General features: G+C 36.5%; 2 protein-coding genes across 3 annotated transcripts in view; one reads left to right on the forward strand and one right to left on the reverse strand.

Moving 5' to 3' along the window:
* Window positions 1-4,251: 4,251 nt before the first annotated feature.
* On the forward strand, window positions 4,252-35,645 carry TCEA1 (transcription elongation factor A1). 2 transcript variants are annotated; one of them, XM_044658014.1, is made up of 10 exons: window positions 4,252-4,474; window positions 12,960-13,022; window positions 15,032-15,137; window positions 17,890-17,977; window positions 22,089-22,234; window positions 24,262-24,318; window positions 28,039-28,193; window positions 29,267-29,413; window positions 32,461-32,532; window positions 34,145-35,645. In XM_044658014.1, exons 1-10 carry the CDS (start codon window positions 4,412-4,414, stop codon window positions 34,151-34,153), a joined length of 906 nt encoding a protein of 301 aa, XP_044513949.1. In that variant the 5' UTR covers window positions 4,252-4,411; the 3' UTR covers window positions 34,154-35,645. The 2 variants fall into 2 exon arrangements, with proteins under 2 accessions (XP_044513949.1, XP_044513950.1); XM_044658015.1 differs by lacking the exon at window positions 12,960-13,022.
* A 15,701-nt stretch (window positions 35,646-51,346) lies between these two features.
* RGS20 (regulator of G protein signaling 20) overlaps window positions 51,347-62,726 on the reverse strand; it is a 147,088-nt gene continuing 135,708 nt past the window's right edge. Inside the window, exons 5-6 of the mRNA XM_044658016.1 lie at window positions 58,717-58,951; window positions 51,347-51,535 (exon numbers count right to left, since the gene is read on the reverse strand). Of these exons, the coding sequence (XP_044513951.1) occupies window positions 51,347-51,535; window positions 58,717-58,951 (424 nt within the window). The remainder of the gene's footprint in view (window positions 51,536-58,716; window positions 58,952-62,726) is intronic.

A 62,726-nucleotide genomic window follows, 5' to 3' on the forward strand; every position in this document is an offset into this window, starting at 1 on the left:
AATAACAAGTATTAATTTCAAAAGATAAAGCCTCTTGAAAGCCTCAAGAAGTTTACAGTTTAGTGTATGTGTGGAGTGTCAGAAGACAAATAACACAAATACCAACTATAGTCCAAGGTAGGCAAGTATCATAGGAGAAGGTACAGTCTTGCTTGGGTTTGGCAGATGAAGTTAGAAATACATATTTTGTTGTATTGGATCAAGAAAGGTGAGAAGGTAGTATTTGATTTAGGCCTCTGAGGATGTCAGATTTTTTCAGTTGGAGATGTTGGAGGAGGACTTTCAGGCAAGTGGAACAGCATGAAGTAAAGATTTGGAGAACATTGTAGTGACTTGAGAATAATATGAGGACAACCAAGACTAGAAAGATAGGTTGGGGTTATTGTGAAGGTCCATAAGTATTGGAAAAGAGTGTTTAGACTTTAGCCAATTAAGGATTGTTTTAGTAGGGGAATACCAATGCTTTCAATTCAACTAAGAAAAGGGTCTACCTAGTATGTGCAGATCACATGGTTCCTTGCTCTTTGGGGCTTTACAGGCCAAGGGACATGACACAAATAATGCAAAATAATTACAAAGTATATGTGAGGTTTAAAATACCTTGCAATAATTCCTAACATTTTTATATAACTATGTGCTAGGTACTGTTCTAAGCACTTTATAATTATTGACTTGATCTTCACAACACCCTGGGAGATAGGAGCTATTATTCCCATTTTACAGTTGAGGAAACTTGAAGTAGAGGTTAAGCGACTTGCCTAGGGTCACATATGATGTAGCATTTGAGGCCAAAGTTGAATTCAGATTTTCCTGATCTCGGGCTCAGCGCACTTTCCACTGTTCTACTTCAATGCCCTCTACAGTCAGAGTAGATTGGAAGAATCAAGGCTTCAGTAGAGATGCTATTGGATCTATGTTTTTAAAAAAAATTGTAAGATAGGATCTCAAAAGGCAACAGAGGAGTGAGAAAAAATCTGAACCATGGAAAATATGAATAAAAGTACAGGGAGGTTGAAAGAATGGGATTGCGATCAGTAAGGATACTGAATGAGAAGTTTTGATTAAGCTAAAAATTTAGAGCCAAATTGTCAAGGCCTTGAAGGCAAGCTAAAGAATTAAAGCAGCAACAATATTATCATACTTTATATAAAGAAGTTTAAATTGGTTGTAATATGGGAAGATCAGAGACAGGTGAGCCATGATAAGAGACAACTGCTATGATTCAGGTAAGCTGGTAATTAATGCCTCAGCTTGATTGGCAGCAGTGAGAATAGGAAGATAGATTCCCAGATAAAAAAGGTTTAATAATGGATTTGGCACCAGGTTGAATGTGAGTAGAGAGACAGTAAAGAGTAGATGATTTTGAGTTAGCAGAGATTGGATGGAAGGTGGTGCTAAACAGGAAAAATGGTTCGATCATTTTAAGAGCAGAGGAAGCTGGTATACTGCTGTATAATTGATGGCTTCAGAGTTGGTGAGATCTAGGTTCAAGTTCTTGAAATATAATGGCTATGCAATGCTGGACAAGTCACTTTTCTGGGATATCAGGTAATGATTCTTAAAAATTTCAGCACAATTCTGTATTTGTAAAAGGAATTTTCTTACAAAAGATGTGTGCCATACACCATCAAATCATAAGTCTTGGCAATAAAGGTTATTAAGGGTAAAAATATGAAAAGCAACCCTCTGCCCTTGAGCTTACATACTGCCATGACACTGTACACATAGTTAAAAATATATTTTGAAGAAGAGAGCAGGAAGGTAAAGGAAAAGGGCTTTTTTTTTTTTTTTTAAACACCTGAGCTGAATTTGGTCATTTTACACTGGCTAATTGTGAGAAAGAGTCTGGATCTTTATTCTCTTAAGTTCCAATTCTTTTTTTTTTTTCTTGAACCTTTACTTTCTGTCTTAGAATCAACACTATATTTTGGTTCTAAGGCAGAGTAGTGAGGGCTAGGTAATGGGGGTTAAATGACTTGTCTAGGGATCACACAGCTAGAAAATGTCTGAATCTAATTTTGAACTCAGAACTTAACATCTCTAGACCTTAAAAATTTCTCTACTTTTTTAGGGGAAGGGGGTTGGGATTTCAAACCTTTTACAATTGGTTCCAATGTTTCTTTCCCATCTTATACATAACTTCACTTTTCACATAGGCTTGAACAAAAGGTCCAAGGTATATGGTCTAGTCCAGTGATGGGCAAACAACGGCTCATGTGACAGATGCAGGGCCCCCCTGAAATGTTTTATCCGGCTGCTCGACATTATTCCTAATCTGACAAATACAATAAGTAGGATACAATACAATGAAACTTTGAAAGAGTTGCCTTAGAAACCAACTGACAGATGAGCATTTCCTTTCCTTTGGCTCCCTCTTTAAAAAATTTGCCCATCCCTGGTCTAGTCAAACAGACTGCTTCTACTCATGTTGGAAAGGATTCTTCCCTGTGCCTTTGAGTAGTTTATTTTCCTATGTGGCATGCATTCCCTGGTCCTCTTTGCACCCCCCCCCCCCCAGTAATATTTTACTCCTGCCTCCATTGTTTTTTTCTTTATTCAAAGATATTTTATTTTCCCAATTATGTGTAATAAATTTTTGACATGTTTGAGCTGAATTATACATGTTTTATCACACAAAACATACTTTCATATTGGTTGTTGTAAGAGTATGCATATAAAACCAAAATTCCAAAATAAAGCCATAAATTAATGTGAAAAATAGTATTCTTTGATCTGCATCTGACTCCAATTCTTTTTCTGGAGGTGGATAGCTTTCTTTGTCATGCGTCCAGAATTATCCTGGATCATTGCTGAGACTAGCCAAGCCTTTTGCAGTTGATCATTGTACAATACTGTGAACCATACCCTCCCAGTTCTGCTTATTTTGCCCTGCATCATCAGTTCATGTATATCTTTTGCGCTTTTTCTCCAATTATCCTGCTCACTGTTTCTTAGCATAATAGTATTCCATCACCACCATATACCACAATTTGTTCAGCCATTCCCCAATTGATGGACATCCCTTTAATGCCACAATAGATTCCCCTTTCCGCTTTTAAATCTCTTTGGCATTGCTGGGTCAAAGGGTATACACAGTTTTATAGCCCTTTGGGCATGATTCCAAATTGCTTTCCAGAATGGTGGAGTCAATTCACAGCTTGAACATTGTATTAATGTCCTAATTTCCCCACATTCTCTCCAACATTTATAATTTTCCTTTTTGGCCTTTTTAGCCAGTCTGCTAGATGAGATAATATTCCAAGAGTTGTTTTAATTTGCATTTCTCAAAATATGACTATAAATAGCTTTGACTTAATCTGGAAACTGTTCACATCCTTTGACTGCTTCTTTTCAAAAGCTCAGGTCAGGCATCAAGTTCTAAAAAAGGCCTTTCCTGATGTCCCCAGCATGCATGTGCATCCCTTCCCCGCCCCCCTGACCTTGTACTTCTTGTGTGTGTGTATATGGATATAGATATATGCATATCTCAATAGGAAATGGGCAGGGACAGCTTGATAACTTACTGTACTTGTTGAAGGGTAGCTATGGATTCTAAGACTGATGAGAAAGTGCATTACTAACATGGGGACTGTGGAGGGTAGAGCAACTTTCAGGGCTCCTATCCAAAAATGGGAGATGGCATGTCAAGTTTGGAGAACAGACCTACCTGTTTAGCTCGGACGCAGAATGTGTAATATGATAATGGGGAAAGCTCTGGAAAAGTAGGTGAGAGAGCCAGATTTGTGGAGGGTTTTCTCTGTCAGCCATGAGGCAATCTATAGAAAATCGGAGAAGCGGATTTGGAAGGGGATTATAAACTATTCGGACAATTTGGGTTTGATGCGCGGGACTATGAACGAGCACCGAAACCAGCGACGAGGGAGGCGGGATGGTAAGTCCTGGAAGAGGATGGCAGACATAAGCCTCGGTGCAGAGTAGGCTTTCGAACCTCCTTCCTGCCACTTTACTCGTGCACTTTGAGTCTATCAAGACTGGACTTTCTGGGTAGTCTTTAGGGTCGGTTATTCGCCTTGCCATCAGCGGCAAAGATTCCGGGGGGGCCCAGATGGGGCTGAGCGGGAACCACTTCCGCTTCTTGCTGGCGCCCTAGACTCGCTTTCTCTTCGGTTATCGGAGGTCGATTAGTGTTGCCTGCCCAGCGCAGCCAATGGGTTGATTGACACTGTCTGCGCCTGGGAGGAGCAATCGCCGACGCCCGGTCTTTATTTGTTGCTGAAGGGACCTGGGCCTCGGACCTCGGTGTAGCTCTTCTGTCTGTGACGTCTCCGTAGACTCTTGCTCACCTCTCCCTTGCCCGCTTTTTTGACATCGCCCTTTTGCCCGGCTTCTCCCGCGTCCCGGCCCCACGGGGTGGGGTGTGGGGGGTGGGGTTGCAAAGCCTGCCAGAGCCATGGAGGACGAGATCATTCGCATCGCCAAGAAGATGGATAAGATGGTGCAGAAAAAGAACGCGGTGAGCGAGATGAAAGGAAAAAGGCGCGCGGGGCTTGAGCGCCTGATGGGGGTGGCTGTGAGGATACGCGCGGGCGGGGCCGGCGTGAGGGAGAGAGCGCGCGCTCTGGCGCCTGGGCTGGCTAGCGCCGTGGTGGGCTCCTGGGCTAGGTGCCTCTGCCACACAGTGCCCGCCCTGGGCTGGGCCCCGCGCTCCCCTCCCCTTTTCTCAGGCGCGGATGGGGCCGGAGGTGGGGGGCCCGTTGGGCTTCGTCACGCCTGCGGGGCCCTGGGTAGCCGGAGCAGCTCCGGCTCGACGTGGGCTGGGGGCGGGGCCGCGGGAGCCAAAGCCTCGGGTCTCTGGCCCAGCGAGGTGAAGGGTGAGTCTTGGCTGAGGCCGGGGACGGCACGCGGAGGCGCCCACCCCCGAGACCTCTCTCGCGCGTCCCCTTCACATCTCAAGGGACCGCACTGCGTGCGTGGTTCCGGACTTGGTCCAAAGTTTTATTTGAGAAGGGAGAAAGAAGGCGGCGAGAGAGTGGCCCAGGGAAAGACTAGGAACGGAGGAAACGGAGAGACTGCGTGGAAGATGGGTTTGGGGCCAAGAAAGCCAAAACCTTAATTTGGAAATCCCGAAGACCGGGCCGGACTTGTAATAAAAAAATCTGACCTAGGTGACAGCACTTGCCCAGCGGCCACAAAGGGCTTTCTCATCCCTTTGCTAATTAGAGACTCACGTACGCGCTGTCAAGAGTACACGTTGACCCCATTTTTAAAAAAATTTTTGGTGTGCCGTGAACCATTTCGGCAGCCCCTTGTAAAATTGTTTTGATATCCCCTACTGTATGTAAATTAAAAAAAAAGAATATCGCTATCCTATAAAGTATATGAGAAAACGCGATTCTTTTGAAATACAATTGTTTAAAAGAAAAGTTTATGGACCCTAGACTAAGAATTCATGTTACACTTTACAACTAGGGACTTTGTCTCTGCGAATGAGATGTGATGAAGGTAGTATTCAGAGGCCTAGTGAGTGGCATAAAGTAGGCACTTAATAAAATTTTATTGATTTATTTTTAAAATAAAGGCAGGTTACAATCTTGTAGATAAATTGACAAAATCCATTTTTTCTAATAGAGTTAAATATTCTTATTGATCCTTGTCCAAAGGTATATAGGTAAAAACTATATAAACTGCAAGCCATTGTTGTTATTGATAAACAATAGTGAACTTTTCAGCCTGCTATGGGGCTTATGATTAATGATCTTTTTTTTTCTCCCTACCAAACAGCCTAGATGATAACTTTTTTCAAATGTTAACTAATTTTAATACCTCTCCCCTATTCACACCCTCCCTTAATCTCAATCACCACATCTGGAGGGTTATATAAATTATCAACTGCTATGGTAGTTATTGAATATTAAATATAGATGAGGGAAGGAATCTGCTGAGACCTAGTTATTGTCTTTTTGTATATTTAACATTTTCTCCGGATCCCAAATTTATCAACTTCAGAAAACTTTACATACTTGACACCACCAGACTCAATTCACTTTTTATTAAGTTCATTTTTAGCCATATAAGTTTTTCTTCTAATTGTTCTTGTCTCTAAGCGAAATGAATTTTTTGCAAGAGAGAAATACAGGAGTTACTAAGACAAAAATTAATGGGGGGAAAAATGCAATGGGCATTTTAAAAGATGTCATGTTAACACAGGCCATCAAATCCAACTACTTTGTTTTACAAATGAGCAAATTGAGGCACAGAAATGTTTATTGACTTAACCAGGATCACACCATGGCAGAATTTGAACTAATGTCTTTCCAATTCCATTTCCCACCCATGAAGGTGGGAAGGAACTTTCTGATTGCATTTCCTATCCACTAAATAATACTGTTTTTTGGGGGGCTAGGGGCATTACTAGAGGTGTTTAGGCAAAAACTTGATCCATCAGTTAATCAGTTGTTAGATATGTTGTACAGGGGATTCTACTAGATTGTTTCTGAAGTCCTTTCCATCTGACTTACTGATCATCACAGCCAAAGGCAGAAATGTTAAGGTTTTGATGATACACACACTTCCTGTTTTCCCCTCATCTATGGTATTTGAAGGACATTGGGTACTAATTTTTTTTAGGTTAATTGTTTAACACTGTTTAGTAGTTATAATTAAATTTCTATCAGGTTAATTTACATTTCTGTTGTCGTTTTCCTGTATATACTTCCCTCAAGCAATTTAAAATCCCCTCAGGATATAAACATTTTTTATCTTCTGTTTTTTCCCCCTCTTAAATTTTAGTCTTCTATTCTTTACACAGGTGCATGATGTGCATCTTTACACGGTGCCTTTGGCTGTGTAGACTTAGATATATATTGATGGTCAACAAAATTACATCTTTTTGGACAGTATCATTTTATAAAGCAGAGAAATGACAGAGGGTAAAGTTTTTTTTTTTTAACTTTTACCTTCTGTCATAGACTCCATACTACTAAGTATTGGTTCCAAGGCAGAAGAGGAGGGGTAAGGGTTAGGGAATAGGAGTCAAGTGATTTGCCCATGGTCACATAGCTAGGAAGTGTCTGAGACCAGATTTGAATCCTGATCTCCAATCTCTAGCCCTAAACTATCTACTGAGTCACATACCTTGCCCCTGTTACATCTTTTTTCCCCTTAAAGTCGTACTACATAAGAAAATGTCAACAACCATAAGATAGGAAATGAATAAAGCAGCAAAATACCTTTGAGAATATCTAGTCTAAACTAAAGTTCTATGGTTCTGTGAAATAAAAGTGTTTTAGGAATAAATTGAATTGGGGGATATGAACTTAAATACTGACGTATAAAGCTCTTTCTGAGATTAGTAAAAAGTTGACATTAGTTATACTGTTTTCATATTTTTGTTAAACATTTGTAATATTTTTACTTTTGACTTGGGGCAGATTGCTTGAGCAACGACTTATGAAGGCTTTCTATTACATTTCGTTCTTTTCTCTAAATTAGGTCTTGCTATGCTTGATTGCTCAGTGATGGCAGAATTAAGTCATTTTTGTATAGGGTTATCTGTTATGCACTTGAATTTTGTGTTCTTTTAAATCTGAAGCCCTCTTCAATACCTCAGTGAATCTGAGATCTGATAGTAGTATCCTTTCTAATATCCCTGTGCTACTCTAGATGGTATCTTCCCACAAGTCCTCCCTAAAGGGTCTCTTAAAATTCCTTAGTCCATTTGTGGTCTGCAAAACATATTATTCTGCACTAGGAAGAGTTTGTACCAGGCAAAATTTTTGCTCTAAAAAATTATAGAACTTAGGTCTTTCTAATGAGCCGTCTAAACACAAGTTTAGTTAGAGGTATGATAAATTGAGATATTTCCTAATTTTCAGAGTACATAAGTTACAGGTAAGTTATCTGTGAAATGAATATTTTTTTGCCTTTGATTTTGATTGTCAAATTGGAGCTATGTTTCATTGGGAAAAAATTCTCCCAGTTAAGTAAATAGAATACTTTGAAAGACTTACTGGGTGTTATTTAAAGTGCTTTGGGAGCACTTTTGTAACTATGGCTCCTTCCCAATTTTGGGATATCTTTTTTTCTAGACTATAGCAAATTTTCATAGAATCAAAGAATTGAGAAAGGACCTCATTGGTGATCTAGTTCAACCCACACTTGAACAAGAATTCCCTTATACTACAAATGGTAGTTTGACTCTTATTAGCTGGGTAAGTCACATAACCTCCATATTCCTCAACTCTAAAATGAGGGAATTGAGTTCTGACCTTTAAAGTAATTTTAGCTCCCACTCTGATTTGTGACTACTAATGAGCAACACCATCCTAAGGCAGTCCATTCCACTTTTGGGTAGCTATAATTTTGGAGGAGTTTTCCCCTAAATTCGCCTTTTTTATAACTTCTACTGATTGTTTCCTGGACCTCACAAAATCAAGTCCTCAGACTTTTTTTTTTCCCCACTGTATCTAATATATGTTATAGCCTATATTCATTAGTAGGTGTACCTATCTAGCATTGTTTTTATTCATTTCTGATACTTAAATGGCTAAATTTAGGGAAAAAACCCTATTTGTTAATTGTTTGAAGTAAGAAACAGTAAAATTTTAATTATAAAAATAATTACCCATTGGATGCCGGAATAACTCAGATAAAAATCATGAATAATTCTGAAATCTAATTTTATCCAGTCATTTCAGTCTTTGTCAACAAGTATCAAACCTTTGGAATAAAATGGACTGGTTTGGCTTCATCATTTTCTCCATTGTATCCTTTATAAATGCTACAGTCAACAGCTTCAATGAAGAGAAAGTACAGTAGGACCTCATTTACTTGAAATCAACACCCGTGAATTCAGGTATATGAAATTGGCAATTGGAAAAAAATAAAGACAAAAGTAAGATATTTTTATTTAAAAAAATTTTAATTATACATTAAGTCTTTGCCATTTTCCTCAAGCTGTGTAAAGTCTTATAGCAGTTCACCCAATCATAATTGTTCTCATTGAGAAGTATTAGTGGGTCTCTGCATTGTTTTGAATCAATCATTAGCTCCCCCATCAGTCTTTACCTGGAGTTCTTGCTTGTAACAAGCCTTGTTGATGTCAGAGCAGTGCTTCTCTTTGTTTCATTAATGCTGTTTAGTTATTAATAATGGTTCCAAAGTACAAGAGTAGTGGTGCTGGTAGCTTTGATAGGCCAAAGGAAAGGTGTAAAGTGCTTAGGTATGTTTGTATAAGAAATACTTATTAAATAATGAGATTTGCTATTATGCTCCATTTTCAGTTTATTTGACATTGAACATTGGTCCTATAATATGAGGACCTACTGTAAACAGTATGACTTATCATAAAGTTGTTAATTTGCCCTTGAATGAGTCTCTTGAACACTTGAATTTGTGATTAAGATAGGGAAAAAATTGTGAATCAGTGTTCTAATACTAAAAACTGTAAACACTTTGTGTTTTAACAGGTGCTTTTAACTTTTGCTTTGAACCTAGTATACTATTGTGGAGAGCAAGGTAGTTAGGAAGGGAAAAAATTGTGAATCAGTGTTCTAATACTAAAAACTGTAAACACTTTGTGTTTTAACAGGTGCTTTTAACTTTTGCTTTGAACCTAGTATACTATTGTGGAGAGCAAGGTAGTTAGGAAGATCTGGATTCAAGTGCTGCTTCTAATTTATAATAGCTGTGTAATCCTGTCTAAATTAACCAATACCATGAGCAAGTATCTAAAACTTAACAATGGGAAAGTTCCTAGACAGATGAAATCACAGACTAGACCAAAAATTTTTTTAATGAGCATGTTGAAGAGAAGCACTGGAGTGCATAGAGAGCTAGTTGGGAGGATCTGAGTTTTAAACTCTTGACACTCCTAAGGCAAGTCGCATAGTCTCTCCAGTGCTCTAGGACAGTTGTGTCAGATTCAAATAGAAACAGGGCCACTAAACAGTGCTGTTTATTGACTTAGAAAGCCATACATTAACATTATTTATGCCCTGTGTATTTTTATTTTATTAAATATTTCCCAGTTGCATTTTAAGCTGTATATGGCTGCACTCAAAGATGCCTCTGATTTAGGCAACTTTAAAACTGACATAAATAATGTGTGCTAGACATGATGTTGAGATGTTTTTCTCATTCAGATCCCATTCCTATCCTTAATGTTGATTTAAACATAAATTAAAATAAAGTAGTAAAAAAACAGATGGAATCTTTACTATTCTTTTCATTGTACTTAAGGTTTAGGGTTGACAGACTTTTCCTAGACCAAGTTAAAAAAGCTTTGCAGATACATAAAATTCTTAGCGAACTTTTTTTCCTGGAAGGCAGGTGATGTTCTTTGTTCTTTATCTTTATATAAAGACTCTTAAAATGGAAAAAGTCATTTGTCACCATAATTCAGGAGCCAATTCCATTTCATCTAATGATGTTGGTTATATTTTGTCAATAAATGGAATCTTTTAACTTAATTAAATATATGGAGACTTTGAGAAGTAGATTTAATTTGTATTGAAATCAATGGAAGGATAGATTATGTAAGTTTTATGTGGAGAGGATTTGTTTAGATTGAGTGTAGAAAGAAGAAAAGGATGAGTAAGGAGAGAACTTAATTATAGTTTTGAAATCCGTCCAGGTAGTTTATATGGGTAATGATGAGCAGGTTTCTTAGGTTTTCTTTTGAGAGTCTCAAGGCTGAAGAGTATTAAATTAAAGGAGGAGTTGATGTTAGAATTTCCTGGGTTGAGTCATAAGTAGTATGTTTATAAAGTAGACTGTGATAATTAACTAAATATAGAGTATTCAAAAGCTTATGGCTGCTGTATTAGGAAAGTTTTTCCATTTACCTTCAGTGTAATTGGATAAAAAAAAATGGCCCTACTCTTCCCAGTTAAAGTTAGGACAATCATTCTATGTAAAAAATTGAGCAATTGGATTATTTGAAACCAGGTGATTAGAAATCAGTGTCTAGTCTAAGAATAGTTGATTTTTTTTTAAAGCTTTGTTACAAATTAAATTTTCTAGTAGGTAAAATAATGTTTTGTCCTATTGATTATTTCAGGAGCCTGATAACCTAAAAATTGTGACCATGATTTTTGTGTCTTTGTTGGAGATTTCTTTATGACTCCTAAACATTTTGCAATATGCTAATCTATCTACCTATCTTTATTTATTTATTTATTTGCTTGCTTGCTTGCTTGCTTATTTATTTATTTATTGTGAATCTCCTGATTGGTTAACAATGCACTTTTTTTTTAAACCCTTAACTTCTGTGTATTGGCTCCTTGGTGGAAGAGTGGTAAGGGTGGGCAGTGGGGTCAGGTGATTTGCCCAGGGTCACACATATGCTAATCTTTATTCCTGTATTATCTATTTAAACTAATCCATGCAAGAATTCATCTTAATACATATTAAATTGTTAGAATCCATCAAATATTAATGAATCTACTAGACTCCTTATGTCTAACTTTCAATTAGTACTGTGAACTAATTTTGGCTTTGAGTTTAAACTAAATTCTTTCTTCCTCTTGCATCATTATCCATAGTAGATGTTGTAATCTAATAGAGTTGATGTTAAATCCAGCTTGTTTGATATTAGCCTTGCATTGTCAGTTACATGCAAAATATGGTTTTAATCTAGATAAACATGACAGTTAAGCATATATTGTAAGGAATTTCATTTTTAATTTCAGTTCAAAAAAAGGAAAAGATTTGAATCTTGAATTTATGATAACAACATTTCCAGCTAATTCAAGAATGTATGCAAATTATAGTACTTTCTTTTTAAAAAAGATTTTCTGATAATTGCCAAAAATGGGAGAGGGGTCCTTTATTAGATTTTCCTGAAATTTCTAGGAGGTAGAAGTTTTTTCTTTTTTTCTTTGACCTCAGTTTTCCTGGTAAAGCACATAACATAAGTTAATTGTAGACCATAAGTGGCTATTTTATCATTTAGTGAATCTATAGAAATAATATAGCCAAAAAAATCACAATGAAAATGTATTGATGAATTGTAATCTGTATTGGTTGAGAAATTAGCCACACTGACGAGAATGTATATAATATGTTTAGTGTGAGATTTAAGTTATAGCTCTTATATAAAAGAATATCAGTCACTAGTTGATGAAACTGTTTCTTAATGTAAGTAAAGAGAGAGGTACATATTGAGCTTTTTTTACAGTAAAATCTTGCATCTTACAGAATGGCCCAGAACTAAGGATATTCCATTAAAATATTTTTTTGGGAATGATAAGGGAATCATAGTAGTAGTAGTAAGTATACATACACATTGGATTGCCTTACCCCTTTGGAATATTCCTTACAGGAAATTTGGTACTTTGACTGTCTAGCATAAAAAGAACTGGCTGGTTCTTCATAGTGATCGGATGGGATTTGGGCTCATATTATAATGTAGTACATGTAATACAGGGAGCAGTGTGGAATAGTGGATAGAATGCCAGGCTTGGAGTCAGGAAGACCTGAGTTCAAAACCAACTTTAGACACTAGCTGTGTGACCCTGTGCAAATCACTTAACCTCTACTTCAGTTTCAACTGTAAAAGGGGGTTTAATGGCATCTATTCTCCAGAGTGGTTGTGAGATTCAAATAAAATAACATTTGTAAAGTGCTTAGCACAGTGCCTGGCACATAATAGACCCTACAGAAATGCTTCTTTCTTTCTTTCTCTATGAGGTGGTTTGGCTTTTTACTTGCTTCAGTACTTATCCCTTCCTTATTGTCTCCTCTCCAAATCTTAGGTACTCAACCTTGACATTTTTTCTTGGTTCATCTTGCCATCTTTCCCCTGCTCTTCTCCCCCAGTACCCCTCAATCATAAGCAGTGTTTAGTGGACTATCTTTATTGACCATTGTGCCTAGATGAGCAAATGGAATAAGAGGGTTATGGTTAGGAAAACATGCTAAAAGTTCATTTCTATTGTCTTTAAAATATCAAAATGTGATTAAAAATTAAATACTCTTGATTAAATTTTGTTTTATAGGCTGGGGCACTGGATTTACTAAAGGAACTTAAGAATATTCCCATGACCCTGGAATTATTGCAGGTATGTTCTTTTGTCATTATTGGGAATAGTGAACCTTTATAAAATATTAAAGCAGAGGGGAAACTAGGTAGTTAGTGGGTTGAGAACCAAGCCTAGAGATACTAGATTTTGCATTCATATCTAGTCACAGACATCTCCTAGCTGTGTGACTCTAGGCAGGTCACTTAACCCCCATTGCCAAGCTCCATGTTGGCAAATCTATGGCACACATGCTGGAGGGAGCTGTTCCCTTCCCTATCTCCATGTGTGCCTGAGGGTATTTTTCTCATCACCCACCCCTCTGCCCAGCAGTGAATGGGAGTGCTTTCTCCCTACCTCCTTACCATGTCTGGCATAAGGGAGCAACTCACAGGCATTGCAAGGGTTGGAGTTTGGGCACTTGGTCTCTAAAGGGTTCCCTCACTGATCTAGCCCTTACTACTCTTCTACTTTGGAACCAATACAGTAATGGTTGCCAGGCTAGGATGATGACTGAGGTCTCTGAGCTGGAAGAACTGCCTTTACAAAGGCTCTTGGGTGCAGGATCCTAGGCTATCTCTACAAGGAACATAGGGAAGATAGTGGTCAAGGTGGTAGTGGTTTGACTTGCAAAATTTATATTATTGTAGTTATATTACAGGCAAGCTAGTCTGGCTGAATCAGTAAGGTGCCCTGATGAAGACATTAGTGGCAGGATATACTAGGCAAGTCAAACCATAACCCCAGAGCCTTTGAAATGGCAGTACTCAGTGACCTCAGCCATCATCCTATCCTGATAGCTGCTCCTGTACTTTTGACTTACCTTTAGAATCCTTTGTTTCCTTTAAACTGCTCAGGCATTACCTTTTACATGAATCCTTTCTTGATATCTCTACCCCAAATTTACTTTGTATGTATTTTGTATATTCTTGTTTATGTATGTGGTTTCCCCCCTGATATAATGTAAATAAATTCTTTGAGTCAGAACCTTTTTTTTTGTATTGTTAGTGCCTAGCACAGAATAATAGTTTATAATTTTTGAGAATTTTGCTCATGTCCCTTGAACATTTATTTAACCATTGAGGAATGACTTTTAATCTGTATAGTGGTACATAAATTTACCTGGAGTCAGGAAGCTCAGTTCAAATCCAGCATCAGATGCTTACTAGCTGTGTGACCCTGGGCAAGTTGCTTAACTTTTTCTCTCTTTAAATTTCATCTGTAAAATGGAGATTATGATGGCACCTACCCTCACAGGATTGTTGCGAGATTCAGTGAGTTAACATGTAAAGCACTTTGCAAAACATAAAGCACTATGTAATGCTACTATGATTATAATTATATATATAATGTTATATATAATATGCATCTTACCCACACACACAGTATTCCCAGAGATTTTTTTTCTGAATCTTTTGCTCTCCGCTATGCTAGTTATATTAATTTTGTTAGCACAAAAGCTTTTCTGTATCGTTTCCATCAAAAATGTTCTTCATTTTATCACTTGTGATAGCATCTATTTATTTTTTGTTAACGTCTCTACTCTTGGTCAAATCCTATCTATAAATTTATCTTATTCAATAAAAGGTACTCAATTTTGTTCTTATACTCTTTTTTGGTATAACCTTAATATTCAGTTTATTAACCATTTTAAGCTTAATGTAGCATGTGATATTGGTCTAAACATGATTCTGGTTAAATCTGATTTCTATTTTCTCAACATTTAGGAGTTTTCTCCCAAATAACTTGGGTTCTTATGTTCATAAAGCAATTGATTATTGAGTTTGATTGCCCAAGCTTATGAACTTTATAATTAAAAATTATTTGCATTTATAGTGATATAGTTAATGAACCAACATTTTATATGATAAAATATTAGACTTGTAATTAAATCATGTGTATATATGTGTGCATAATTTCCTCTTAAGATGATCAATAGAATTTTTTAAAATAACGTTTTATATCATGAAATTAAAAATTATAGGCAGAGCTAAGAATAATATTTGAGTGAAATGTGAAACTTTAAATTCATTTTTGTGGTTGCCTTGTAGTCCACAAGAATTGGAATGTCAGTAAATGCAATACGCAAGCAGAGCACAGATGAAGAGGTTACATCCTTAGCAAAGTCCCTCATCAAATCCTGGAAAAAGTTGCTAGGTATTATAATAATCTATATTCCTTTTTTTGTTGATATTAATTATGTCCTTTTCTTCTTCCCTAAACTTAGATAATATTGTTATTTTACACATTTAATAATGGTGTTCTTGGCTTCTGGAATTTTTCAGTTAAAAATTAACACTTTTTGTTTTTTCCTTTGTATATAGCCAAAAAAACCCTTGGTCTGAAGAAAGTTAGTTCTTAAAAATACCTACTTTAAGTTGTTGGAAGAATAGCAGAAGTAATATAAATTAACTTTAGAGGCATTCTTAAAACAGGCTTGAGATTGTTTATGTTAAGATAGTGATTTAAAAAATATTGTTAGTTTTTCCAAATAAATGCTTGAATTTATTAATTTTATATTTGTAGCTGAAAATTAGTTGACATTTTGATACATAACTGTAGTGTATATACATTTCTTTTTTTAAACATTTATTAATATTTATTTTTTAGAAAAGTTAACATGGTTACATGATTCATGCTCTTACTTTCCCCTTCACCTCCAGACCTCCCTCCCCCCCCATGGCCAATGCGCGTTTCCACTGGTTTTAGCATGTGTCATTGATCAAGACCTATTTCCAAATTGTTGATAGTTGCATTGGTGTAGTAGTTTTGAGTCTACATCCCCAATCATGTCTGCCTCAACCCATGTATTCAAGCAGTTACTTTTCTTCTGTGTTTCCACTCCTGCAGTTCTTCCTCTGAATGTCGGTAGCATTCTTTACCATAAATCCCTCAGAATTGTCCTGGGTCATTGCATTGCTGCTAGTACAGAAGTCCATTACATTCTATTTTACCACAGTGTATCGGTCTCTGTGTACAATGTTCTCCTGGCTCTGCTCCTTTTGCTCTGCATCAATTCCTGGAGGTCTTTCCAGTTCACATGGAATTCCTCCAGTTTATTATTCCTTTGAGCGCAATAGTATTCCAACACCAACATATAGCACAGTTTGTTCAGCCATTCCCCAATTGAAGGACATACCCTCATTTTCCAGTTTTTTGCCACCACAAAAAGTGTGGCTATAGATATTTTTGTACAGGTCGGTTTATCTATGATCTCTTTGGGGTATGTATATGCATTTCTAAAAGAGGTTTATAATCCCTTGGGAAACAGCACAGAGAAAATACTTGATTCTGTACATGTGCTGTATTATATTCAGAAAGATGGAAAATTAATGTAAACATATGCTAGAGCACTTAGTTTCTCAAGTAAATGGCACTAAAAGATTGCCTGTCTCTCTCTCTCTCTCTCTCTCTCTCTCTCTCTCTCTCTCTCTCTCTTATGTACCTGTAAAGTAACATAGCCTTCCTGGTGGGTTTAGAAAATGGTTGACTATTAGCTTAGTTCCAAAAAAATTTGAATTACTCCTCCCCACCTCATTCTATCTTGAGCTGAACTACATTATCATTTGTTTCCTGGACTCTTCAAAAGTCAGTTTTTCCAAAGCAAAACTCATCAATTTTCTGTAAAACCACCTCTCCTATACTTCTTGGATTTTTTTTTTTTTTTTTTTTTTTAGAACACTACAGTTATTCTAGTCATTCAGGTCAATGACCTCAGAATCATCCTTGACTTTCTCCCTTCAGAACTCTTTGTAGAGTATAGAGTGTTGGCCTTGGGATCAGAAACCTACCTTAGGATTGTTCATTTTGAAATCATATGTGTAAAGCACTTTGAAAACTATAAAGTGATTAGTTGTTGTTACGATGGTGATGATTAGTTATTCAGTTTGTCTTTCCAGATTTACCTTTATATTGTTTCTTCCACCGCAACTGCTACTCTACTAAGGACTCCATTCTTTTTCACCTGAGTTATTAAAATAGCCTCCTATTTCAAGACTGCTTTGGAGGAAAGCATTAGTTCTGTCTATTCTCTAATACATTCTCTATCCAACTGCCAAAACAGTCTTCCTAAAGCATATGACCATATCATTCTCCTTAAGAATCTTAGATGGCTTTTTGTTGTTTATGGGACAAAATAGAAAGTCATGACTTAACTTCCCATATTGATTTTTCATTATTCTTCTTTTTACATACTATTCTAGTCAAATCTATTCAAATAGAATATTTGAATACAACTTGTGGTGTTTTTTTAACTTAATATTCTCTCTTACCTTTCTTCCTTTTTATATTCCCCATCACTAGAACACTTCTATTCCTTACCTTTACCTCTTAAGTCTTTAGAATTCTTTATTCAGGGCTCAACTCAGGTGCCATCTCCTACAAAAAGGCTTTCTGATTTTCCTTAGTCATTAATGTTCTTTTCCTCAAATATACTTATCTGTATAAATGTTATGTCCCTGGTAGAATGTAAATTCTTTAAGGGTAGAGGACTAAATAATTTTGTATTCTAGTGCCTAGTACAAAGTAGGTGCCTAATAAATGCTTGTAGAGTGGATGGATTTATTTCAAGACCACTATTGCATTTTATTTAAGTTCATTCTCAATTATAGTATTCTGTAACCACATTCTAATATTTATGCAAAAATATAAATATTCATTCTAATTCGAGGTATCAGTTTTTAGTAAGAGAACAAAGGAAAAATATTTTTGGCAGTGGAGAAATGACAGAGTTCTCATTGTTGTGCTAATAGAATTACTTGATCAAAGGTGGGATACTCATTTAACTTGCCATTATGCTTTAATGTTTTAAGATTTTAACTTTTCCACTTTAGCAAATAGTATTAATAAAAGATTATATTTCAGTCATTATAATAAATGACTAAGGTTTATTGATTGTGTATATTTTCAGATGGACCATCTACTGATAAAGATTCTGATGAAAAGAAAAAAGAACCTTCTATCTCCTCCCAAAACAGCCCTGAAGCAAAAGAAGAAAGGTATTTGATCTTAAATGTGCTTATCTGATTGTGCAGAAAAAATACCTCCTTATAAATATTATCATTGGATTATCATTACCTAAGCAGTACATAATTTTGAGAGGATTTTCCTTTCCAAAGCCATATCAGCCTTTTCTGTTGAGTCTCTTGTAGACCTGTGGTTGTTGCCCATCACAGAATATTTATAGCAATACCTTTTGTTTTATTTATTTATTTGCTATTAGAAAAGGTGCTGCTATGAATATTTTGGTATTATGGGACATTTCTGTTTGTCACTAAACTTGAAGGGGGTTAGTAGAGGGATTGTTAGGTCAAAGGGTTTGAAGATTTTAGCTGAGCCTGTTGTTTCAGGCATTTTAAATAGTCTTCAGGACACTTGGGCTGTGCTCTACTCTAGGAAGCTGAGACTAAGCTAGGAGTAGTTGGGGCAAATCTACTAGTGAAGATTAAGAGATGCAGAAATAATGTTCCAGGAAGGTTAAATAGAATGAAGGGCTGGATGCAGACAGATTCCATAGTCACCCAGTTTAGAATGGTGACTTTGATAGACTTGGTTCAGTCAGAATTGGTTAAAGCAGAAGTGCAAGACTTATTAACTGTTACATTCCTTCTCTACTTTATCCTGTAACATGCCATTGAGTTTACAGAGCCAATGAAGTAAGTATGTGCACTATTTATCCATTTCTTAAGCAGCTATTAGGATCAAAGCCCAAATTAAGTAAGAAGAATTTAGTGTAGGGGTAAAGTTCTACCCTTGCATTTAAAAAAACAAAATATAACTTCCTCAGTAGAACATGAGGAGGTTTAGGTAGCTACCAATTCCTCCAAAAAAAGATGTAGGAGTTTTTGTGGACTGCAACACTTATGAGTCAACATTGTGACATTAGCCACAAAATGTTAATACTATCCTATACCACCTCAGAAGAAGCATGTTTTGACAAAAAAAAAGTTCATGGTTTTGATATCTGCTCTGGTTGAACCTGTAGCTTGAGTTTTATACTTAATTCTAGCTAACTTGGTTCTAGACAAGATATAGGCAAGATGGAACATATCCATAAAAGGGTAAATAGGGTGGTGAAAGAAATGGAAAATATGCTATATGAGACTTGGTTGAAAGAACTGAAACCATACCATTACTGTTTATAGGATAAAATAGAAAGCCTATATATATATAAAGCTATTTTCAAGTATATGAGGGACTATGAGTGAAAGAGGAGAGGGATTAAACTGGTTTTGCTTGGCACCAGAGGGTAGAACTTGGAACAATGAGTGAAAATTGCAGAGAGGTAGATTTGTTTGAGGTAAAGAAAAATATCCTAAAAATTAGAACCATCCTAGAGCTGGAAAGGATACCCTGAGAGATTTTTAAGCAAAAATTGAATAACCACAGAATCAGAAGGTGCTCTCAGAGATCATTTAGACTAGTGACTAGTCTTTTCTAGTTGGAATAGTGGGTAGAGCAAAAGTCTTAGAATCAGGAAGGATCCTGAATTGGATAGCTAATCTCAGTTTCCTCCTCTATAAAATGTGGATATTTAGCATCTACCTCCCAGTGTTGTTTTGATGAACAAGAGATATTTATATAGTATTTAGCACAATGTCTGGCACATAGTAGGTGTTATGTAAATACTAGCTATCTTTATGATTAGGATCACTAGTTGTTGGATTAGATGGTATCTGAGGTTCCTTCTAACTCTTAGATTCTCTAATTAATTGTGTTTAATCTAGCAAGTTGTTAATAATATTAGTTAAGCACATAGGCCTCCATTTTCTGGGAAACTTGCATCCTAAATCGTGACATTGCTATACATTATGTAGACAACTATAGTAATATGGAAAGAACACTTTTATTTGTTGTTGTAAAACCTTGGTTAAAAACTTGCCTCTGCCACTTATTGGCTACTGGATTGGAAATAAATGTGCTTCTTGGAACTTTTCAGATCCTATGTAATGATGTTTATAAAATACTTTGTAACTTGTAAAGGGCTCTATGAATAATAACTGGCATTGTGCTGCAAAGTTAAACAATTGTTCTATATAGAATTTTTTTAAATGAGAAGATTGTACTAATTGTGCACAGGATCATAGATTTAGAGCTGCAAGGGGCTATAGAGAAATTATTTTACTTTTTTCTTTCATTTTGTAAATGAAGAATTTGGAGTCTAGAGAATCTATGTATATTCTTTTTTTTTTTTTTTTTTTAAACTCTTACCTTCTGTCTTAGAATCACTACTGTGTATGGGTTCTAAGACAGAAGAGTGGTAAGGGCTAGACAATGGGGGTTAAAGTGACTTGCCCAGAGTCACATAGCTAGAAGTGTCTAAAGCCATATTTGAACCTAGGACCATCTATCTCTAGGCCTGGCTCTCAATCCACTGGGCCACCCAGCTACTCCTTCAGTGTATAATTCTTAATTGATCTTCTCAGTAGCTCTATGAAAAATAGGTATTTTTGTTCTCATTTTCTAGATTAAGAAACTGAGGCACAGAGGTTGGGACTGCCCATGCTCACACAGCTAGTAAATAGCAGAGAATGGGATATGAGCTTAAGTCCAAGTCTAGGACTCTTTCCATCATGTTTCTCAGCTGTTATTAAATATATCAAAAGGAACAGATTTAAGACAAAAAATATAGCTCTTTCCTAATATAAATACATGGCATTTAATAGGAGTTTAATAAATGTTTGTTGAATAAAGGAATAAAAAGTTTTTTATAAAAAATTAATTACATAATGTGCTATGACTTCATAATTTTATAATGTTCATGATCTCTGCTTGAAGAAAATGAAAGCATATGGTAAATGCCTAGTGAAATATTTGTGGCAGGTATCTAGGGAAGGAAATTTTACTATTTTATTAGGTGGCCAGTAGTCAAAGGAACATAAGAGAAATTCAGTTTGAAGCAAACTATTTTTGTTAAAGTATAAAAGGAATGTCTAGTATGTTTCCTATAGTTTGATGGTAGTAGGAATGAGGGTAGACAGATTGAGAAAGCTCTTTTGAGAGATTTGGGGAATATGTAAGTAATCTGAATTGCACAGGAGAGGTAATGTACCGTCCATTCAGCTAATTGAAGACTAGGAACAAATGCTCAACTGAGACATTTGATTCTTTTAATAAAGAAGAAAAAAGCAGAAGCATACATCTTTATGAATAGGTTAAAGGAAAAAGTGAAGAGGACTTATTTAACTTAGAGTGTGGGTACCCATGGTGATTGGGAAGTTTAGCTGTAGATTGTTTTAGGGAACAGCAAGAAATTCTGACTTTACCATGTAGAAATAATAGTCTAAAATGCTACAAACAGTGAATTACGAGGGGGAAATTGGATGGATAAACAGTTGTCCCTTTTAAGGTTGTAACTAACAGTGGGAAATAGATAATCTCACTTGGAAAGAACTTGTTGAGTATCTATTTTGGTAAGAATCTAATAGAAAAAGTACATCTGAAATAGTTGGTATGGTTAGATCAGGTGACTCTTTAAATTCTTCACTAAACTACTAGTTTTGAATAGATTTTTCGAAAGAGAAAATGAAGTAGATTTTTCTCTTCTGTCACTGTGCATACTTCTGAGTACTTGTGGTTTCTAGCCCGAGGAAGGTGATTTAAGTGTTCTATCTCATCTACCACCTAGGTGGAACAGTCTCGGGTCTATACTATTTTCTTGAAAGTACATCTAGTGCTGGTTTAGAGCTAGAATGTTCTCATTTTTCTTCTGATGATTTTTCATTGAAATACTTCTTTTTCCAGAGGACCAAACTTCTTTAGTGGCACTGTATTGTTATGAACTGTAATTTTTATTTTGGTCTATTTCTTAGAAGAATTAGGGCTGGCTTAAAATGTTTTGGTCTCTCTTGATTGTAATAGTAATGCATTCACTATGATTTAATCTTTGAACTTTCATAGTAGGAAGAAAAGGTCTAAGATCCCCTAATTCCTTAATTGGATTATAGGCTTTTTGTTCCTATATATTTAATCAAGTCATAAAAGGCTTTATTTAGCAGATAATCTGAATTTCTACATCATTTAAGCTGAAAACACTGTTTTTACTGAGAATGATAGTAAGGAAACAAATTGCTTTAAGAAAAACTTTTTCCTGGTTTTTGTCTATTTTAGTAGCTCCAGTAGCAATGCAAGCAACAGAAAGGAAGAAACAAATGCTTCTGATTCCTTCATTCCATCTTTTCCCCGGGCACCAAGCACTTCAGATTCAGTTCGAATGAAGTGCCGAGAGATGCTTGCTGCAGCCCTCAGAACAGGAGGTAAGATCTGCCCAGCTCTTGCAGTGTGCCTTCTGCACCACTGGTTCCAGAACACATTTACTTTCATCTTAGATGTCTTCTTTTCTTACTCTGCCATCTTTTGGCACTTGTGGAGATCTGGCTCCTTATGGATGTCATTGCTTCCCTAGCCACCTTTTTTCCAGTCCTGGCCACACTTTCCTTCTTACTCTTTCATTCATACTTGCAGAATCAGAATACTTCTTGCTCCCATTATTGCCTCCAGACTCATCCTCTGCTACCATTGCAGAATAGCCTCTTCTCCTTTGAGGTTCACATTGTCCAAATTTATCACCTCATCTAGATGCTGGTGGCTGGCAGATCTATCAGTTTCTGAAGCATCTCCTATTACTACTTCTGACTACTTTGGCAAAACTGATTCCAAGAGTTGAAGGTGACATACTCAGTGCCACACAGCTAATAATTATCAGAGCCAGGATCTGAAGTTTTACTGACTCCCAAGTCTAATGATCTTTCTACTGAACCACAATACTTACAGAAACTTTTCAGACTCTTATTCTCTTATTTGACAAATAGGTAGAATATGAGATAGGATTTTTACTATTTTAATTTTGCTGTTTTAAAAAAAACCTTATGTATATAATTTCTATTTATCTTACAACTTAAAAAATAGTAGACAGCTTTACCTTGTCAATATTGACTTTTACAAAAGTACTTTGTTGTTCAGTCATTTCAGTTGTGTCTGACTCTTCATAATCTCATTTGGAGTTTTCTTGGCAACAATACTAGAGCGGGTTACCATTTCCTTCTTCAGCTCTTTTTAAAGATGAGGAAACTGAGGCAAACAGGGTTAAGTGATATGTCCCAGGCACACAGCTAGTAATTGTTTTAGGCCAAATTTGAATTCAGAAAGATGAGTCTTTTCTGGACTTTGGACTCTATACACCTAGCTGTTCAAATCTTAATGCTTAGTTATATTCTTAAGTAACACAGATACTGATTGTCTTTGCTGAGAAAATAAATACACTGTTATGGTAGATTGAGAGAAGGGAGAGAAGGGTATAGGATCTAAGACTAAGAAAACAATAATCCCACTATACTCAATTCTGGTTAGACTACATCTGGAGCATTTTATTCAGTTCTAGGTTTCACATTTTAGGAAAGACATATTTACAGTTTTTAAAATATCCAGAGCAAACCTACCAGGATAATGGAAGACCTTCATCTCATGTCCTAAGAGGTAACTAGGGATATTTGCTTGGAGGAGAAAAGACTTCAGGGAGATATAATAACTTTTTAAATATTTGAGAGGTTCTCACTTGAAAGAAGCATTACTTTTTTCTTCTCCTTGGGCCCAGAAAGCAGAATTAGAATCATTTATGTTTGATATAAGAAACCCCTTGCTAACAATTGAAGCTCTATAAGTGTATTGCTGCCTTGGGAGTTTGTGGTTTTCCCTCACTGGAAGTCTTTAAGCAAAGCCTGGATGTGACCTCTTGTTACATATGTTGTACAGAAGATTTTTGTTCATGTCTTTGTTGAACTAGATGGCCTTTAAGGCCCTTCCAACACTGAGAGTTGGCAAATTTGACTTTCTTTTGAGCATATTAGTAAAAGTTAATACAGAATAATAAGCAATGTTGTAAAATTATTTGTTATTCCTTATTTAATAATATTCAGATTTTTAGGTTAACTATTCCACTTTTTTTGCTCTTGTGGTATTTCATTTCAACACTTTAATATTGAAAAAAGCATATGTAAAAATACTGCATGAAGATCAAAACCTTAGGGTTGTGATAGATGAGGGTAGAGGAAATAATTTTAAAATTATATTTTTTATAGGTAATTACAGAAATTTTCAGGGCAAGCACCATATTTTCATGTTCGTATCCTTCCTAGCATTTAACACAGTAGTTTCCAATAAATAAGAGTCTGATAAATGCTTGTGAAATTGAATTATTTCACGGTAAGATTGTCCTTTCTCAGTAATTCTCTTCAAATACTTTAAGAAAACTATGTACTTATGAACTTTTAAAAATTCTTTTCAGATGACTACATTGCTATTGGGGCTGATGAAGAAGAACTGGGATCTCAAATTGAGGAAGATATCCTTGGAGAATGTGATTAGAGTAGTTTTAGCCTAAGTTGAATATTGGTACCGATCATTCTTTAATTTTGGATCTTCTTAAATAGGGTTTCACAAATGTCAAATAGAAATCTCACAACTTATGACCTCATTTGAGATTGAATGAAAGTGAGAGTTGGATGTTAGTGTAAACACCAATAATTTTCCTGATTTTTTGTTTGTTTTTTTCATATATTGTTACTTAGAAGTAAAGCAGTGATATGATAATGTGATGTTTTTTTCCCATTCTTACCTCAGTACTAGATCCACTATAATTTTTTTCCCATACTACAAGCTTTGTAAAGAAATCATTCATATATGGCTAGGGAAAGCAAATTTAGATACCTTTTTAAATTTCTTATTGTCTGAAACTGATTATATGCTTTCTTATTCCTTGGAAAATGAGTATTTAGTTTATTCAGTGGAAATTCCTCAGCTCTGTTCTACAAATATTATCTTTCTTCACATCTTCCTTCTTCCTCTGTGTTCCCTGGAACACTTTTTCTGTAATGAACTAACTGCCTTTCATTTTTTTTTTAATTTTTTTTTTAAACCCTTAATTTCTGTGTATTGACTTATAGGTGGAAGATTGGTAAGGGTAGGCAATGGGGGTCAAGTGACTTGCCCAGGGTCACACAGCTGGGAAGTGTCTGAGGCCGGATTTGAACCTAGGACCTCCTGTCTCTAGGCCTGGCTCTCAATCCACTGAGCTACCCAGCTGCCCCTGCCTTTCATTTTAAGTGTCTTTTTTTCTCTGGCACTGACTGAGATCACTCTCCTAATAATTCTGTTTTCCTTATCACCATTTCATACTAACTACACTTTCTCTTATGTCCTTCAACTCACTGTTGATGGTGGCAAAATCAGAATGTTCCTTCCTTCTCTAATTCTTTTTACTTCCAGGCATTTCATCTACTGTCATTAAGTAAAGCTTCTTTCTTTGAGCTTCACATTATCTACATTCATAACCCAATCTAGATTCTGGTGGCCATTATATATTGACTCCCAGGATATTCTCCTTTCTTCTTTAGGAAGTTGAGTGCCAAGCATACTTTTTTTCTACTCTGACTTCGTGTCCTACTAAGAGACTCTAAGATATTGCTGCTTTCAAATACCTTAATTTCCCTGTTGCTTAATCTACTCTACTCAAGACCTTCACTTCAACTACTTACATAGATGGTCATACCCTTGATGTTGCTATAACTCGCCGTGTTTTGATTCTGAAATTCCCTTGTCTGATTATAGTCAAGTCAGTAAACATTTATGTTCCAGGCACTCTGCTAAGTGCTGAGCATTCAAAAAGAGGTAAAAGATAGTCCCTTCTCTCAAGGAACTTGCAACCAGTTCAATACTATATGTCCTTCTTTTTTCAAATCCTTTACCTCATTGTGTGATCACCAGCAATCATGCCTTGAAAAAACCTAACCCTTGAACAGTCCCAGCAATCACTTCCCTTTATTCCTGGGCTGCTGCATAGAACTGCAGGAAATTACAAAACCATGCTTGCTGGATCCCTTATAAATTTGTCCTCTAATCTCAATTGAGCCCTCACTGCAGCAAGACAATTCTATTAGTCCTCTTTACATACTTGCTATTTCACTCTCCTTAGCAGTTGTTTCAGACCTTCTTGTCTCTCCTGGCAGTCAGTCTCTTCCTTATTTAGCTGGGGACCTTATCTTATACTTCATTGAAAAAACTAAGACCATTCATTGAGAACTCTCTTTTCCCATTTTCCTCATTTTATATCACCCAAATAACTTCTCTCACAATCTTTTGTACCCCGATCTCTGATCAAGAAGTAAGCTTTTGCCATGGTCACCCCTTGGTCCCATCCCATTCATCTTCTTTAGCATCTAGCATCTGATCCCTACTCTCTTTTTAATCTTTTTTCCCTGTCTTATACATTCCTATTATCTATAAACTTATCTTCTCCATCCTTAAAAAACTCTTGAGCTTGCTCTCCATCATTTTTGGTCTTTACATATCTTGTTATTTTGGATAAACTCATTGATAAAGCTGTATATAGCAAGTTCCTTCACTTCCTCTGTCTTCCAAATTCATCATTGAAATAATACTTCTCTTTCAAAAGTTTTCACTGGTTTATTTAAAAAAATATAGGTTCAGCAATCATCTTCATAGAGATGATAAATGAACTATGAAAGCCAATGAGGTTTTTTAAAAATTATTTTTTATTCTGAATTCATACACCTTATCTCTCTCCTCCCTCCCCCCCCCAAGTACATAACAGTACACAAGAAGATTGCAAATTGCTGTCTTAAACTGTCTGCTTCTTTCTTTTTTTAATTTCTTTTTTATTTTTTCAGTTATATATAGAAACACTTAAAAATTATTTTTTAAAAATTATTTCATTTTTTGTAATATTCTCTATGTGAAGCAATTTATAATGTTTGTTTGTTTACAACTGGAGTTCCAAATTCTTTCACACCTTTCCCTCCCACCTCACAAAGATATTAAGCAATTTGATGTAGGTCCCATGTTCCATACATATTACCTGAAATTTGTCTCAGCTCTGTCTATCGCTAAGTAGAAGGGACAATAAGGCACAGAATCCATAGGCACAGGTAAAGGATATGTCATTTGTGCTTATGAGTTCATTTGTCTCTGTCAGATGATTAATTCCCGGACATACACAGCTGTAATCTCTGTCCTCTTCAGTTTATATCTAGAAGTATTTTGGATCTAAAATAAGTTTCCCATAGACATCTCAAAAATGAATGTGTCCAAAACCAAACAAATGTCTTTTTCTCTCCTCCTCTGAATTTCTGTATTGCTGCCAAGGGCACACTGTCATCTTGGTTATCCAGGTGTGCCACTTTAGTCTCTCCTGTCTATTCCCTATCACTTGCATCACATAAAGATCTTTTGCTAAACTTTGTCATTTCTGCCTTCATAACATTTTCTACTCACAAAACTATTATTCTAGCTCAGTCCCTTATTACCTGGAACTTGGGACTGTTGAAATACATTCTTTCTTATCTCCCTGCTTTTATTCTCTCCTCCCTCCATTCTGTTCGCCATTCAGCTGCCAGGCATTTTACTGCTACTTTTGGCATCCAGTATAAAGCACTTCCCTTTACATTTGAAGTGCTTTAAAACCTGACCCCTTCCTCTACTGCTTTAGTAAACTATATTTACTTCTTTTGCACTCTGTGGTCCATCTACACTTCCAAGTGATGCTTTATATCCCATTGTACTGGCTGTCCCTTATACCTGGAATACTCTTACCACTTCACCTTTATCCATGTTTTCTTTAGAAGTTAGTTCAAATCCCACCTAATACAGGAGGCCTTTCTTAGTCCCCCAACTGTTAGTATTTTTCCTCTGCGAGATTCTTTCCATCTATTCTACATCACTTTCTTGTTTCTGGTTACTTCTACTAGTATTCCCTATTAGAATTTGAGATTCCTGAGGACAGGAATTATTTTTGTTTTTCTTTGTATCCCAGTGTTTAGCATGGTATTTGACACATACTAAGTGTCTAATAAATGCATAGTTGACTGTCAACTATGTTGTGATACTGATTCCTGAGTATAAAGATAAAAAAGGTTAGAATTTAACATTCCCTATATTAATCTCATTCATGGCTAACTTTTGTGGACCAGTTAGAAATATAAGATGCTGCCATCTATTGATAGTAGTTAAATAACATCTTGTCTTATAGTCCTTAACTGCATAATACCTATATATCAGGAATTACGGAACACAGACATGAAATATAAAAATAGGGTACGAAGTAGAATAGCAAATCTCAAGGATGCAAAGAATCCAAATTTAAGGAAAAATGTACTGTGTGGAAACATACCTCCAGATTTATTTGCTAGAATGACGGCAGAGGTGAGTAAATTTGAATTTGCTAACCAGCAATTATTTCTTTTAACTTCACAAATCTTTATACTTGATAAAATATTAACAATTTCTAAAATATTCTTTGATATTTTCAGAAGCTTAAGTTTTACAAAGTCAAAAAGATTTTCTGGAAATGTGGTTAGTATAAGCCCTGGGTCTTTAAAAGGTTCAAAATTTGCTAACATTAAAGGCCTTTAGAACCTTCCTAAATAATGTCTTATACCTGGCTATTTATTACATGTTAAAATAAAATGAATGGACAATGTGGTTCATTGAAAAGATTTGGAATTAGAGGTACTTGTTTCACATCCTGGATGTGACATTTACAACCTGTGAGATTATGGGCATAATCATTTAACCTCTTTGAGTTAGTTCTTCATCAGTAAAACAAAGGGTTTGCACTAGATGACCTCTATATTCCCTTTTAATTCTAAATCTTATATTCTAAGCATTTTTCTTATACTTCAGTAGGTATGTTATTTTGAAAAATTCATTTGTTGCCTTAACTTGGCTTCTGTCTACCACTAATTTTTAAGTGATTTGTTTCTTTATATAATACAATTGCCAAATGTTCTGCTCATAGTAAAGCCATATAGAATTAGAAAATTAAATTCATGCCTTATACTATATAAGTTCTGTTTCTTATTGGATGATCTAGCACATATGTTGTTGCCTTTTTTCCTGCTAAATCTAAAATTTTTCAAATTAAAACTTCTTAAAAGACTTAAAAATAAATGATAGCTGCAATGATGTTAAAATAATGCATTTGAAATTGGAGCTGTTGTGTAGTTTCATATAAACTTTGTACACTATTATGAGTTAATATTTTTCTGCCTTTAAAAAATTGCCTTGATTATAGCTTAAGCTAATCAATGGGCTAAACATTTTAAATGTGATTGAAAGAATTGGTGAGTAACTTCTCAAGTTCTTAAAATGAGTATCATTTATAACATTTAAAATTGAATGATCAGTTTTGTGTTCTTATGCTAATAAATAAAAAATTATTTGATAAATTGAAAATTCTATACCTGAGGACTTTTGTGCTACCCTATTCTTCCTAGGAAATGGCTAGCGATGAACTTAAAGAGATGCGCAAAAACCTGACCAAAGAAGCAATTAGAGAACATCAAATGGCCAAGACAGGCGGGACTCAAACTGACCTATTTACATGTGGCAAATGTAAAAAGAAGAACTGTACCTATACACAGGTATTCCTTTATGTTTTTCTATTCCCTTTCTAAAAATCCTAAAAATGCTTCATTTAATGGAATTGACTTAGTAGTATAATAGTTCAGTTAAGGTTTAAAAAAATTTTTTTTTCTTAAAAACTGTAACTTTTATACTGAGGATTCTTTTCGTGGCATTTATGAGTTCTAGCCTTAACCTAGAAGTGAACTGAAATGGGCAGAATTCCTACTAGAGAGAAATTTCAAATTAAAAAAAAAAAATCTTAAAATTACCGTGTGTCTACTTTCTCTGGCTTTGAGAACTTAAGAGTACTTGTTGAATATATATCTATATATAATTTGTATCAAATATATACAAATTTGTATCAAATTTATATAAAAATATACAAATTATGTAATTTGTATCAATGGCATATAATGTTATTTTGCTAGAGAGGCACATAGAGGCTGGGTCATAAAGAACTGGTCCTGAAGTGAAAAAGTCCTGTCTTCAAATCTAGCTTCCGACATTTATTTGTTGTGTGACTAGGCAAATCACTTTTAGTGCTCTAGGCAGTTATCTTAAGACTATAAGCTGTAAGGTGCAGAGAAGGGTTGATCTGCATTGAGAGAGAGTTAATTCAAAAAGACTAATGAATGGCAAGTTTTTTGTTCTCATTAACCCATAAAGCAAAAAAAAAAAAAAAATCAAAACAAATAACAAGGGGGCAGCTGGGTGGCTCAGTGGATTTAGAGCCAGCCCTAGAGATGGGAGGTCTTAGGTTAAAATCTGGCCTTTTGTCAGCTGTGACCCTGGGCAAGTCACTTGACCCCCATTGCCTACCCTTAACTCTCTTATGCTTTGGAACCAATACACAGTATTGATTCTAAGATGGATGGTAAGGGTTTAAAAAAAAAAACACCACAAAACAAAACAAAAATAACAAAAGACTTTTGTGGCCTTTAATTTATGATAAAATTTATAGAAAAATTATGTACATGAGGTTTATAGGAGGGCTTAATTATACATCAGTGGGAAGTAGCCTTGAAATCTTCAGTCATTCAAAGTAAAGCACTATTGGCATACTTTTTTTTAACTGATATTTTCCAGTTTTAGAGTCATTACTTAGGAAAATGTATTCGTCCTAAGGCAGAAGAGTGGTAAGGGTTAGGTAATGAAGGTTAAGTAACTTTTCTAGGATCACACATTGAGGAAGTGTTTGAGGACAGATTTGAACCCAAGACTTCGCCTCTCATTCCAGAGCTCTGGAATATTTATTTAGTATTTTTGAAGAAGATACTGACTCCTTTATTCTCTGAACCTGTGCATTTGGATATATATAAATTATTTTATAACTAGCAATTTTGTATTTGTTTCTTCCTTTTAATATCTTGGACATTTGGATAACCTGAGCTTTTTGTGTTGAAATCAATACCAAAAAAGAAAATACAATAACAGTTTAGTTCATCAGTTACGCTTGGGACTACAGGATTTCCAGTTAATTGAATGTATAACCATTTATTTAGATAATCCATGACCTGAACTCCTAAATCTTAATGCATAGTTGTTGGATTTTTAAAAATCTTTCTCAGGTGTATGATTTATCTCTAAATTATATATTTTTAGCGTGGTCATTTTACAGTGTTCATTTTCAGATTTTTGCTTTTAAATGTCATTTTTATTTATTGTTTAGCTCAGTGATGAGCAAACTATGGCCCTGGAGCCAGATTGCAGGCCCCCTGAAATGTTTTATCCTGAGTGGGACATTATTCCTAATCTGATGAATACAATGAGTTGGATACAATGCAATGAAACTTTGAAAGAGTTGCCTTAGAAACAGACTGACAGATGAGCATTTTCTTTCCTTTGGCCCCCTCTTTAAAAAGTTTGCCCATCACTCATTTAGCTGGTTCTATTTATACCACTTTGCATCATTTCATTTAAGACTTCCCTCCTTATCTATATTCTTCCTATTGTTTCTTACAAACTAATACCCTATTAAGGTTACAGTTTGTTTAGTTAGTTCTCAATCAGTGCATGCCTAATTTGTTTCTAGTTCTTTGCTACTACTATGAACATGCCACTAAGAATATTTTGGAAACTTGATTTTTCTTTCTATATTTGACTTATTTGAGGTTAGATTTGTACTGAGTTCTCTGGGTCAAAGGATATGTATGTATTTTAGTCATTTTTTAAAACATAATTCCAAATATTCGTTTTTTTTTTATTGTCTTTGCCATATTGCTGGGTATGAGGTGAAAATTAACCATTTTGATTTGTATTTGTCTTAGTGTGTGATTTGGATTTTACATAACTTTTATATAATTATTGTTCGCAATTCTTTTGGAGGACTATGTTCTTTGACCATTTAACCATTGGGAATTACTCCTGGTTTTAATATATTTGTATGAATACTGTTTATATCTTGAACATCATCCATATCAGCTATTTTCTGCAAAGATTTTTTTCCTAGTCTGTGATTAACTTTATCCCTATGACCTTGATTGTATTACTGTAAAAGCTTTTCAGTTAAGACATGTATTGATTAATTGTAATAATTAAAATTAAAGTATGAGGCTGCTAGTAGCTTTAATAACTTTATTAAATCAAAGTAGTAGTAGTAAAGAGAGGGAAAGGTAAGAAAGAGGTAGAGAGTTACCTAACTCACTATTCTATTGGCCGCCATGATGGATTGAAGCTCACCACTGACAAGGGTTCCTTCAGGTTCCTAGTTCCAGCTAAGAAGACCCAGAAGACTTCCTGGTCTTCCACTTATAAGCCGTTTTCTCCACCCACTAGCTCTCACACAGGGCTAGGCAATGGGGGTTGAATGACTTGCCTAGGCTGTCCAGTGGGGCAGTGCCTGTGGAGTCAGCTTCCTGTCTTGTTGGTTCTTGGGTTCTCTTAAGTTCCTTTCTCCAAGGGCCTGTCTATATCTACACATCTCTGCGGTCTTTGACCTCCAGGTCAACTGAGAGGTGACATAAAATAAAGCAACATTAATGGAGAGAGAAATTCTCTTCCAACAACTGTAAAAAAATTTTTTTGGTGCCAATATTTCTGTTCCTGATTCTTTTTTTTCCTTCAGGTTCAAACTCGCAGTGCTGATGAACCTATGACAACATTTGTTGTTTGCAATGAATGTGGAAATAGATGGAAGGTATGGCTCTTAGTTTTTTTTATATCTACTATACTACTCTATAAATAACCAACTCTTTTTTTTTTAAGCCATAGGCCTGCTTTGCAAGTCAATTAATCCTTTTCCATAGACATAGAAGTTCCTCCCCAAAATAAAATTTTTTTCCCCATTCCACTTATTTGATTAACATTGGAGGATTAGCATAAATAAAGTGATTAGTGTAGTAAGTTCTTGTATTTTATTATGTTTTCTATTATTGGCAGAATTCTAGAATCACAAAAATTTCAGAATTGAAGGGAGGGGACTATGGTTACATTTTGTCAAATATACCTGAATGAGAATCTCAATTATAACACATCTAATTATAATTGTCTTGCCTGACTGCTCTATTACAAACATCCCTATTTTTTTCAATGGATTTTTATAATGGCAAGGCACCATGCTCATATTTTTGTCTTGGAACTCTCTTAGTTTATAAATATCATTCCTAAAATATTGTGGGCAGAATTGAGAATAATATTCCAGGTGATGAAAGCAGAATACCTTTGGACCTACTATCTCATTTCTGGGAGATACTCCTCTCAGAACATACCAAATAACATTACCTTTTTTGGCCTCTGTAGCACATCATTGACTCACTCAAGTTTGCAGTTCACTAAAATCCCAAGACCTTCTTTGACCAAACTAAATTCTAACTATATCTCTTTGATTTTATACTTGAGTTGATTTCTTACTCCCAATTCTATGATTTTTACATTTATACTTATTGAATTTAATTGGATTAGCCATGCTTATTCCCTAGCCTATCAAATTCTTTTTGAATCTTAAGGCTTAAGGATCTTAAGTTATCCACTTTGTTAGTTCTCTCTAGTCCTAGCTTTCTGTTTAGATTTGATAAGGATGCCCTCTGTTTTGTTTCAATTATATCCAACTCTTTGCAGTTTTCTTGGTAAAATTTTTGCCAAGAGAAATACTTGCATTTTAGGAAATTCCCCTGTCTGATTTAAATGTACTGTATCTGATCACCTAGCTAGATATCCTATTACATATAGTCTCTTTTTTGAAGATACATGGTGATTTTCAATAAGATAGTCCCAAAATCTTGGTGATTGCTATAGAAATTCGTGAATGTGCAGTGTTTAAGATTTTTCAGTAAGACATCAAAATTTTTAATTAACAAAGTGACAATAATACATGTATTCAATTTCTTATTTTTAAAATAAAAACCATTAAATAATTAAAGTTTTGATGTATTTAAATACTGACTTAAAACATTTTCAAAATAAATTTAATTGTATTCTAAATTGCATTTCTAAATTAGGTGAGGCAAGTACCCATACCTACTAATTATCATATGTATTTTATTAAAACCGTTACTTTATGTATTAGAATCAATACTGTGTATTGGTTCCAAGGCAGAAGAGCAGTAAGGGCTGTAGGCACTGGGGGTTAAGTGACTTGCCTTAAGTCACGAAGTGTCTGTGTAATTATCATGTACATTTGAAGAATATAATATCTCTTCTCAAAGACATGACTTTTAAAGCCTATTTTTCTTGCTTGTAAAAAGAAATTAAGCTTGTGTCATTTTCACAGAGGTCTCAAAAATCTTTTCTTTTTCTTTTTCTTTTTACAGTTTTGTTAGAAGGAACTGGGAAAGACACCTGGACGTTTATGAAAGATGATTTTTGTAATTAGCTTTAAAAACTAGGCCAAGGATCTAGTTTCCCTGCAAATGAGATTTTTAAAGCGGCAATCATCCTTTGGGTTCATCTTTTGTTTTTGACACAACCATCCCTTTCTTAAAAGCCTTCTTCTTATAGTTAGTCAGTGGTTAGATCAGATATTCAATTGTATGGTGTTTGTTTAAAACTATTTTTTCATTTTTATAAGTAAGTCAACATTAGACTTTTATCAATTTAAGCTTTTGGTAACATTTGTTTTTCATAACAAATGGAAAATGTACTTTAACTTTTTTACCAATCTGAAACATACACAAGAGATTTTTTACTTCTCTATTAATGTGAAAGTGGAATTTGCATTCCATATTAGCATGTTCCTACTAATATTAAGGGAGAAGAAAGACTAGTGTAATTTTAGGTTTACCAAGTGTAGTGTAGTAACAAAATAATACTTGGACAGCTTATCTACTTTGTAAATATCATTTTTTGAATTAGCATCTCACTTTGATCATAATGATTTAATAATAAGCCTTAGTGATTAGATATCATTTGCATCTGTGACTAGTTGTGACCAATATAATTTGTTGTACTTTTCTTAAGTCTGTAAATTACTTGCTCTTAATAGATCTTGCTTCTGGAGAAATTACTTTAAGTACTTTGTTAAAATATCAATTGGCCTTATTTTTTATTTACTTGTTTGACATTGTATTTTATTTTAGTTTTTGCAGATGAACAAGGTCATTGGTGGATTTTCAACTACATTATTTTAGATCAGTTCTTCACAAGAAGATAGATTGAGGGGAATACTATTAAACTTCACCATTTACTATAGTTTTCCTAAACTGCTCATAAACTTTATTTTGATGTGTAGAATAATAATAATAATCAGTGATCAAGTTTGAGAGCCAGTTTACAACATTAAAGTTATATTCTTCTCACATCTAGGTTGACAGATTTTTTTTCTCCTAGAGTCTATTTTCTGATTCAACTTTTAAAACCACTAAATGCTGTTCATTAAAGTGGGGATACACTTGTTCAAACTTTTCCTTAATGGCAGTGCTATTAAGTGCTGAAAAAAATTTTTTTCCATCTTCAGATACCAAACAGATAACATTTAATAATTTCGGAATGGTGTTGTTGTTATTCTTTGTGCCATTTCAAATCCTCTTGAGCGTTCCCCCACAATATGTACATATATCACAGATCAATTTGAAATAATGTGGAGAGCTACTAAAAGATTATATTGGTTTAAATCTGTATTTAAAAATTGGCCCATTTAGGCTGCTTCATCCCCAGAATGACAAATGATCTACTCAAATGAAGGAAAATGTTTGACTTATGGTTTAAAAATGATAAAAGAAATTTGAAAAAAGTTAAAAAACATTAAGTTAATAGAAATCTTATGTAACTCAAAAGTGTTCCATTTTTCAAACAACTCAATAAAGGTCTTTTTATGAACTTATTGAGTAGTCCATTTTATCTTGTATTCTATTTATACATTGAGCTTGTCTTTAAATATCTTTTAGTTTTAGGAATTAATGCCTTTATTTGCTCCTCCAGACTCTTGGGTTTTAAAAGTATCGATGAAACTAATGCAGCCTGATTTTGTTTGAGAATTGCTAGTACTAAAATTAGAAATTTCTGAGAATGTTTTTAACTACATAGGATGCAATGAAACAAAGCAAGTTTTTCACTCTTGGAGAAAATCAGAGAGAGAGAGAATATTTAAAGATAGTACCATGGGGGGTATTATGGGGAAAACCAGGGGAGTTAACTTAAATGTGGGTCCAGAAAGGTGTGAGGGAGACAGGAATGACAGAAGGTAGGACCAAACAAGGTAGGGAGACTGGGTTTAACTGCTAAGGAGATGTCTGTTAACAGAAGTGGCAGTTAGGCCCTAACTGTCACCCTGCACCATCTAGACAAGGCCTATGGAAACTAGCAAGCAAATGGCAAGATTTTATAACAAATTTAATTAAGGGAACTATGGTAAAGGATGGGATTAGGGGTTTATACACTTTCAGACTAAGGGCAAACCACAGGGTCAGGGGTTATTTACACTCAACTGAGACCTAAGCCAGGCAGGGCCCAGAGAATTGCAGGACTGAAGTGGGAATCCTCACGGCAGAGTCCAGACTCACTCTAGTGATGTACCAGCTCCTCCAGGACCACTAGCAGTGCTCTTTCAGGTGGGTAGATTCTGGGAGCTGACCCAGCCCAAGTTAACCTGCAACTCAGGTTGGGATTAATAGTCTCTACCAAAATCTCCCACAAGTAGATGTCAGTCTTCCTTCAGGATCTCTGGAAATCTGAGGTCTCCCAGGGTCAGTTGCAACTTGTCCCAACCACCATGGAATCCGTTTCAGAGAGAGCAAGTCACACTTCCTGCTTTCCCATTCCATGTGGAATTCTCCAGCCCTTCCTGTTAGGTCTCCTAAATAATAACTAAGTAATCCTCCTCACAAAAGGGGAAGGGATAGGGAAGAGAGAGTGTCTATCTGTCCCCTCCCTCTAAAGTCCTCAACAGTGCCTCATTGCGTGTGGAGTTGACCATGTATTTTTTTTTTGTTTTGTTTTTTAAACCCTTGTACTTCGGTGTATTGTCTCATAGGTGGAAGATTGGTAAGGGTGGGCAATGGGGGTCAAGTGACTTGCCCAGGGTCACACAGCTGGGAAGTGTCTGAGGCCGGATTTGAACCTAGGACCTCCTGTCTCTAGGCCTGACTCTCACTCCACTGAGCTACCCAGCTGTCCTTGACCATGTATTTTTGAAGCCTGTACCAACAGAACATAAGCCCAGGTAGGTTCTGCCAAGCTAGAAAATTTTCAGATATGAATCCCACTGAGAACTGCAGGTGAGGATCAGCTTAGCTAAATTTGGATAGACCAGTCTAGGTTGGCTGTATTGTGATGAATTTTTTGCCCATCAACACTTCCAAAGACTGCCTGCTACAGAATAGGATTGTTTTCTGTGTTGGTGGAGTAAGTACCCACCCTGGTAAAATCTTTGAAATATGTATATTTTGTGTATACATCTCTATACATTCCTTATGTGTGTATGTTATATATACAAACATAAGACTCAGAAGAGAGTCTTGTATAGAAACCAGTTAGATTCTACCTTTGATGAAATCACAAATCCTCCAAAGTATCTGAAGTATAGTGCCAATAACTTTCTAAGACAGCTTTGGAGTGAATATACATCCTAGAGAATGTTGTACATGCCAGTGCAAAAAGTGATGTTGAAAGTAATTGGCTTAGAAAATTAGTAAGAAAAATTGGATCCCACACCTTGAATCACTGATACACAGCTAAATTAGATTAGACAAATTTAAGGGCTAATGAAAACAAGTAGGGCTGAAAAATAAGTCTTTAGATGCATTATTTTATTGGGAATTAAAATTTTTATGATTAAACTAGTATGTCACGATTCCTCTTATGAACAGGTTCATAATTGGTCTGAGTCTTTATATAGGTGTAACTATAGAAATGACAAGATGTCATAGGTTTAAAGGCACGTTACAATAATCACCAGTAGAGGGTAGTCAAAGATGTAGTAGAGTATTCCAAATTCAGTAGCTGTTTTCACATTGCATTTTTTTTCCTTAAGAGGCCTGCTTCATCCTAATTTGAGGAATTAAGTGGAAGTTACTTTTTAAAAACGCTGTGATCTCAGGAAAAGGTTTTTAAGTAGTTCATGTTTAGCCCCAGAAAACTATTCAAGAGGTCTCAAACACCCCACTGAAAAATAGTGATTTGTTGATATGTCATTGGCATGGAGATTGCTAGTGAAAGCCATGTGATTCAGTCAGAGCTCCATGGCAGTAGAAGGACTGATCTTAAAGGTACTGTTTTACACAGTATGTTAAAAGAATTACTAACAAGTTTGTAGGTAGAATTGTTATAATGAAAACTGAATAAAATGACTAGTCTATGAGATGTGTTTGGAGAAAGCTATTCAGTATTCACTAATTTAGCAGAGAAGAAAAATATCCAGTTCTGCTTAAACTATTAGAACTTCATGGGAAGTTTTAGTGCCCCATGGGTATATTTAGCTACCTTATATCTACGTGTAACCTTTATCAGGCCATAAATGGGTGGTGGGTTTTGTTTTGTTTTGTTTTGAAGTCCTTACCTTCTGCCTTAGAATCGATACTGAGTATCTGTTCCAAGGCAGAAAAGCAGGAAAGGGCTATTGGGGTTAAGTGACCTGTCCAGGGTCACACAGCTTGAAAGTGTCTGAGACCACATTTGAATCTAGGACTTCCATCTCTAGACCTGGCTCTCTGTCCACTGAGCCCTAGGACACTAACTGCCCCAAACAAGCTTTTTAAAAGCAAACTTAGGTTCCAAAGCATTACAGAGTGGCAAAACATGTTACTGATGCTTGGCTATGAAAATCCCTAACTTCAGAACTTGTTCCTTGGATTGGACCAGAGTTTCTTTCGTCTTCACAACTATATCCCAAGGATTCCCTTCAGTATCCTTTCATTATTCTTCTAGTCTATTATCAAGAAAGCCAGACTAACCCTAATCCAGTGATGGGCAAACTTTTTAAAGAGGGGGCCAAAGGAAAGGAAATGCTCATCTCTCAGTCTGTTTCTAAGGCAACTCTTTCGAAGTTTCATTGTATTGTATCCTACTCATTGTATTCGTCAGATTAGGAATAATGTCCCACAGCTGGAGAGAACATTTCAGAGGGCTGCATCTGGCCCGCTGGCTATAGTTTGCCCATCACTGCCATCCTCTTCTAAGAATTCTTAGCACTTTCTCTAAGGTAGAAAGAAAGAGTAGCTTCTCAAAACTTAATGTAGTTTCACTCGATCTGTTCCAGTTCCTAGGAGGAGTGATGAATTTTCTACTCCTGAAGTTCAAAAGGTGATGGAATCTGACAAAAGGATTCTATAGAACAACCAGGAGGAGCAAAATGGGTTTTGACACAAGCATACAGATAGCCGTATTTGAATTTTTTCAACTTTCATAGCAGAGACCAAAAAATTACCTCAAATTATTTTTAACCCACATTCTTAATTTTAGTGAGGAAATAAGAAATGTCTTCCCTACTCCTTATTCTAAAAACTCAAAAACAAAAAAGTTAGTTTTTCCTTTTATAGTGTATTTAGAAATACTAATAAATTTAAGATAAGGAATCTTAAAAATGGAACCTGTAGCTTTGGGTGATAATAAGCTTTTCTTTATCTTATCCTGAACTAATTACTGATAGAATTACATTCAAATTAGATTATTAGAGTTTTTTTTCTCTATTAGAATAGCTACAGTTGAACTCAATATCAACCTTTAGGTATTTGATCTCTTGTTAGTATGATTTATAAATGCTTTTTAGTATATAGATTTATATATCATCCAGGACAAGGTCTCTGACCTAGTTGGTGTACGATGTAAAGCAGCTTCTGTGTAGCCAGACATAAAAGATGTGTTTATGGCAGGACGATTAATGAAAAGATTATGAGACCAAAATGCTTCGTGGAAGATTTGTATTTCTTCCTGAATTTCTTCTCTCTGTGCTCTTCTCTTCCCTCAATAGTTCTTCAAAAAATATGTTTTCAACAAATCTCAGGATTGGGAGGCATGCTAGAATTGCATGTACCTGAACAGATTCGCCACTACAAAACCACTGATCAGTGGTTGTCTGGCCCTTACTGCAGACCTCCAGTATAAGGGAACTAATTACCCTCTGAAATAGCCCTTGCTGCTTTTGGGCCGTTATGATTAGGCTTCTTAATTCTGCTTCTCTGAAACCTTTTGCTCATTACTTCTAGTTAAACCCTTTAGACCCAAATAGTACAAATAATCTCTCTTCCACATGACAAGCCTTTAAATATTTGAATTTATATATCATATTTCCTTTAGATCATCTTCAGGCTCTGATTTTTGTATGGCATGGTCTCTAGCCCTTTCACTGTCCTGGTCGCTCTTCTCAACTATTCCTGTTTGTTTCTGTTATTTTAGAACACAGTGCCCAGAATCAAACGTAACTCCAGATGTAGGATTATTGCCCCCTTCCTTCTGAACATGATCTTTCTTCTATTAGTGAAGCCTATGATCACATTAGTTTTATATTCCCATAATGTTGTGCTATTGATATGTATTGACCTGCAATCCATTAAAACCTGGATCTTTTAGAAACACATTTATCTACTTTTGCCATTCATTATTTGTGCAGATGATTCTTAAAACATAAGCATGAAGGGCATTACATTTATCCCTATAATATTTTTTTTCTTGTTAGGTTCAATGCCATTTCTAGGTTCTTAGGATCTTTTTGGAACCGTCCTTCAATTTGATAAACACAATCCTCTACTCTTGTCTCCTCCCTTTTTTGTACAGGCTTCTCTATTAGAATGTAACCTCCCTTATTGAAGGTCAGGGACTGTCTTTTTGCTTTCTTATCCCCAATGAGAAACATTAGTAATTTACATATAAGTACTGTTCAGATTGAGAATTTTTAATTTACTGATAAAGCCTGTAGTTTCCAACCTTTATGAGGCATCTACACTTGGTGTAAGTAACCTCTATGATTTATTCAACTCTTGCTTGCATAGTAGGGGATTTAATATACATATTGATGTTTTCACAAATTAGCCTAACCTCCCAGTTTTAGAGTTTGCTTAAATTCCATTACTTACTCCTCCACTCCTTGCTCCCTTAGTGAGCCAGCTCAGTTTACCCACTATTGAAGTACTCTTTTTATCCATTGCTCCCTTGGCCTATTTCTGCCAGTTATGTCTGCCATACTCCAATCCTGGATTATTCTCACCATCATCCTCCACTCCACTTTATAAACTACTAAATGGTTTTGGAGGAAGCACAGTCACCACTGTGCTAACTGGATCCATTATTAATTTATGCTATCTTCACCTAGACCCTCACTGCTGAAAAATAATTTTTTACTCTTCCCTACTTGATCCTTTAACTCACTCTATTGTTCCAAATCTTTTCATCTCAAGCTGGTAATGGCAACCCACTTATGCTTTTATTTAAATAGACTAGTTTTACTAATTTAAAAAAAATTTGGGTTGGGTACCATTTTGTACAACACAGTTAATTTAAACATTGCCACTTTGGTTGTATTGTGTTTTAAAAGCATAAATTGGAACTTTTATCGTATAAAAGTAATATCAAATATTTCCCCCGAAATCCATATTTTGTTCATCATAAAATTTTCCCCACAGATCCAAAATGCAATGCATAGAATTAGTTGCTTTAAATGTTCATGTTGAAAAGTAAAAGTTTACAACTTAAAATAATTTTGGCCCAAAGGAAGAAGTCTCAGAATTCAGGATATGACTTAAAAAGTGTAAAAGAGGAAAAAAGAAAAAGCAAGAATGAGAATAAATGCAATCATTAAAACTATCTTGGGCATTGCAGAACACTTTTTTTTCTACAACAATTTTTCTAACAATGCAGCCTTAGATTAATTTACTTAAAAGTTTTTCATTATTTAAATGTTTTGTACTGTGATTGAGAAGTCAAAAGAACTTTTATATTACCAGGAACTTGGTCTCTTTTAGGTCTTTGAATTATTCAATATCTGTTTTTGAAGTTTTAGCAAATGTTCCTACTGAAGAGCATATATGATCATAGAGTAAAATAAGATCTACTATTATTATCAGAACAATTTTGTTTTAGTTTGTAAAGCTGCTCCTCTGTTCCTGTTTCAGTCATGACTGTTGTCAGATTTAAATGTCCAATACTCCAAGAATTATATTTTATAATATTAATAATCACTTGAAGTAGAAGGAATAAAAAGGAAATAGAAGTAAAAAAAATAACCTAATTATCTAACAAAATTAAAACCACGTGAACAAGTTCTCCTGCATCTTGTCTCCCCTCAACTCCACAGTGCACTATCACTGAAAGAGCGAGAGGTGGGGCTACACCAAATTTATATCCTCCCTACATCAGCACGTAATGTGAGAAGGAACATGGGATGCTGGGAATTGGAGTTCTAGGGTACAGAAATTAATTACACACTCTATAGGGAAAGGAAAAAGCATTTATTAAATGCTTTCTATCTATTAGTCACTTTACAAATATCTCATCTGATCCTCACAAGAACTCCATGAAGAAAGTGTTATTATCCATCTGCATTTTGTATTAGAGGAAAAAGCAAAATATATGGTTTCTGGAGAACTCTCATTATGAGGCAGTTTTTCTTATCATCAAGCCTTAGCTTATCTTCAACTTTTATCCTTTACTTTTAAATTCTCTCTGTGAATCAACAATGCAAATCCAATCCTACTTTCCTATGATGATCCTTCAGAAACTTGGAGACAACTAGTGTGTTCTGCCTCTTCTACACCCCAGTTTTCTGTGGACTAAACATCCCTGAACTTTCCATGACAAAGTTTCCTTATAATCCTAGTTGTCCTTTAGAAACGCATTGTGAAGATAGGATTAACTCTCCCCTTGCCTATTTTTAGCTAATCAAATCAAGAACTTAAAGTACCCCTACTTGACACCCCCAGAGTACCCCCAGCCTCTTTGGTGAGCATTGGAGAGCTCCTCCCATATCTTCTATTTAAGGAGGGGGTCCAGGAACCTCATCATCTATTAGGTACCCCTCTTCTCGATTGCTTGCTTTTCATATTCTTCTTATGTGTTATCTTCCCCCATTAGATTGTAAGCTTCTCGAGGGCAAGGATTGTCTTTTGCCTTTCTTTTTGTATTTAAAACACAGCACAGTGTATGGCACATAGCAGGTAGGGCTTAATAAATGTTTATTGGCTACTGACTGACAATAAAAATTTGATATGTCCTATCATGAATGACAATCTTCTATTTTCAATTTTTAAAAAATTCTGGTTAATTTGTGTAATAGGAATTAAGAATACCATGGCCTATGCATTATTCTCAAGCATGGATTTAGATGATTCCACGGAGAGGTAAAGGACAACAATGAGTTTTTTTTTTTTTTTTTTTTTTTTTATATTTTTAAACCCTTAACTTCTGTGTATTAGTTCCTTGGTGGAAGAGTGGTAAGGGTAGGCAATGGGGGTCAAGTGACTTGCCCAAGGTCACACAGCTGGGAAGTGTCTGAGGCCAGATTTGAACCTAGGACCTCCCATCTCTAGGCCTGGCTCTCAATCCACTGAGCTACCCAGCTGCCCCAACAATGAGTTTTTATAGCCAAATTGAAAGGCTGCTGCAAAGTGAGGTTTGGGACATTTCAGTAGGCAGTGTTGGCCTCACGCTGCTAAGAGTAAAGTCATTTGGGCTTATTAGGATGCCATGCTAATAGGGCATACAAGTGAGAACCAGATGAAAGAAGCACTCCTCTACCTTTACTGGTGACCAGTTTATAGAGTTGTAAAAATGTCCATGTACCCAGAAACCCTGTTGAAAGCCATGGGGCCAGCTTCCTTCCTAATCTTGGTTCCAAAGAGTTCAGTTTTGAAACACATCTTGCCTGCACCCTAGGTTTCATGACCATTTTCATGAGGTGCCATTTCTCTCCAGTATGCCAACAGATCCCATGTCTAAAGTTGTCCTCTGCATCCCAGATAACTTGACACTTCCTGAAAATGTGGCCATTATATGTTCTTCCCTTGCAGACCATGCCAGATACGAACTAATTAATAAGAAAAAAAATTAAACACCAGTTTCTATGCTGCTGGTAGGCCTACCTGAAGCAGGACTGGGCACATTCATCCATCAAGGAATTTGTTCTGTTTAGAAGATGTTCCAAGCTGGTAGCAGTTATGGATTCTAACAACATGAAAATTGTGCTTACAGGCAAGATTCCATGTAACCCAGTGATTCCCAAAGTGGGTGCCACCGCCCCCTGGTGGGCGCTGCAGCGATCCAGGGAGGCGGTGATGGCCACAGGTGCATTTATCTTTCCTATTAATTGCTATCAAAATTTTTAAAAAATTTATTTCTAGGGTGCTAGGTAATATTTTTTTCTGGAAAGGGGGCGATAGGCCAAAAAAGTTTGGGAACCACTGATGTAACCCAACAGACAAAGGTCTAGCTAAGGGAGCAGATCTGATATCAGGGAAACCAGTGCAGAAGAGATGATGGAACAAGGAAGTCAGTTAAATCTGGCTGACTTTTAAGGCCCTTTTTCATTCCCCAATGAAATTTATTCCCCTTCTATAAAAGTAACATATGAGATAGCATTAGCTAGGATTCGGGAAATCCATGCTATGCTTGACAACTCTTTTAGTATATTTTTAGAATATCAGTCTCTTAGAATTGAGGCACTATTCACCATTTCTAAACTTAAATCTTCCTAATGTTTAGAATCTGTCATTGTGACAGATGCAAAAGCCCCCAATAATCATGTGCCTTTTCGGCTCTGTCCTCCCAATAGAAAATAAACAGGGATGATTTTGTTTTTGTCTTTGTATCTCAAGTCCCTAGGACACTACCTTAAGTTCTAAATGTTTTGGTTAAATTGTAGAGCTGAATTCATGCTGAGTCACAAGAAGAACATGTTAATAAGGGAAACAGACAGACCACTAGTATTTCCTGATAGCATAGACAAGATAGTGCCAAGGACTAGGAATGGGAGAAGATGTATGTTGTACATCTGGTCAAGGTCTTTCACCAAAGGCCATGACTGCCTTCCCTTGGGGAATGGGCAAGTCAGAGGCCTTAAATGGTAGGATAATATTGGCAAGAAACATGTGAGAGACCTTAGCTAGCCTGGCACTGATGAGTATTAACTACAAGTTTGAGATAGATAAGCTTAGCTAGGGGCTTTGTGCCCAACATGAATGACATTAGTGAGTGAAAGGGAAGAAGAACTGAGCTGTGCGCCCTGAGGTGAATAAGAGACTTTATTCTGATTTGCTTAAGTATTTTATTAGACCATCTCTCTGCTTCCTTTAGGGCTGACCATCCTGCCTAGACTGAGAATTTTCATGCATCATGAGGGAGTGGGGAAGTGCACAGCCCATAAGCCTTTAAAAAGCTGACTGGCAAAGGGCTTTAAAAGACTGCATGTCCTCTCATCCAGCAATAGCATTACTAGGTTTGTACCCCAAAGAGATAAAAAAATGTTTATACAAATATATTTATAGCTGTGTTCTTTATGGTGGCAAAAAATTGGAAAATGAAGGGGTGTCCCTCAACTGGGGAATGGCTGAACAATTGTGGTATCTGTTGGTGATGGAATACTATTGTGCTGAAAGGAATAATGAACTGGAGGAATTCTATGTGAACTGGAACAACCTCCAGGAAGTGATGCAGAGTGAAAGGAGCAGAGCCAGAAGAACATTATACACAGATACTGATACACTGTGGTACAATCAAATGTAATGAACTTCTCTACTAGCAGCAATGCAATGACCCAGGACAATTCTGAGGGACTTACGAGAAAGAATGTTATCCACATCCAGAGAAAGAATCGTAGGCGTAGAAGAATAGAAGAAAAACATATGATTTATCACTTGTTTATATGGGTATAGGATGTAGGGTTTTGGTTTGTAAAAGATTACTCTATTACAAAAATGAATAATATGGAAATGGATATTGAGTGATAATACATGTATAACGCAGTGGAATTGCTTGTCAGCTCCAGGAGGGGAAAGGGAAGAGGGGAGGGAAAGAACGTGAATCACGTTACCATGGAAAAATACTTAAAAATAAATAAATTTTTAAAAAAGCTGGCAGGATCTTGGGTGTTTTGGTTTAGAATTTTCTTCTTTGGGCTCTTCCACATTTTTCATGTGATTTTGCTTTTATACCTTTAGGAGAATAGTCAGGAGCTCATGTGCCTTCTGTCTGCTTCATTTGTGTGCATGAGAGTTCTGTCTAATTTGGGAGACCAAAATACCAGGTATACACAAAAGGAGACTTTTGATATGTACTACAGATTTTGGTTTTTGAATCTTAGCCTTCATAAACCCTTCACAAACCCAGACATGAATTATGTAAATTGTGACTTACATTGGTATAGGGAATGCCCACATGAATGAAATCACAAATCCTCCAAAGTATCTGAAGTATAGTGCCAATAAATTAGGAGTGTACGCAGACAGCTGGATGAGGGTGGAGCCTTATGTGCACCAGCTCCCTTACGTTCCCTGGCAGCAGTCGTTATTTGTGTAGGTAAGATGTTTGTCTCTTGGGATGTGTCTTACTGGACTAGGGAAAATGTGGGTGACTCAGTGCTGCAATTTATAGGTTCTTAAGGCATTGTGAAGGCTGAAGACATTTTTTTCTATTTCTTTGTTGTAACATGAATTTGACTGATAATCTCTGAGGTCTCTTCCCTCCTTCTTAGTCCTTTTAATGATGGAAGGACATTAAGTGACTTAGGCTGTGTAATTCGTTGTCACATGGTTCTTTGATTTGTATGGGAAGGGAACTTCCCTGGATGAAGGCTGAAGCAGATAATTCGAATTATGAAGAGAAGTTAAAGAACCTCCTCAGAAGATTTTGAAGCATAGAAAAGATTCTTTTCTGTTGGTTGTGATTAACAAAGAGCAGGGTAATGAGTTAGATGACCCCTGGGGATTTCTCCCAATGTTGCAAAGGGATGTAACACTGTTATTATTTTTTATTAAATCATTTAGAAAAACCCATCTGTGTACTCTTACTCTTCAGCTTGTTTATAGCTCTTGTGGATGGAAAATTAAAGTACAGGTGACTGCCACAAATGACTTAGCATGTTCCAGATCCTCTCCCTTGACACCAAATAGTGAGAGCTTATTATTTTTTTCTTGATGGCATCAACTACAAAGAGAGGAACACACATTTCATATATAATATTCGAGACAGCTTAAATATGCTCCCTCAGTGAGCAAGGTCTAAATTCTTCTGAACTCTTCAGGAGGAAAAAGAAAAAGGTGACATATTGTTACCAAAAGTCCAATCTCTTATAATTCTGTATTAGCATGATCTACTGCTCATTATGAACACTACCTTTAGAAATGTTTTGGAGGATTAATTGACTTATACCAGCATGTTAGTGGACTATATTTTGCCCAAGTATGTTTTTTTGATATTCAAGATATTCTATGCTTCATTTAGCCTCTTGAAGAAAGTCAGGGAAACTAAGGGCAGAGGTGAGGAGGGAAAGTATTCCGGGCATGGGGGACAGCCAGTGAAAAGGCCTGGAGGAGGAGATAGAGCATCTCGTGAGAGGGAAGGCCATAAAGTGTATGGAAAGGAGTAGCATGGAAGAAGACTGGAAAGATAGGAAGAGGCCAGGTTCTGAAGAACTGAAATGCCAAGGAAGGGACTTTATATTTGATCCTAATGATAGTAGAGAGCCACTGACATTTATTGAGGAGGGGAATGACCTGTGCTTTTGGAAAATTACTTATGAGATTGAAAAGAGGATGTATTGAAGTAGGAAGAGAGTCTTAAGGCAGAAAAATTAATTAGGAGATTATGACAATAGTCCAAGTGAAAGGTGATGAGGACCTGAACTAAGATGGTAGTTATGTGAATGGGGAGAAGGGGACAATATTTGTTGTAGAAAAATACAAGAAATATAATAATTCTCTATCATATGTTACGGAGAAAAATAAGATATTTCAATTGATAAAGCAAATTGTTGAAGATGATGCTGAGGTTTGGAATCTAGATAAGTGGCAGGATGGTGGAACTCTTGCCAGTAATAATAAAATTTGGAAGAGGATTGGGTTTGAGGTGGGAAATGATGACTTCTGTTTCGGATATAGCGAGTTTGAGATGCTTATTGGAAATCTCATCTGAAATGTCCAAAAAGTAGTTGTTGAAACAGGACGTGGGTTCAGGAGAGACAAAGGCTGGATATGTAAAGTTGGAAGTCATCTGCATAGGAGATAATTGATCCGTGGAAGCTGAAGAGAGATCGCCAAGGAAGAAAGGGAGGAGAAAAGAAGACCCAGGCCAAAGACTTAGGAAACACTCACCATTAGTGAGTGTGACATGGATAAAGATCCCCTACAGGACTGAGGAGAAGCAGAAAATACAGGAGAAGGAGAATCAATTAAGAGGACAATTTCATGAAAGCCCAGAAAACAGAGCATAACCAGGAGAAGAAAGTAGTCAGCAGTGCCAAATTCTGCAGGGACGTCAAGGATGAGGATTGAAGGAAACCATTAGATTTGGTCATTTAAAAGTTATTGGTAAACACAGAAGGCAATTTCAATTGAATGATGAGATCACACTATGTGGAAATTCTTGATGATATGATAATTTTTAAAAATCTGAAGGAAGAGATTAAATAACTATGCATACTTTGAAAATATCTCTAAACTATTTGAACTATTCCTTAGGAATACTCAAATGCTTTGCTGATCTGATTAACATTCATAACGATTTGTGTTTTTCTTATATCTTTTTTTAACAGCTCTTATATTTTCTTCTGTGGCCATAGTGACCACATGGTTGTTTTCATCTCTTTGATGATAATAATGATAATAATGAACATTTACAAAACACTTCAGGGTTTGCAAAATATTTTTGTGTAGATTATTTCACTTGAGTCTTACAAAACTCTCTCCTGAGATTGTACAGATAAAGAAACTGAGGCTCAGAGAGCTTATGCACTTTGTCTGTAGTCACACAGCTAGTAACTGTCAGAAGTGGCATTCAAACCCATGTCTACTTGATTGCATATCAAACACTATCAGGAATGCCAAAGTACCTCTTTAAAACATCTTCTATTTTGATAAGTATCAAAAGCTAAAGAAGTTTAACTTTTAGACTTCTTATAGCTAATCTTCTATGCTGATCACTCACTTCAGTTTTCCTTTATATCTATATATTGGCCACTTAAGTCAGTTGGTTATAAAAAAGATGCTAATGAGATCAGAAATATGACTTTAATCCCTTAATTAGTAAGTTAGCATAACCAAAAGGGAAATCATGTTCTTTGACCACAAGAGTGGTCATCTAACTCAAGATCTCATGATTCCCCTAAAGGGTACTTGGCTTAGCAGGCAAAGGATTACAGATGGCTCTAATGCATATGCATCACCACTGGTGCAGAAAAAGTTTTTCTTATGTTGCTAATATTATTATGTATGTAGCATATACACATAAATAGATGTGTTTTTGTTCAACATTTTTCCTAGTATGATGTTAAAAACAAGATGCAGGATTCTCATTGAGTCCTGATTTACATGTCTGTTGAACAAAAAAAAAATCCCAACTGCCTAACCTACAGCAAATTTGAAAGACATCTAAAAATAACTTTTGTGGCCCACGTAATTGAATTGTTGCATGTGATAAATAAGCCGATTCCAGATATCAAGCAGACATGCCTGGCACAAAGTTGTAATAACACAATAATAATATATAAAGTATAAGGAATGTAAAGTCATGAGATGGCACTATGACATTATTTAATTATAATAATTTAATGATGTTCCTATGAGACAAACTACTTCTAAATACTGTTTCATTTAGCATGTTTTTATATTATTGTATATCATATCGTATTATTGGTTATCTATTTCTCTTCTGCATTTCTTTCGTTACTTTCTAACTTAACTATTTTATAACTAAATACTTCTAAAAAAAGTTCCTCTCATTGATCACATCTGATTCCCTACCGAGATGTCAGTTGATTCCTATAGCTATACTTTTCATATATAAAAATGATACTACTAATATTCCAGCTTTACTGTTTTCCCTTATCAGTGAAGTTGATGTTGGTCGAAGTACCTTTGTTGTAAAGGGCAAATGCAAAACATGCCTTTGGAAGAGTTTCTTTTTGGTGTGAAATATCATTCTCTGTTCAACTAATTTAATAATACCAAGTGATAAATCCCTTTTTGGTCTAGACCTATTTTTTCCTTCTGTATTAAAAAATCTCTATGTGCGAAAGCTATTCACGGATGCATAATTGCCATTCTTCTATCACTCACATTCTTGGAGAGTCATTTAGAGGTTCTAAGATGTTACTTGACTTGCCTATGTTCACACAGCCAGTATGAGGCAGAGGCAGGACACAAGTCTTCCTGACTAATCCTCCCACTCCCACTACACCACACTGTTTCTGTAGCATATCAGATAAAAGAAGAGATAATTAGGAATGTCTTTCAGATTCACTGCAGGTTAGGCAAGATTTTACTTCAAACATGTTTTAGATACATAAATATTTTCCATGCAAATCAACAAATAATTATTCCCATTTACTATGTCAACATTATTGATCTGTAGCGTAAATTGCTAGAGTTGGAAGAAAGGAGGCTGGAACAGACTCCTAATTTCATTTCAGACTCATTCAGATAAATTCCCTTCCTTCTACATACTTATGTATTTAAGAGAAAAGAGAGAAACAATGAGACAAAACCCTTGTGCTTTATTTTTTAGAGTGTAAATGTTCATATTTTGTTTTCACTTTCCAAAATAAAAATGGAAACAACCTCAGTTGAGACCATTTTTATAAACACAAATACACTATTAACTTAATGCATTCTTTATCCAAACCTTGATATTAAAATAACAGTAACTCTTTTCAACAAAAGAATTCTCTCTAAGCAGTGTGTCCCCAATCATTTTTTTGCCCACACATCTGAGATTGATCCATATCAGGGGAACACTGCTTAGACATATTGTGTATACATATATGGATATGCATACCTACATCCTAACGCGAAGGAAAATGCCTTTATTATTAGGGTCCACATCTACTAAAAGATGGCTATAAAATGTGAATTTCAGCCTATCACAGGCCAAGTGGTAATGGCACAAATGTATGCTGCATTCAGAAGTGAGAGTGCCAATGGAAGGTAGAAGTTAACAGGCCGCTACTGGAACAGCTTTTCTTTTTAGGATGGAGAGTAGCCATTGATGTAAGTCACACAAAAAGTCCGAATGTTGCTTTTCTTTTCTTTCTTTTTTTTTTTTTTTTTTAGTGATTGTATCAAGTAAATTAGATCAGAAGCCTTCTACAAGGGTAGCCTTTGCCTTTGAGAACATGCTGCTATAATTAGAAGAATAAAAATATTATCTTTGTAAAAGGACAAGCCATATTTTCCATCGTCTCTCGAGATCGGTCACTGCATTTTGGCTTGTGCTTTTAAAGCCCTCTGTAAAAAGAAAAAATGTCCATTATTAAAATATGCCTGAGTATTAAGTCAGATGAAGATACTATCATCTCTAAACTTTTTGTCCTTAGATGTGGCCCATGAGTTTATTGTTGTTGTTGATTTTGTTAATGTTAATAATAAATACATTTGAAAATCCTAGGCTTCGATGGACTTCTCAGATAAGGACTGAAGTAGGTCCTTATAAAGAGCAGAGTTCATAAATCGTGGGTATGAGTCTCTGTGCATTAAGGTATAAATTTGAAGTTGTGCATCATCGAATGTATGTTGCGATGGCTCTAGCATGTTCCTGTTGATAACTTCTCTTACTCGAGAATCCAGACTGACCTGTGGATAGAAGCAAAAGATGTCAGCATTAGGCTCTGTTCAGTTTTTCCATTTCTTATCCTGTCTCCATCCTACCCACTTTCTTTTTCCATTCTCATGTCCTTTTTGGATTAAAAAAAAAAATAAAGAATCCCTCCCTAATATCTGCAATGACAAAAACTGAAAACATTTTTATTCTCTAAAAAAATTCTTTTTAATTTTAAAAAAGGAAAATGGTATAGTCAGCATGGCACGATAGATTAAGCACTGCATTTGGAGCTAGTCCACTTAGAGGTTGATCTTTGACATTTACTAGCTTTATGACCATGGGCTTAGCCATGTTATTTGACCTCTCTGAGACTCTGGAATCTCCCAATATATGCTTCTGAGTAACAAATTGGTCACCATATGTTGGTAAAGGCAGTTTCCACACAGAGGAAATCGTAGATCCTTGGCATTCATCCAGAAGACCAAATTTTCCTTCTTTTGAGAGCCCTGAAAATTTTCCTGGAGCACCAGGATTATTAGGTTGCTCTCTCTCCAGGTGGCCGCAGAGCAACTACTTTCTGAAGTAGTAGACTGAATATTCCTGCCCGAAAGCTCATAGGCATAGTTATACCAAAGGGTAACAGTCCTGGGTATTGCTGCCAGAGACTGAAATTTGGTAGGTTCAACCAGGATCACTGAACTGCCTTCTGGGTTTCCCTGTCCTTCTCTACTTAGCTGACAGCCTGGGGTGTAGCATCATGGATGGGATGCTAGGCTTCGAGTCAGGAAGCCCTGGGTTCAAATCCTACTTGGGAGACTTACTAGTTCCATAACCCTAGACAGACTCACTTGACTTCTCTTGGCTTCAGTTTCTTCTCTCTAAAACGAGAGTTGGACTCAGCCTGTAAGGTCTGATCTAGCTCCAAATCTATGATCCTCTGAGTCATATTCCATAATATAGGCAAGGGCATGAGCCAAAGGCAACAGAAGCCTATGAGAGTTTCCAGTGTAAGCCAAAAGTTAAAAAATAAAATAAGATAAAATGTGCACTGCTCCAAAACCAGAAGAAATATGCAAGACCAAGTGGTGATTGTAGCATTATATGCATACACTGTATTTCATATGCAGTAAGTGCAAGTGTAATTAAAATTACCTTTAAATTTCAAATTATTCTTTTTTTTAACCCTTGCCTTCTGCTTAAAATTGATACTAAATATCAGTTCCAAGGCACCAGAGCAGTAAAGGTGAGGCTCCTGAGGTCAAGTGGCTTGCCCAGGGTCCCAGAGTTAGGAGGTTAGGCCAGATTTGAACCCAGGGCTTCCCATCTCCAGACTGGCTCTCTGTCAAGGCTCTTTCTGGTCAACTGTTTTCATAGTCACCAAAGAACACATTTTGCCAAACTTCTGTTTAGTAGATGCCCAGGAGACACCTTGATGTTGGCATTTTGGTAGGGCATGGAGAGCCCCCAAAGCAGCCAGAACGCTGAAGGGACTTGGAAGTTTGCCATAAAGTATTGCTCGTAGGAACTGAGGATGTTCCGCTCGAGTAAGAAAAATGTAATTGGCAGAGAGGAGGATTTGAAGGGACCTATAAAGAGAGGGATTATGTTTGATCTACATGGCCCCAAAGAGTTAATGCCGGTGGGTAAAAACTATAGGGAAGGAGATTTGGGTAGAATCGGTCAGCAAGCATTTATTAAGTGTTTGTTATGGGCAGCTGGATGGATCCAGTGCCAGCTCTGACTCATCTTCCTGAATTCATAGCAAGCCTCAGACACTTACTAGCTGTGTGACCCTGGGTAAGTCACTTCAACCCTGTTTGTCTCAGTTCTTCGTGTGTAAAAGAAGCCAGAGAAGGACATGGCAAACCATTCTGGGATCTTTGCTAAGAAAACCCCAAACAGGGTCACAAAAATTTGGACCCAACTGAAACAACTGAACAACAAAATATGCTAGATGCTAGAGATATCATCATAAACTAGTTCCTTCCCGAATTACATTTTGCTAGAAGGTACAAAATTATTAAAGAAATACTATATATGTATATCTGTATACTACACTGACAAACATACATCTATTATATACATAACATTTAAATAAACAAATATATTTATATGTATGTTATATTTATATACAATGTATATACAATGATTTGAGAGGGACACTAGAATCAAGAGAAACTAGGAAAAGCTTCTTGAAGAAGGTAGCATGTCTGGTGAACCTTCACAGGAAATAGGGATTTCAAGAGGAGGAAGAGGTAAGGAGAGAGAGCATTCCAGGCACGGGAGACAAGCCTATTCAAGGCAGGGAGATGTCACCGAATGCAATGTCATGGGAAGTAGAATGCCATGTCCTAGGAACAAGCCAGTCTTGTGTCATTAGCCTGGAGACACCAGAGCCATATTGTGAAGGAAGAAGTCAGTATCGGGAAGATTTTATTTTTATTTTTTTTTTTATTTTAAACCCTTCTGTGTGTATTGACTTATAGGTGGAAGAGTGGTAAGGGTAGGCAATAGGGGTCAAGTGACTTGCCCAGGGTCACACAGCTGGGAAGTGTCTGAGGCCGGATTTGAACCTAGGACCTCCCATCTCTAGGCCTGGCTCTCAATCCACTGAGCTACCCAGCTGCCCCTCGGGAAGATTTTAACAGACCTGCCGGAGGGTGGCAAGGGTGAGAGTGTGAGTTCTTCATGAGAAATATTCAGCAGAGACTTTCCCTTTTATCTAGGATGTTGCAAAGGAGTGCCTCATTTCCACTTGCTGTCAGATTAAATGGCCTCTGAGGTCTCTTCCAAGTCTATAGATTTATTTATGATACATGGAGAGAGACAAGAAATGGAAACAGAAAGTGCCTCTTTTCTCTCTCTTTTTTAACGTTTTCAGTCAACCAATACTTTATTTTTTTTTAATAATTTTTTTAAACCCTTAACTTCTGTATATTGGCTCCTAGGTGGAAGAGTGGTAAGGGTAGGCAATGGGAGTCAAGTGACTTGGCCAGGGTCACACATCTGGGAAGTGTCTGAAGCCAAATTTGAACCTAGGACCTCCCGTCTCTAGGCCTGACTCTCAATCCACTGAGCTACCCAGCTGCTCCCAACTAATACTTTAATTGTGAGGCACAAAGAACTCAAGGGGAAGTCTAGGAAAAAAGGAGGAGGGTAGAAACTGGAAATTCAGACTAAGCAGCCAAATACCAAATATTGGAGTAGGGGAAAGAAGAGCCAGGTAGAAAGGCAAGGAAGATCTGAAGAAACTCAATGGAGAAAGATCATTCTCATGACAGACCATAGGTTAACAGCCACAATAATTTTCTTGCTACCAACAGCATTTTAACAGGAAAGAAATGAATCCAGTTGAAACCACCAATAGAGAAAAATGCAAAAAATGCAGATAAGGTAATACACAGAGAGATGGAGAAAGGGAAGAAGAGACAGATAGAGATAGGGAGATGGAGAGGCAGACAGACAGACAGAGAGAGACACACAGAGGGAGACCGAGACAGAAAGAGAGAGAGAGAGCATTTGGAACTCTAAAATTTTTTTAAAGTGTTAAAAATGATTTTATGTGTAATTTAGAAAAAGAAGATAAAAATTTCAAAAATGATATTATGAGGCAATACAGTGAGCATATGTCCTCACGAAACACAGATTTGAATCCTGGCTCACACACTTACTAGTAGTGTGACCATGAGCAAAACAGGCAATCTCTCTGAGCTTCGATTTCCTTATTTGTAAAAATGGAGATGATTTTCATAATATCTGTGTCACAGGTGTGTAAGAAAGGTGCTTTATAAAACCCAAATCCAATGTACATAAGAATTACTATTATTATAATAAAGTGTAAATCCTGGGTGTCAGGGCCCTCATTTGAGATCTCCTTGACAAGGTGATTTCCTCATTCATAAAATTAGTGAGGAGGGGGCAGCTGGGTGGTTCAGTGCATGGAGAGCCAGGCCTGTGGATGGGAGGTCCTGAGTACAAATCTGGCCTCAGATACTTCCTAGCTGTGTGACCCTGGGCAAGTCACTTCACCTGTTTGCCTCAGTTTCCTCAACTATAAAATGATCAGGAGAAGGAAGTGGCCAGCAATTCCAGTATCTCTGCCAAGAAAAGCCCACATGGGATCATGAAGAGTCAGACACAACTGAAATGACCAACACATGTATTCTTGGGATGAAGCACAGAACCTCAACTGTAGCAAGCACTTAGTAAAGGCTTATGCTTATTGTCTCAGGTTTCTCATCTGAAAAATGGGGATGAAGGGTTGCACTTGATGACCCCTAAGATCCCTTCAAACTCTGATTCTGTGGTCCTGTGTCCATCTAGCCCAACCTATACATTAATAGGAATTTCTTCTAAATCACATGAGACATCTATCTGGCCTTTGAAGAGCAAAAGGGAAACCCCCTCCTTCACAATGTAGCTTATTTAACGTCTGAAGTGTTCTCATGGTTAGGAATTTTTTCCTTACGTAGAGCCTAAATTTGCCGACTTTGAACTTCCTTCTCTTGCTCCTGGTTCTGCTCTCTGGCTCGAAGCAGAAGTCTAATTCTTTTTCTGTGTTTCTCCATTTCGAATTATTGTGTTCTATTGTGTGTTCCCTTTCTAGAGTTTTTGACGAGGTGAAGAAATTCTACATCTTAGAACCTTAGGACAGAGAAAGAATTCTTGGACAACGCTCCATCACTGATGCAATAGGAGCAATAGCTGATGACCCATAAGGGACACAACCACGATATGAGAAGGCCTACCCGTGCTGTGTGGACTGTGCTCTTATGGCAGAAAGGGATTGACTGGAGGGAACTTGAGTGCTTTTCCCTTTCAGGATAGCTCTGAGTCCTAGGCTCATACTATAAATCTGGAAGAGGCTATAGGTCCCTGAGGGGTGGTGGTGGGGTTCACTAGGAGATAGGAATTTTGTTTTGTCTCTTTCAGATGTTTCTCCCTTGGGAGGGGCTCCAATCTCAGGTAGCACCATAAATGTGATGAACCATTGAATGGGGAAGGAGAATTATCTTGTCTGTTTGAGTCCTTTGTGTTTTTTATTTTTCTTTTGGGTAAAATAAAGCCTGCTTTATATTATATTTCATGTGTAGTTAGCCTGACTGCTTATATGAAAGCTGAGACTTAGATATGAGCCAAATTCTTATTTTCCCACAACTCCCGGTGGTATATATGTATTTAAGCTATGGACCTGGGAGAAATCACCGAGCTTTTGTTCTGGGTCATGGGTTTTATAGCATATACACATTTTATACATAGATTTTATAACAATGTTTGGGGATCTTTAAAAGGAAAAGGGAGTCGCAGGAAGAGGAGGCATTCATCGGAGCATGTAGAGAGGGCAGAGGAGCCCATCTGAAGCATTTAGGATCATAGATTTAGAGCTGGAAAGGAACTTAGTTATCTAGTCCATTCCCCTCTTTTTACCTTCATCTGAACCCCAGAGAAATCAAGTGACTGACTTAAGGTCATACTCTTACATAATCATTTATATAATGATTTCAATTTTCTAAAATGCTTTACATTCACTCTTTCATTTGATATTCGCCACAAGCCTATGGAGTAGGTACTATTACTATCCATTTTACACATGAAGAAACCGAGGCTTAGAGAAATTAAATTGACTCGTCTAGGGTCACTTAGCTATTAAGTAGGCAGAATTCAAACTCAGTCCTTTGTTCTTTCTACCAAAAATGATGAACTAGTTTTCAAGCTTGTATCTTTGAGAAAAGATGTTTATATTTGGAAAAATAAAATTTTATGCATCATAATTAATGGAGCAATTACTTTTATTAATAAATAATGATAAAATCAGATATTTGTAATCATGCTCCTGGCAATCTAATGCCAAGAAATGACTCCAGCGTTATAAACCTGGTCTTTAAAAAACAACCACCATCACCAAATGGGAAACAGCAAGTGGGAAACATGTTTGACAATCAGAAAATGCACACTCAAAAAAAAAACCCTTACATTTATATTGTGCTTCAGAGTTTATAAAATTCTTTCTTCATAACACTCTTATATGGCAGGTAGTGCAAGTATCATAACTATCGCTTTACAAATGAGAAGGCTGAAATAAATTTAAAATGACTGGCCCTAGGTTTCACAGGTAGTGAGTCTTCAAACTAGAATTAGAATTTGGAATGTCTAATTCTTCAATATGGTCCCTTCTCACTATGCCGTGCTACTTCTCAATGGGAAAATGATGTATCAGTAACGTACTGAAGATAAATCATCTGTAAATTGCAAAACACAATACTGCAATTCTATAGTGTCTCTCATATTAAAAATCTCTAACAAAATGTTGTAGCAATAGTCTCATAATTGTGATAACATTATAAATTGTCAATAATGCTTTAGGAAAATCTTTATGGAATTATGATTTTTCCATAGAAAATATAATTATCAGGATTAAAGTTTACTACACACAATGGCAAAATGAAAATGACCTTTGGAATTAAAAAGAACAACAACAATTTTATTAGTGCCATATCAGTAGGAAAGAGAGAATTTATTTTAAAGACATTTTGAGCTTAGTAGTTCTTAGTTCTAGTAGTAGGGCAAGTGCACTAAGACTGAATATCCACACTAAGTCTGGCAACAGTATGAAGCCCCAGGGAGCAGAGAATCATCAGACTGCATAAGGGAAGATGAATCATCCCAGGTCAGAAATTTCTATGTTAATTGCAGTGAGACTGGACTCTTGAGTAGTCATTATATCTAATCTGGGCTGGTGGGGAGAGACAGACACAGAGACAGAGACAGAGAGAGATAAGAAGAGAAAGAGGGAGGGAAGGAGGAAGGGGAAAAGGGAGAGAGAGGGAAGAGAAAGAAAGAAGAAAGAAAGAAAGAAAGAAAGAAAGAAAGAAAGAAAGAAAGAAAGAAAGAAAGAAAGAAAGAAAGAAAGAAAGAAAGAAAGGAGGAAGGGAGGGAGGAGAGAAAGAGAGAGAAGGAAGGAAGGAAAGGGAAAGAAGGAAGGAGAGAAAGAAAAAAAGAAAGGAAGAAAGACCTGTTAGGATGAATTTACTTGGACCTAAAGATAGAAATTGTAAATATCCTCCAAAATACTGGACTGAGGTGTAGGATTGGACTTCTAATGTCAGAATAATAGAAGTATACATGCCTAAATAATTAAAGGGAGTGATGTTATCAAATTGACACTTTTGATATAGTTAAACTAATAGAAATAGTCTAGGGAATTGTTTCCTACCTCTTTAGGAGAAAGAATGGAAATATAATCTTCATATATCAGTCTTGCTTTCTCTTCTATAACGCTTTTGTTGGCCTCCTGTTTCAGTTCCTCACAGGCCAACCAAAAGAGCATATTTTCTTCACTGAATTCTGTTCGGAGAAATTCCCGAAAAATATTTCTTCCTGCTGGAGTGATCATTAACTTGTCAAAGGACTGAGCCCAGGCATTCACCTCTTCCAGAGTAGGAGTAGGGCTTAGGAGAGACCCCATCAAAAAAAAAGGAGAGAGGAGAAGAAGTTAGTAACTGTTAATCTTAATTCTACTGTTAGAAACAATCTTTACCACCTTCTTCCTTCTAACAGAAAGAAAATATGTGTGCATAAGAAGGGGAAAGCCTATTAATCAGAATTTCTCTCATCCTTGGGCAATCATTGTACCTTTTTTTTTTTTTTTTAAATTTTAAACCCTTAACTTCTGTGTATTGACTTATAGGTGGAAGAGTGGTAAGGGTAGGCAATGGGGGTCAAGTGACTGGCCCAGGGTCACACAGCTGGGAAATGTCTGAGGCCAGATTTGAACCTAGGACCTCCCATCTCTAGGCCTGACTCTCAATCCACTGAGCTACCCAGCTGCCCAATCATTGTACTTTTAATATGTTGTTTCCTTAGCATCTGAATTAGCTGTTTAGGTATGGCTAAAATGTCTACAATCCAAAGTTGCTGGATTATTGTTCAGAAACAGATGTTTTGAGCATTAAGTACAACCTTAAAAAAAAGGGGGAAATGAATCTGGTAGTTTTAAATATCATACATTTCTAGTTACTTCTACTTTTTCTCATTCATTCTATTTCTCATATATTTGTGAACACTAGAGCAAATAGTATCTAAGTCTCATATTTGAAACAAAATTTACCTTTATATATGAAACTATAATTCTTAACAAACATTCTATTGGCTCTCTTAAAATGTCTTTTCCCCACTATACCTATGTTTTAGACTTTTATAATTGGAATTTGGCAGCTAAGAAGTGCCATGGATAGAATATTGGATTTGCCATCAGGAAGCATTGATTTTGAATTCTGCCTCAGACACTTAGTAGCCATGTAATCCTGATTATCCAAACTTTTCCTAGCCCCACTTTGCTCATCTGTAAAGCTCACTTCCTAAGGTTGTTATGAGGATCAATGTAAAGCACAGTTTAAATTAGTGATTACATTTGATATCAGTATAAATTTTGTGTAATTAGAATTTTGTACCCCAGGACTCCATTTCCCAGAGCCCCATTTTCATACTTACATTATGCCCTTACATTTAAGAGATAAAGTTTCTGTAACCCTGCCCCTCTCTCTCTTCTCTTGGGTATGCGGTCGGGAAAAACTGCTCTTTACTCAGGCTTTACTTTTCCTCTATTTCAAGTGATTATTAATAAATCTTATATAATACTTGGAGTTATTGGATATTAATTTTCATCTTACAATTTGCTGCTAAGGAAAAAAAAGAATAATAGGACGTAAAAGTCAATTGATTGGAAAACCAGATATTTTTTTTTTCAGTCCAGAGGTTTGTAGATGCTGAGGATAGAGTCTAGCCAAGAATAAAATTTGTAGAACGGGGCAGCTGGGTAGCTCAGTGGAGTGAGAGTCAGGCCTAGAGACAGGAGGTCCTAGGTTCAAACCCGGCCTCAGCCACTTCCCAGCTGTGTGACCCTGGGCAAGTCACTTGACCCCCATTGCCCACCCTTACCACTCTTCCACCTATGAGACAATACACCGAAGTACAAGGGTTTAAAAAAAAATTTGTAGAACATTCAGATCCCAGGGGCTAGAAGAGAGTGAGACTGGGCACCAGGGTAGAGAAGAGATCACAAGGGATCCCTAAATTAATGCATGGTGCAGGAACAGGTGCCATCTGGCAGCTCTGTGGCTCATTCCCCAGATCTGGGTCACAGATCCAGGGCAGAAAGGATGGGAACAGTCCCAGAGGAGTGGTTGATAGTCCCTGGTTATGTACTGAATAAGGAATAAATTCTAGAAGCAAACTGTAGCTGTGTGGCTCTTATCTCAAGAGCAGAGTGAAGAAATTGTTTTTACACTATAGACCAGGTATAAACGTAAAAGGGAATGTCTGGAGGGGAGCCTGCAGTTCAGTTGATCTGAACCCACAGAGCCTCTCAGCAGGCTTATAATGGCTGAGCCCAGCAGCAGTATACTGAAACTCCCAACCAGGAACAAGCCAACAGACCCAAACCTGGATCAGAGACTTGCTGAGTTCAGACCAGGAGGATAGTGAATGGATGCCATTCTAGATCATAACACTTTAGAAGCACTGAAAAGTTGTAGGCTCTTAGCATGAGTTGTGAAAGCAGCTTAAAGATATAAGAGGGGGCAGCTGGGTAGCTCAGTGGAGTGAGAGTCAGGCCTAGAGACAGGAAGTCCTAGGTTCAAACCCGGCCTCAGCCACTTCCCAGCTGTGTGACCCTGGGCAAGTCACTTGACCCCCATTGCCCACCCTTACCAATCTTCCACCTATGAGACAATACACCGAAGTACAAGGGTTTAAAAAAAAATGTAAAAAAAAAAAAAAAGATATAAGAGAACTGAAGCTCAGGCCAGACATTCCCTACCCCCACCCCCATTCCCTAGAAGTGCAGAAAGCCCAATACTAACAAAAGTTCAAACTAAAGAAGTAGGCTGAAAGAATAAATAAAGAAAGAAATACCATAAAGAGCTATTATGATGACAGGGATGCTCAAGACCCAAATCCAGATGAAGAGAATATCTCAAAAACATCTATAAGCATAGCCTGAAAAAAAAAGGGTAGCTTGGACAGAAATTCAACAAGAATTCCTGGGAGAGTTAAAGCAAGAAAAACAAAACAAAAAAAAAGAACTGATTTTAAAAATCAGATGAGAACATGAAAAAATGGGAAAGGAAAGGAGACCAATGGAAGAAATATAAGAAAAGTGTATTGACAATATAGAACAAGAGGCACAAAAACCTTCCCCAAGAAATTAACTCCTTAAAAATTTGAATTAACAACATGGAATCCAATGACTCCATGAAACATGAAGAAATAAGAAAACAAAGTCAAAAGACTGAAAAAAAATAAAAGAAACTACAAGGTATCTTATAGTAAAACCAACTGATCAGGAAAACAGATCATTAAAAAGAGATAACTTAAGAATTATTGGATTACTTAAAAAGACCCTAGACAACATGTTTCAAAAATTCATAAAAACTACCCAGATCTCTTAGAAACAGAAGGCAAAGTAGAAATGGAATGAATTAACCTCCTGAAGGAAACCCTCAAAATGAAAACTCCCAGGGCTTCCGGGTTAAGATGGCGGCAGAGTAAGAAGCAGCTCTTAACCTCTCCTGACCGAAACATACAAAACTCCTCAAGGGGACATAAAAACAAGTCCAGACGAACGGAGGAACCCCACAACAGGGCACAGCGTGGAAGGTACGTGGAATCGAGACATTTCCAGGCTAAAAAGGGCTCTCACTCACTCAATCGCGAGCTGAGCAACCGCCCCACCCCCACCCCCTCCACACTCACCTATAGCTCCGAACCCAGCTAAAAAGAAATAGAGCAAGTTTGGGGCACCCATCAAGTCATCAGCAGCTCCGGGACCTGTTCCTGACAGCAGCAAGACTTAGGACCCCATTAAGTCAAAAAAACACGCGAAATCTGAGCGCGCGCGCCGGAGCAGGACGCTGGGCGCGCAGAGTGCCGGCTGAGTAGAGGCGTGGGTGGAGGCAGAACTAAGCCTAAGTGGGGAACCAGTGCAGACGGGTATACGACTGTAGAAGCAGCGCCCTGAGACTTGTAAAGAAACCTCCAGCAGAGGAACAAGCAAGAGGGCCCACCAGGGGGCTTGACCTTGGAAAAAACCAGAATTCAGACCTCAGGAGCCAATAGATTGGGAACAGACACTGAGCCCGAGGATAAAGCTGAGAAGCTGCTGGGCTAATGATGGCTACTCAGCATCAGGAGGTTCAGAAGAGAAAGAATAATAACAAAAAGAAG

Source organism: Gracilinanus agilis, chromosome 1 (assembly GCF_016433145.1).
Source record: "Gracilinanus agilis isolate LMUSP501 chromosome 1, AgileGrace, whole genome shotgun sequence".
NCBI lineage: Eukaryota > Metazoa > Chordata > Mammalia > Didelphimorphia > Didelphidae > Gracilinanus > Gracilinanus agilis.

What these genes read in the sequence shown, in the direction of transcription:
- TCEA1 (XM_044658014.1), top strand. Translation starts at nt 4,412, where the DNA reads ATGGAGGACGAGATCATTCGCATCGCCAAGAAGATGGATAAGATGGTG. An exon ending in TGGTGCAGAAAAAGAACGCG is followed by an intron (nt 4,475 to 12,959) that starts GTGAGCGAGATG and finishes TTTGTTTTATAG; the next exon opens with GCTGGGGCACTGGATTTACT. An exon ending in CCTGAAGCAAAAGAAGAAAG is followed by an intron (nt 17,978 to 22,088) that starts GTATTTGATCTT and finishes TGTCTATTTTAG; the next exon opens with TAGCTCCAGTAGCAATGCAA.